General features: G+C 44.3%; 1 protein-coding gene across 1 annotated transcript; it reads left to right on the plus strand.

Annotated features, from left to right (window-relative positions):
• The first annotated feature begins 32,551 nt into the window (after positions 1–32,551).
• On the plus strand, positions 32,552–57,187 carry PHF5A (PHD finger protein 5A). The gene is made up of 4 exons (XM_040408289.1): positions 32,552–32,706; positions 34,924–34,947; positions 36,268–36,434; positions 56,974–57,187. Exons 1-4 carry the CDS (start codon positions 32,655–32,657, stop codon positions 57,061–57,063), a joined length of 333 nt encoding a protein of 110 aa, XP_040264223.1. The 5' UTR covers positions 32,552–32,654; the 3' UTR covers positions 57,064–57,187.
• Positions 57,188–58,946: the final 1,759 nt, after the last annotated feature.

A 58,946-nucleotide genomic window follows, 5' to 3' on the forward strand; every position in this document is an offset into this window, starting at 1 on the left:
CAACTGTATACTTCATAGATATTTGGTGGATAAACCAAATTACCATATGGTGGCAGTAGAGGATTATAATACTGTGTTAGAAACATAAAGTCTACTAAAGGGTCAATATATAAACATCATAGTTTTTTCAGACTAATAAGGGATCTGCTAATAAGCTGATAATATGTGATACTGTGAAGGATTATTTTAGGGGATTACTAAGAAATAAGATTAGTTATTGGAAAAAAACAAAAGGTATTGTCCCTAACTTGCCTGTCCGAGCTCCAGCGCTGCAGTCTGGGGCTCGGACACTGCAGCGCAGTGCCAGATGTGCTGTCATGCCAAGTTCCTTGGTGACTCTGCGTTTAGGACACACCCCTCTCAACGGCGTATAGGCCAAGCCCCTTTCGACCGTCCGCTTTGGTCACGCCCCCCTTAGGTCACACCTGAGCTACGCCCCCCGGTGATGTCAGCGCTCAGGTGATTAGCTCCCTATTTAAGGCTGCAACTGGCAATCACCTTTGCCAGTTATAGGTTTTCCTTGCTGTGCTCTGCTGCCTGTGTGTTAATTGAACTGTTGCTTTTGGACTTGACTTCAGTTATACCTAGAACTCTCTCTCTGCTTAGCGATTCTGTACCTTCTTCCTGTCCGGTATTGACCCTTGGCTTGTGTAACGGATCACCTGGCACCCCGACCGGGTACCTCCGTTGAATGAATGCTCCTAGTGCTTTCCGAGGACTCCAAGCACTCCACTTGACACCGTACGCACTGCAGACCCCACGAACCGCCGAAGCTTGGTTGAGGTCTCACCGTCTCCTACACACCCTGGACCTACGACAAGGCTCCAGTGGGTGGACCTCTCCTAAAACCAGAGATCAGGAACAGCCCTTAAAAGAGCTAGTAGTTATAGCCAGGGGAGTATACACGTATAGCAATCCCCACACACATGAGACGAGGCTCTATGTTGAAGGTGAAACAGGAACTGACTGTACTTCACGTACAGCCTCTTTTATTCACAAACCAAAAACATAGTACTGCCCACAGGGGTTTGAAATACAACCAATCAGTAATTAACAACACATACAATGTAACTACAGCAACCAATCGTTCACGCCCCCAGAGGACCAGAATGAAGACTGGGACATAGGACAACATATCCCCACAATGCATCATGGTCTCCTCCCCTCTGTCTGGAGACAACCTGAGGAGCAATCCAATTATCTCTCAGAACAAAGGGAGATCGCCAATACACATGTAGATACAACAGGACAGACATCACCATTTAAACACACAATGGGACAATGGCACAATAGAAACACACCCAGCATTTTCCTCCCAAGCTGACAAGTTACAATTATTATAGATTGTTACAACTTTGTGAGTTTACATTGGCCATACATATAACTTACATTAATTCAAACAGTATAACGTGGGGACAAACCTATCCAAAATTCACTTGAATCGGTTCAGGGGTTTAAAAGTTAGTATATGGCCCATAATCCTGGGGCAAAAAGCCAGCAGCCAGTCCTCTCCAAAACCCAGTGGCGAGGTCGGTTTCGCCACACATCTCCCCCTCCCAGGGAAGACTAACCAGATACCTGACCTCACGGTCAGTACCTGAATTAGTCTGGCAGTCCAACCACAACCCAATACTGGACCTGTTGAATCTTGGGGCCTGGCTCTGTTCTGTATGTCCCCAGCTGTTGAGTGGGCATCTGCTACTCCTCGCTTCCTTGTGGTTCTCCAGCTTGGAACTGTAGGTACTTGGTGGGCAGAGGCCGACTGCGCTCTGCCCAGATGCCAGCTCTTCCGCTGGGGTAGCCTGTGGGAAGTCCGGCTCTGGAGAAGAGGATAGGGGAGGGCAGAGGCCGACTGCGCTCTGCCCAGATGCCAGCGCTTCCGCTGGGGTAGCCTGTGGGAAGTCCGGCTCTGGAGAAGAGGATAGGGGAGGGCAGAGGCCGACTGTGCTCTGCCCAGATGCCAGCGCTTCCACTGGGGTAGCCTGTGGAAAGTCAGCCTCTGGAGAAGAGGATAGGGGAGGGCAGAGGCTGACTGCGCTCTGCCCAGATGCCAGCTCTTCCGCTGGGATGTGGTCAGGGAATCCTATCCCCAGGACCTTGTTGCAGATCGGCTGTGGAGAGGAGGAATCGCTTACCTCCTCCTCCTGGCATTCCTGCAGGGTTGGTGGGGGATCTGAACCGGCCGTCCAGCATCCCGGTAGGCCTGGTGCAGAGACCGCGGTCCCATCTGCACCATCGGAGTTAGGGGTGCTGTCCCCCTCCTCCTCCTGGTATCCCTGCGGAGATGGCTGGAGATCTGGACCGACCGTCCAGCATCTCTGTAGGACTGGTAGAGAGACCTCGGTCCCATCTCCACCTGCCATCTGTGGGTCCTCCCAGGACCAGTCTGTGAGGTCCCTCAACATTTGCGAGTAAGGACCACCTGCGTCCACACCTGGCAACTCCGGCTGCTGTTGAGGGTCTGGGCCAGCTGCCCAGCATCCCGGTGGAGAGACCTCGGTCCCGTCTCCCCCTGCCTGTTGTGGTTCCTCACAGGACCAGTTTATGAGGACTTCTACCTCTGTAGCTGGTACTGAAGCAGGGGATACTTCAGTCGGGTCTTCCCAGCTGTAGGGTTGTAGGTCTGGGACTGCCACCCAGCTCTCTGGCAGTGTATATTGGGACCGAATTGAGCTGAAGAAGTATTGGTAGTCCTGCTCCAGCTCCCACTCCTTTGTCACTAGAGATGCCAGGTCTTGTCTCACCTCTCTCGCTGTAGCCCAATCATGCATAGCCTCCCTGTAGTCATAGATATCCCAGAACCGGGACGCTCCAGCATCTCCGAACTCCGGTTCTGCGAAGGCCTCAAACAACAGGCCAGGGCCATCAGAATTCTCACCCTCGGGTCTGTCGTGCTCAGCCATCCAGGGGGAGTGCCGAATCACATACCACCAGAGTGCCTGGTAGGCGTCATCTAGCCAAAGCTCCTTCCATACCAGGCTCTCCAGTTCTGTCACCCACTCATTCAGGGGCTTCTCTCCCAGAAGGGGCATTCGCAGGGCCACTCGCATCCGCAACTGCTGTTCCTCACTGGGGAGACACTCGCCCCGCCGCCGCTGGGCATTTTCCAGGGCATCATACCAGACGCCTTTCCGGACTGCATCCCTCCAGTCCGGGTCATCCTCATCCTCGTAGTGGAACGCTGTTTGAAGACTAGCCGATTCCATCCTGCTGTAGCCAGGGGCGCTGTACGGATACTAGCGTTACCCTCAATTTAGTAAATCCACGAACGGTGTCTCCGAGCTGCTTCTCCTCACACTAGGACGCCATCCCACTGCTTGCCACCAATGTAACGGATCACCTGGCACCCCGACCGGGTACCTCCGTTGAATGAATGCTCCTAGTGCTTTCCGAGGACTCCAAGCACTCCACTTGACACCGTACGCACTGCAGACCCCACGAACCGCCGAAGCTTGGTTGAGGTCTCACCGTCTCCTACACACCCTGGACCTACGACAAGGCTCCAGTGGGTGGACCTCTCCTAAAACCAGAGATCAGGAACAGCCCTTAAAAGAGCTAGTAGTTATAGCCAGGGGAGTATACACGTATAGCAATCCCCACACACATGAGACGAGGCTCTATGTTGAAGGTGAAACAGGAACTGACTGTACTTCACGTACAGCCTCTTTTATTCACAAACCAAAAACATAGTACTGCCCACAGGGGTTTGAAATACAACCAATCAGTAATTAACAACACATACAATGTAACTACAGCAACCAATCGTTCACGCCCCCAGAGGACCAGAATGAAGACTGGGACATAGGACAACATATCCCCACAATGCATCATGGTCTCCTCCCCTCTGTCTGGAGACAACCTGAGGAGCAATCCAATTATCTCTCAGAACAAAGGGAGATCGCCAATACACATGTAGATACAACAGGACAGACATCACCATTTAAACACACAATGGGACAATGGCACAATAGAAACACACCCAGCATTTTCCTCCCAAGCTGACAAGTTACAATTATTATAGATTGTTACAACTTTGTGAGTTTACATTGGCCATACATATAACTTACATTAATTCAAACAGTATAACGTGGGGACAAACCTATCCAAAATTCACTTGAATCGGTTCAGGGGTTTAAAAGTTAGTATATGGCCCATAATCCTGGGGCAAAAAGCCAGCAACCAGTCCTCTCCAAAACCCAGTGGCGAGGTCGGTTTCGCCACAGCTTGTTATTGCTTCCTTCTTCCGCTTTGTGATTTTGTTGGTATTGATCTCCTGGTTTGACTGTTTCTGGCACGACTTCCCTTGGCGTTTGTTTGTCTGTCCTGTGTGTGAACAGGTACCTGGATTGTATCTCTGCACTTACCAGTATAGGGAACGTCGACCAGTTGTGGACTTGTCGCCTAGGACTTGTTCTGCAAGTAGGCAGGGTCAGTGGGCTCGGTTCAAGTTAGGGCTCACTGTGTGAGTGCATGTCCCTGCCTACGGTCGTGACAGGTATAGAAATTAAAAAGTTGGAAAATTAATTAATGAGGGCAAAAAATAGGTGCATCTGTAACCCAAATAAACTGAACTTAGACAAATGGGAAACAGTTCAAAAAGAGACGAGGGATCAACAAATGGAGAAAGCTCAGTCCTCTATGTTTTTTAAAGGGGTGAACTATTATACAGAAGGGGAGATGTCTGGAAGGATACTAGCAAACATAATTAAAAATCAAAAAAAGAACATAACGATATATGCAATCAAGAATGATCAAGGACAAGTAGTTAAAGATCCTAAAATGGTAGTGGAAGTGTTTAGGGAATATTATGAAAAACTATACAGGTCTAAGATAAAATATAGTAAGGAAGAGCTTAAAAGTTACTTGAATAAGATTACATTCAAGAAGATTACTGAAGCCCAAAAAATAGAATTGGATAGAGAAATTAATTTAGAAGAAATGAATATAGCTGTGAAATCAGCAAAGGATAGGAAAGCCCCGGGAAATGATGGCCTTCCCTTTGAGATATATAAGGAACTGGGGAAGGAGTTGTTGCCGATGTTGTTGGAGACTTTGGGCGAGGCTAAAAGGATGGGTAAACTTCCGAAGACAGTGGAGGAAGCAACAATTATAGTTCTACCCAAAGAAGATGAAGATCCTATGGAACCCGAATCTTACAGGCCAATATGACTCCTCAATACTGATGTGAAAATACTTGCAAAAGTCTTGGCAAATAGGTTAGGGAAAATAATAAGTGACATAGTTAATGAGGACCAAACTGGGTTTATTCCAGGAAGGAACCTTCAGACCAATATTAGAAGAGTTTTTTTTTTAATGTTTCTTTGAGAGGTGTAGAGGGGGAAGGAAAATGTATATTTTTTTAGATGCAGTTAAGGCTTTTGACTGTGTAGAGTACTGTATAGACTATTTATGGGCTGTACTTAGGTTGTTTGGTTTTGGGGAGAGATTTATAAAATGGATTAAGTTAATATATAAGAATCCTAGGGCAAGGGTATCGGTAGATGGGGAAATGTCCCTGCCGTTTTCCCTTACTAGAGGAACTCTGCAGGGATGTCCCCTATCTCTGCTGCTTTTTGCATTAGCAATAGAACCACTAGCTGTGTTGATAAGGGAAAAAAGAAAGATACAGGGGTTTAAATATGTTGATATTGAAGAGAAAAATTGCACTTTATACAGATGACATTTTATTATTGTCATGCCTTCAGCAAGTTTATTGTTAATTTATGCATAACTTTCATACATAGTTAATATATTTTATGTATAATTCTCTGTAGATTGTGTAACAGCACCATCTAGTGGCCGTTTTACATACATCTGCAACTATTTCACACTACAAGTTTGGTCTACTTCAGCTTCCTTATCTTAGTGACATCATCATCCCTGCACATAGCAGCCATTTTCTCCATTCACAGTGATCACTGCCTGAGGATAGCACATGGTTTTGAAGCCTCTTGAGACATCCTCTACATCTAAGCTCACAGTAGCATTGCTGTTTTACCGCACTGATTTACATCCTTGCAATAAAGATAAAGTTGTACGTTACTCCATTGCCAATTCATTGCCGGGAAAAGGTTTAGCTGTCTGTCAAGCTATGCACCTTCACACATAAGGAGAACAGAACAATTATTTCTTGGGGATTTGGATACTGGAGTGGAGGAAGTTCTGAAAGTGTTTAACACATTTGGATATTTTTTCAGGTTTGAAGATAAATTGGAGTAAATCACTTGTAACGGCTCTGGGAGCGGATCAGAGGAGTATAAACACATGGGTAAAAGTAATAGGGAAAGAAGGTTTATCTTCATTAAATATTTAGGAGTTTATATTACAATAGATGTAAATAGATATGTTGAGTTAAACATTCTCCTTTTAGTGAACGGGCTTAGGAGGAAAATTAAAATATGGAGTATGATTCCATTATCTATGATGGGCTGGATAAATTTGTTGAAGATGATCTTTCTCCCCCAAATTGTATTTTTCGTTCAAAACTCACCAATGGTGATATCTAAGGGTATTTTAAGGTATTTGATGAAATAATCAGAGGGTTTATTTGGGGGAGTAGGAAAGAGAGAATTAGAAGGAAAATATTACAATTGCCTCGGAAAGAAGGTGGATTGGCGTTACCAGATTGGCACAGTTATTATTTGGCTACACAATTTGTTTACATAAATCTTTTTAAGATAAATGGGATAGGGGAAAGGGGATCTTTGTCTTTTATGTATATTATGTATTTGATGATAAAAATCCCTAATCCGAGTGAACAGGAAGGGATATTGTTGTTTGATGGATTCTATATATAAAAAATTAAATAAATAAAGCAAAAAGGGAAAAAGAAATATTGAACACGCTGTTCCAGAGCATCATTTCCCTCTATGTTGATCTTTCTCCTGAGTTATTACTACTAGAAGTGTATTAACCCCTTAGGGACACAGCCTTATTTCACCTTAAGGACCAGGCCGTTTTTTTTTTGCAAATCTGACCAGTGTCACTTTAAGTGCTGATAACTTTAAAACGCTTTGACTTATCCAGGCCATTCTGAGATTGTTTTTTCGTCACATATTGTACTTCATTACACTGGTAAAATGAAGTCAAATATATAAATTTTTATTTATCAAAAAATACAAAATTTACCAAAAATTTGTAAAAAATTGCAAATTTCCAAGTTTCAATTTCTCTACTTCTATAATACATAGTAATACCTACAAAAATAGTTATTAATGATAATAATATAGGCTGGCTCACAGTATTTTTGCATAAAATTTATTATTACACTAAATAAATACAAACTGACTTGGTGTCAGTATCAGCATACAAACATAACAGAATGTGTAAATAGGTATAGAAGTGCGGAGCTCTCGCACAAACCTATATAACCGGAGTACTCCTAGGAATGAGACCTAATGGCTAGATTTAGGCTGCAAGGGTTAATCTAATGAACCGCTCAAATGTCCATAATTATAGATACCAGTTTGCCAACTAGTTAGTACCAAAAGTTCAAGATTGTCCTTGTTGTAATTTCCCACAAGGGGGACTCTGTGTTTAAATGTCGTCTGACCGATAGTAACCACACTTGCTCCAATCTGTGGGGCTCCACTTACTTGTTCCTGGCGGAGCAAACCATCAGACCCGCTCGCTCAGCGTCCCACGTGTCCAGCCAAGGAGTCGATCGCTGGTTTGTGACGTAGGCGCCTGCACCGTCCGGCCAGACGGAAGCTGGTATAGCTGAGCCGAGCCGGTGATTGCCTGAACTTGTCAGGCCAGGGAGAGTGAACACAACAGGATTTACCTTGTGTTTGTGGCAGTGTCAGATGTAACAGCACAGTTTCAGTCCACTTAGTAGATTCTTGATGAACAAATCTTTGCAGCGGTATATGTTTGAAGAAAAGTCCTCTTGCGTTTTTTAGAAAAAACCGCACCGGTAGCCTGGTCTCAATACACACTAGACGCGTTTCGGAAACAAGTTCCTTCCTCAGTAGGTAGTTGTATAATGCTGGATACAGACACAAGTTGTTGTTTTATATACCCTAATTGGGTCCATTATAAAATATGGGTTGGATTGCGGACCGGGCTAAACTGCACAGCCGCAATCATCACCTTTAATGGTATAATCAATTGCTTGACTACAAACGTATCACAGTGTGTGTCTTACTTGATACATTATATTTGTACATGTGTAAGTTACATGTTAAAATAAAATAGAATAACATTTAAGATATGACACATGCTGAAATGACTGGATTTTAACATGGAAAGGTTTAATGGAAAATATGGGTCGGATTTCAGACTAGGCCGGTCCCACAGTCTCAACCTTTGTCCTATGGTACATAAATGGTCAGTATACTCCAGTACATTGCTGCATACGTTTTGCAATGTTACACCATAAAAACATATATTTAAAATAAATGCTCACATTATAAAATACAATCAAATAAAAATGAATAAAATTGTGAATAGAAATAAATACAGTAAAAATTACATGCAGGGATGTGGCTTTGGGGGGGAAGGGGAGGAATGCAGGAGGGGTCAATGCACTGAAAAACAGCCCGGCATTGACTCCCCGTGTAAACCAACCCTTCTCACCTATAGGAACCCAAAAATTTCAATCTCCGAGTTGAGACCCTGAGGCATCAAGGACCCAAACTCGAATATTTTCTTGGACTCCTGTCTAGACATTTTAGCCACAAAATCACCTCCTCTCCAGTCTTGTTTGACCGACTGGATAGCCATATAGCTCATGTTACTTGGATCACCTGCATGATATAATTTAAAATGTTTGGATAGAGGGTGCGTTTCTGATTGTTTCTTGATGTTATTAATATGTTCAGATATTCTGGTCTTAAATACCCTTTTTGTACGGCCGATGTACTGCTTTGGGCATGGGCACTGAACAATATAGATCACTGCCCTACTGTTGCATGACAAAATTTCTTTAATGTCCCATTTAAAGTTGTTGGACGTTGATAATATCTGTCTAGTGTTTCTATCAAAGTGTGTCTGTCTACAATTTTGACAGCACCCACACCTGTAGAAACCTTTTAGATTGTCCCATGGGGTTGTCAATGTTTTAATTTGATGTTTTCTTATAGTGGGAGCCACTTGTAGTCCCAAATCTGGAGCCCGGGTATAGACTATTGGAGGATGTACCGGAAGTATAGGACCCAATAATTTATCATCCTTCAACAGATGCCAGTGTTTGTGAATGACACTACTCACCATCTTGTAATCCTTGTTGTAAGGTAAGATTATTTTAGCTGTAGTGTCTGATTCTTGCATAGCAGTAGATACTACTTTAGGTTTGAAGAATAGGGTTCTATCAAGTTGTCTTACCCTTTGTATTGAATTCTCCAATAACTTGTTAGGGTACTCTTTTAGTAGGAACTCTGTTTTCATGCTCAGTGCCTCTGCCTCAAACTGTCCATCAACCGTACAATTTCTTCTTAAACGCCTAAATTGGCTATAGGGGACATTCAAGAGCCATCTTGGAAGATGACAACTTGTATTCAGAATGAAGCTGTTTTTGGCCACATCTTTTTGGTAAGTACTACATGCAAATGTTTCATCTTTCTTTTCAATATGCAGATCCAAAAAGTTTACTGTGTGTGGATCAATATTGGCTGTAAATTTCAAATTTAGTTCATTAGTGTTAATGTTACTTATGAACTTTAACAGTGATGAATGGGATCCTTTCCAGACTAACAAAATATCATCTATATAGCGCCGCCATAGGACCAGGTCCGCTCCAAGCTTAGGGGTGATGATATCTTGTTCCCAAGCTGCCATAAATAAATTGGCATAGCTCGGAGCGAACCTGGTACCCATGGCGGTGCCAGTCGTCTGTAAATAATAATTGGACCCAAATTGAAAATAATTGTGGTTCAGCACAAAATTTATCCCATCCAGTATAAACTGAAGTTGCTCAGTCGTCAGATTCCCTTTCTGTGATAGGATTTTGGACACTGCCTGTATACCCTGATTGTGATTGATGCTTGTATACAGAGAACTTACGTCCAGTGTAGCAAGCATCCAATCTGGGTGACAGTACATATCTTCCAACATTTTAACTACTGTAGAGGTATCCCCAAGATACGAAGGAGTGTCTCTGACATAGGGTTGCAAAAACCTATCCAGATATTGGGATAGGTTTGATGTTAAAGATCCTATGCCAGAGACAATTGGCCTTCCAGGAGGGTTGACCGGATCCTTATGTATCTTGGGGATACAGTAGAAAATGGGTAATCTTTTTTGTGTGCCCAAGATGAAATTACATTCCATATCATTTAGAATTCCTATTTCTTTTGCTTTATTGCACAACAATGACAATTGTTTGCAATATAGATTTAAGGGGTCCTCGTGTAATTGAGTGTAAGTTGTAATATCAGACAACTGGCTCAGACACTCTTTATTGTATTTTTCCGTGTCCAGGATCACGATCGCCCCTCCCTTATCGGCTGGGCGTATTGTGATCTCAAGGTCTTTCTGCAATTGTTTAATTGCCTGTATTTCTTGTTGGGAAAGATTTATATTTCCCTTTTGTTTTGGATTAAGTTTTTTTATGTCTGCTTCAACAGCTCCTCTAAATGTAACCAGTTCCTTACTTAATTCTTGTTTGGGATACATTTTAGATTTAAGTTTTACATCAACATGCTGATATTTAGTTGACACTATTTCAGGTTGGTATATACTGTTTTTCATGAAGTACTTTTTACAGCATAATTTTTTAATGTATTTCTCAATTGCAATGTATGAATCAAATTTATTGAGTTTAGCACTCGGGGCAAATTTTAACCCTTTTGACAGTAGTGATTTTTGTGAAGGGGTTAGTTCCCTTGTGCTCAAGTTCATTATGTTGTCTCCTGTGATTTCACTATCTTTTGTTGTGGATCCATATTGAAAAGAAAGATGAAACATTTGCATGTAGTACTTACCAAAAAGATGTGGCCAAAAACAGCTTCATTCTGAATACAAGTTGTCATCTTCCAAGATGGCTCTTGAATGTCCCCTATAGCCAATTTAGGCGTTTAAGAAGAAATTGTACGGTTGATGGACAGTTTGAGGCAGAGGCACTGAGCATGAAAACAGAGTTCCTACTAAAAGAGTACCCTAACAAGTTATTGGAGAATTCAATACAAAGGGTAAGACAACTTGATAGAACCCTATTCTTCAAACCTAAAGTAGTATCTACTGCTATGCAAGAATCAGACACTACAGCTAAAATAATCTTACCTTACAACAAGGATTACAAGATGGTGAGTAGTGTCATTCACAAACACTGGCATCTGTTGAAGGATGATAAATTATTGGGTCCTATACTTCCGGTACATCCTCCAATAGTCTATACCCGGGCTCCAGATTTGGGACTACAAGTGGCTCCCACTATAAGAAAACATCAAATTAAAACATTGACAACCCCATGGGACAATCTAAAAGGTTTCTACAGGTGTGGGTGCTGTCAAAATTGTAGACAGACACACTTTGATAGAAACACTAGACAGATAATATCAACGTCCAACAACTTTAAATGGGACATTAAAGAAATTTTGTCATGCAACAGTAGGGCAGTGATCTATATTGTTCAGTGCCCATGCCCAAAGCAGTACATCGGCCGTACAAAAAGGGTATTTAAGACCAGAATATCTGAACATATTAATAACATCAAGAAACAATCAGAAACGCACCCTCTATCCAAACATTTTAAATTATATCATGCAGGTGATCCAAGTAACATGAGCTATATGGCTATCCAGTCGGTCAAACAAGACTGGAGAGGAGGTGATTTTGTGGCTAAAATGTCTAGACAGGAGTCCAAGAAAATATTCGAGTTTGGGTCCTTGATGCCTCAGGGTCTCAACTCGGAGATTGAAATTTTTGGGTTCCTATAGGTGAGAAGGGTTGGTTTACACGGGGAGTCAATGCCGGGCTGTTTTTCAGTGCATTGACCCCTCCTGCATTCCTCCCCTTCCCCCCCAAAGCCACATCCCTGCATGTAATTTTTACTGTATTTATTTCTATTCACAATTTTATTCATTTTTATTTGATTGTATTTTATAATGTGAGCATTTATTTTAAATATATGTTTTTATGGTGTAACATTGCAAAACGTATGCAGCAATGTACTGGAGTATACTGACCATTTATGTACCATAGGACAAAGGTTGAGACTGTGGGACCGGCCTAGTCTGAAATCCGACCCATATTTTCCATTAAACCTTTCCATGTTAAAATCCAGTCATTTCAGCATGTGTCATATCTTAAATGTTATTCTATTTTATTTTAACATGTAACTTACACATGTACAAATATAATGTATCAAGTAAGACACACACTGTGATACGTTTGTAGTCAAGCAATTGATTATACCATTAAAGGTGATGATTGCGGCTGTGCAGTTTAGCCCGGTCCGCAATCCAACCCATATTTTATAATGGACCCAATTAGGGTATATAAAACAACAACTTGTGTCTGTATCCAGCATTATACAACTACCTACTGAGGAAGGAACTTGTTTCCGAAACGCGTCTAGTGTGTATTGAGACCAGGCTACCGGTGCGGTTTTTCTAAAAAACGCAAGAGGACTTTTCTTCAAACATATACCGCTGCAAAGATTTGTTCATCAAGAATCTACTAAGTGGACTGAAACTGTGCTGTTACATCTGACACTGCCACAAACACAAGGTAAATCCTGTTGTGTTCACTCTCCCTGGCCTGACAAGTTCAGGCAATCACCGGCTCGGCTCAGCTATACCAGCTTCCGTCTGGCCGGACGGTGCAGGCGCCTACGTCACAAACCAGCGATCGACTCCTTGGCTGGACACGTGGGACGCTGAGCGAGCGGGTCTGATGGTTTGCTCCGCCAGGAACAAGTAAGTGGAGCCCCACAGATTGGAGCAAGTGTGGTTACTATCGGTCAGACGACATTTAAACACAGAGTCCCCCTTGTGGGAAATTACAACAAGGACAATCTTGAACTTTTGGTACTAACTAGTTGGCAAACTGGTATCTATAATTATGGACATTTGAGCGGTTCATTAGATTAACCCTTGCAGCCTAAATCTAGCCATTAGGTCTCATTCCTAGGAGTACTCCGGTTATATAGGTTTGTGCGAGAGCTCCGCACTTCTATACCTATTTACACATTCTGTTATGTTTGTATGCTGATACTGACACCAAGTCAGTTTGTATTTATTTAGTGTAATAATAAATTTTATGCAAAAATACTGTGAGCCAGCCTATATTATTATCATTGATTTATTCCTTTTTTTCAGCTGGTAACTGAAAGGCTGAGCTCCAGTAGTTTGCTGGTGGAGCCTTTTCTAATTATTTGATACTAAAAATAGTTATTACTTTACATTCCCCATATGACTACTTCATGTATGGATCAATTTGGGAATGATATTTTATTTTTGGGGGATGTTACAAGGCTTAGAAGTTTAGAAGCAAATCTTAAAATTTTTCACAAATTTTCAAAAACCCACTTTTTAGGGACCAGTTCAGGTCTGAAGTCACTTTGTGAGGCTTACATAATAGAAACCACCCAAAAATGACCCCATTCTAGAAACTACACCCCTCAAGGTATTCAAAACTGATTTTACAAATGTCATTAACCCTTTAGGTGTTCCACAAGAGTTAATGGCAAATGGTGATAAAATTTCTGAATTTAGATTTTTGGGCACATTTTCCATTTTAATCCATTTTTTCCAGTAACAAAGCAAGGGTTAACAGCCAAACAAAATGCTATATTTATTGCCCCGATTCTGTAGTTTGCAGAAACACCCCATATGTGGTCGTAAACTACTGCACGGGCACACAGTAGGGCATAGAGGGAAAGGTGCGCCGTATGGTTTTTGGAAGGCAGATTTTGCTGGACTGGTTTTTTTGACACCATGTCCCATTTGAAGCCCCCCTGATGCACCCCTAGAGTAGAAACTCCATAAAAGTGACCCCATCTAAGAAACTACACCCCTCAAGATATTCAAAACTGGTTTTACAAACTTTGTTAACCCTTTAGGTGTTCCACAAGATTTAATGGAAAATAGAGATACAATTTAAAAATGTAACTTTTTTGGCAGATTTTCCATTTTAATAATTTTTGTCCAGTTACAAAGCAAGGGTTAACAGCCAAACAAAACTCAATATTTATGGCTCTGATTCTGTACTTTACAGAAACACCCCATATGTGGTCATAAACCGCTGTACGGGCACACGGCAGGGCAGGGCCGGTACAAGGCAGGGGCCGAAGGAGCGGGTGCCCTGGGCGCTACCATTTGCGGACAGGAGGGGGGCGCAGGTGAAGTGCCAGCAGCAGTGGCGTCGCCAGGGGGGGGCCAGAGGGGGCCACGGCCCCCCCTACATCATGCTGTGCCCCCCCATGTGCCCCCCCCAACTAAAATGACCCCCCCCCAAGTGAGCAGCTGCCGCCGGGCACAGGGAGATGAGCGCTTCCATTGCGCTCATCTCCATTGTAAACTGTCTGTGCCAGCGGAGGTGCAGGGGAGGGAGAGGCGTGTCCCTTCCCTTTCCTCTGATAGGCTGCAGGCAGGCACCGAAGTGGAGGAGAGGCCCCGCCCCCTATTTACTCCTGTTTACCTTTCTAAAGCTAAAGGACCTTTGATGATGTCATCACAGGTCCTGTAAGGGAACTGCACAGTGTAAAGTGTAGTTCCCAGGTTAGAACAGTGCATCTGCCAGGACCTGTGATGACATCATCTTCAACATCACAGGTCCTGCAGAATCTAGCAAAGGAACTGCACCAAAAATGGTGTAGTTCCTAGGTTTCAAAGGTACATCTGCCAGGACCTGTGATGACATCATCACAGGTCCTTCAACCCCTAACAGCAAGTATTAAAAGTTCACAAGCAGCTCTGTATTGATCCATACAGACTGGAATGGAGAGGTAAGAGGAGGTCCTCCACTTTTCATCATTTACCCCCCCCCCCCTCCATGCCCTGTTTTTACTCATTGCTCACTCATGTATACTACTTCAGACAGTTACCACTACCTCATGTACCTCACAGTGACTATAATGCATAACTGACCACATATTTCTATAAACACTGCATCTACAGTATTATACCTTCTATGTGTCACATCAATACACTGCTCTGTATATATATATATATATATATATATATATATACACACACATACATGCACACACACTGCATATATTACACAGTATTATACATGCAATATGTACAGATATATAGTATATACCGCAGTGCACTGATATGTGAGGTATGAGGTATAATAGATGCTGTGTGTACAGATATCAGTACACTTCTGTATATACTATATATGTGAGGTACGAGGTATAATAGATGCAGTGTGTACAGATATATAGTATATACAGCAGTGTACTGATATGTGAGGTACGAGGTGTCAATACACTGCTGTATTTACTATATACCTGTACACACTGCATCTATTATACCTCGTACCTCACATATTACACTACTGTATATACTGTATACACTGCATATATTATACCCCGTACCTCACATATCAGTACACTGCTGTATATACTATATACCTGTACACACTGCATCTATTATACCCTGTACCTCACATATCAGAACACTAGGGAATATACTATATACCTGTACACACTGCATCTATTATACCGCGTACCTCACATAACTGTACACTGCTGTATATAATATACATCTGCATCTATTATACCTCTTTTGTGTGCCAGGGCTGTTTTGTAATCCCATTCCGGCCCTGATGGCATAAATTATAAAACGCAGCAGCAAGAATAGTTCATGGAACAAAGGGAGGGGCTATAAAAGGGGAATGGGGGCCCAATTTAGATTCCTGCTATGGGGCCCAGTGATTTTTATGTACGCCCCTGGCTGCAGGCACTAGGCCGGCAGCCTATCAGAGGCCGGCGCAATGACGTCATCGTGCCGCCTGAGCCTTACATTACAGCGTGGGACACAGGAAGAGGCTGCATCGCATCGCTGACACTTAGGTAAGTATAAGTGTTTTTTTTTTGTTTTTTTTTTACAATAGTGTTACTGGCACATTGGGGGGGCTTATTACAAAACTGGCACATGATGATGGGGGGGACTTTATACTGGCACATGATGATGGGGGGGAACTTTATAGTGTCTGTGACTTTCAAAGTCCCACAGTCCTTTGTTCTATTGCTTTAAGTATATTCTTGTTTTGAAACAACATTGATTCTTTCTTAAAAATGGGGGGGGGGGGGGGCGCAGTTTGCCATCTTCGCCCTGGGCACCAAATGGCCTTGTCCCAGCCCTGCGGCAGGGTGCAGAAGGAAAGGAATGCCATACGGTTTTGGAAGGCAGATTTTGCTGGACCGTTTTTTTGTCCCATTTGAAGCCCCCCTGATGCACCCCTAGAGTAGAAACTCCAAAAAATTTACCCCATTTTAGAAACTACAGGATAGGGTGGCAGTTTTGTTGGTACTAGTTTAGGGTACAAATGATTTTTGGTTGCTCTATATTATACTTTTTGTGAGGCAAGGTAACAAGAAATAGCTGTTTTGGCACCGTTTTTATTATTTTCAACATTTATCTGACAGGTTAGATCATGTAATATTTTTATAGAGCAGGTTGTCACGGACGCGGCGATACCTAATATGTATACAATATTTTTATTTATGTAAGTTTTACACAATTATTTCATTTTTGAAACAAAAACAAAAAAATCAAGTTTTAGTGTCTCCATATACTGAGAGCCAAGTTTTTTCAGTTTTTGGGCGATTATCTTAGGTAGGGTCTCATTTTTTGTGTGATGAGGTGACGGTTTGATTGGTACTATTTTGGCGTACATACGACCTTTTTGATCTTTTTTATTACCTTTTTTGGGAAGTAAGGTGGGCAAAATTTAAATTTCATCATAGTTTTTTATTTTTTATTTTTATGGCGTTCACCGTTCGGGTAAAGTAACATGACCGTTTTATAGATCAGGTCGTTACGGACGCGGTGATATCAAACATGTGTAGGGAATTTTATTTTTTTCATTTTTAATCAGTGATAAATTTTTTCACTTTTTATTACTTTTTTTTTACCCAGACCCACTTGGTTCTTGAAGATCCAGTGGGTCTGATGTCTGTATAATACAGTACAGTACACTATATAGTGTATTGTACTCAGGGGTCAAGTCCTGGGAAAAAAAGTGTGGGAACTCACCCAAGATCCACTGCAACCCCCCCCCCCCCCCCCCAAAAAAAAATATATATATTTTGCTGAAAATTCAGTGCAACATTTATTGTAAAGTGCCAGTTTACACAAACAACTGCAAAATTAACATGAAATAAACAAATATATATAGGGACCCGCACCTATCAGACAATGGGGGCATATCCTAGCGATATGCCCCCATTGTCTGATATGGGAAAATCCCTTTAAAATGCGGGGGAAAAAAGCACAGAAAATCTAGCATGCTGTAATTTGTGTCGCTGCGGATTGAGCCAAATGTACACATTGTGATCAAAACAAAACAAAAACTCCCCTTATATATAATTTACTTACAGTTCTGAAGAATCAGGGGTGCTGCCTGGTTTTGCCTCAGGGGTGCTGGCTGGCTTAGCCTCAGGGGTGCTGACAGGCTTGGCCTCAGGGGTGCTGACAGGCTTGGCCGAGCAGAAGGAGTGTGGGACTGTGAGGCCTTTTTTCTCCAAGCTGCTCCGGATCAGTGCTCTAGGCAGCTGGGCTCAGGGCTGGAAGTGGGCACCGCACAATAAGAAAAAAATATTTTTCATTACACCTCAGGTCAGACCACCAATCAGACCCCCAATGTTAATAAGACCTCAGATCAGAACCCAATATGAATGACCCCCAATCAGACCTCAGATAAGAGCCCCATGCCTCATAGCAGCCCCCAGTGCCTCTCCATCAGCCCCCCAGTGCCTCTCCATCAGCCCCCAGTGCCTCTCCATCAGCCCCCCAGTGCCTCTACATTAGCCCCAAGTGCCTCTACATTAGCCCCCAGTGCCTCATGTCAGCCCCCAAGTGCCTCTCATCAACCCCCAGTGCCTCTCATCAGCCCCCAGTACCTCTCATCAGCCCCCCAGTACCTCTCATCAGCCCCCCAGTACCTCTCATCATCCCCCAGTACCTCTCATCAGCCCCCAGTACCTCTCATCAGTCCCCCCAGTACGTCTCATCAGCCCCCCAGTGCCTCTATATCAGCCCCCAGCAGATCTCATCAGCCCCCAGTGCCTCTATATTAGCCCCCAGTGCCTCTCATCAGTCCCCAGTATCTCTCATCAGCCCCCCAGTGCCTCTATATCAGCCCCCAGCAGATCTCATCAGCCCCCAGTGCCTCTACATTAGCCCCCAGTGCCTCTCACTCATCAGCCCCCAGTACCTCTCATCAGCCCCCCAGTGCCTCTATATCAGCCCCCAGCAGATCACATCAGCCCCAGTGCCTCTAATCTGCCCCTAGTGCCTCTAATCAGCCCCCAGTGCCTCTAATCTGCCCCTAGTGTCTCTAATCAGCCCCCAGTGCCTCTAATCTGCCCCTAGTGCCTCTAATCAGCCCCCAGTCCTCTATATCAGCCCCCAGAGCCTCTCCATTAGCCGCCCAGTGCCTCTTACCAGCCCCCAGGGCCCCATTTACTAGCCCCCAGTGCTGCCCCATCCACCAGCCCCGAGTGCCCCCTCCACCAGCCTCCAGTCAGTGCCTCTCCATTCAGCCTATAGTATAAAATATAAAATAAAAAAAAACACTTACACTTACCTCTCCTGCTCCTGGACGCAGACGCTCCTCTTCTACTGCTGTAGGCTGCGCACAGAGTGACGTCACAGAGCGACTCACTCGGCTCCTGTGCGCAGCCCTCACACGGACAGCTGAGGACCAGGAAGGCGGCGGTGAGTACAAAGCCTTCACCGCTTCCTCCTGGTCCTTTTGCCCTGAAAGGGAACGGCGTTCCTGCCATGAAAAAAGTGCAGGAACGCCGTTCCCACACGTTCCCCCTCGATTCGACCCCTGATTGTACTGTATTTTACTTACACTTTGTCTGAACAGATCTATGCCTTTAGCACAGATCTGTTCAGCACCATGGACAGCAGGATGCCTGAGAAGGCATCCTGTTGCCATGGGAACCTTCCCCGTCTGCCACAACTGAGCAAACGGGGAAGGAGGGGGGCTCCCTCCCTCTGTGACCCCATCCTGTCTGGGGGCTGCAAAGGCACAGCAGCCCCCCGATGGGAGAGGGAGGGAGCCCCCTCTTACTGTTAACCTTTTCCATACCGTGGTCCGGAAAACGGCTGACATTGCATCACAGATGTCAGCCGTTTATACCAGAGTGTCAGCAATGTGCTGACACTCTGGTATAACCATGGCCACCAATGAATATTCAAGAGGAGGTGGGCGGGGGATCACGGGACCCCCCCCCCCCCCCCCCCCCCCCGCGCATTTAGCCAAGGTGCCTGCTCAATGATTTGAGCAGGCACCTTGTTCCGATCACCGCCGGCCAGGCGGCAGTGATCGGAACAACACATGACGTACCGGTACGTCATGTGTCCTTAAGTACCAGGACAACATGACGTACCGGTACGTCATGTGTCCTGAAGAGGTTAATGAATCCTTGACACCAATAGGAATGACATAATCTCAAACCAGGACACTCTGCCCTTTAAAGTGGAAGATTTTGTTGAATGTGAAACGTCTACAACATACCAAACAATTGTATTACTTGCCGGGAACCAGGGCAGGAGTAATATTAGAATTAGAAATTCGATTCAATACGAATTTATTCGTGGCCAATCGCGTTAAAAAGCTGCTATTTTCTGGCTGCAGAGAGCCTGTATTGTAGTGTAGAACACTGTGTCTTGCAGTAACACGCATAGGGAGCCTGCTGTGGTGGTTAAACAATACTGTGAGTCTGTATGACATGCAGATAACAGGCGTCGCTCTTAGAATCACTGTTCACTTCACTCATTTGGTCGATTACAGAGCCAAAACTGACCAAATAACTCAAGATCCTACTATAGCATGAAAGAGCGCACTCCTTTTACACAGGTCATCAGCTGATTCCACATAGATGTCTACAGAACCTTTTCTAGTAAATGCTTATACAAGTAGAGACCCCCCGACAGAGTGGAGAGGGTGTCAGCAGTAAGTTTGTGTTGAAGTCACTGATTATTTTGCCCTTCCTCTGATCCGTCAGAACAATAACCCCTAAAAAACTGATCCTGTCTGTGGAGCATCCGCCTTCACTCGGTCAGCATTTGGTCAGTAATCCATCAGTATTGCTAATGCCCAAAAAAACAGGAGTGGATCCAAAACAGAGATGACACGTGAATGGAATCTTTGCGTGTCTTCTGTGTTTTGTACCCACTCCTGCTTTTGGCTACCAAATCATAAGCAATTCTGATGCAAAATAGGGGCCATGTCATACAGGCCTTACAGCTGCTACATAGACAGGATCCACTGTGCATCTCATTTTTCCTTCCTTCTGACAGATTAGAGGTTGCTGGTTTGTGTGTGCTTGCACACAGTAGGGTATTTCTTTGGCGCACAAAATACGACCTCAGTTGAGACTTTTGGTGAAATAGCTGTTTTATTGTTCAGTAGACAACGCGTTTCGGAGTTTATCACTCCTTTCTCAAGTCTCAAGACTTGAGAAAGGAGTGATAAACTCCGAAACGCGTTGTCTACTGAACAATAAAACAGCTATTTCACCAAAAGTCTCAACTGAGGTCGTATTTTGTGCGCCAAAGAAATACCCTACTGTGTGCAAGCACACACAAACCAGCAACCTCTTCCTTCACAGTCCCTAGGAGTCCTTGGCAACTCCATCCTAAGGGACCGAACGGGTATTGGCAGCACGACCCCCCCCCCTTCCCTTTCTCTCTCTGTGCACCTGCCTTCACGGACGTTGTGCTCCAACCCGCACAACACCAAAAGGTGAGCACACTCCATCCATTTCACTAAACCACATTATCTTTACCCACCACCCTATGAGCGCCTCTCCCTTCTTTTTGTCTCTCGCCGTAATTTCTGACAGATCAGAAGAAGGGTCAAATAAATGATGATGTCAACCAGGCCAAAAAGGCAAAATAGTGGCCCAGTCATGGAGTGGGGAGGGTGGGAACAGCATGAAAAGTCCACATAGTAATTGTAAGCCCTCACGGGCAGGGCCCTCTCTCCTTCTGTACCAGTTTGTAACTAGTCTTGTTTATGCTTAGTGCATTTGTCTGTATTATGTATACCCATTTTCATATGTACAGCGCTATGGAATCAATGGTGCTGTGGTGAGGTAGAAGCAGAATGAGGAGACCACAGAGTGGCCCAGTGACATAGTGGTGAGGTGGCAGCAGCATGAGGAGACCACAGAGTGGCCCACTGACATAGTGGTGAGGTGGCAGCAGCATGAGGAGACCACAGAGTGGCCCAGTGACATAGTGGTGAGGTGGCAGCAGCATATGGAGACCACAGAGTGGTGAGGTGGCAGCAGCATGAGGAGAACACAGAGTGGTGAGGTGGCAGCAGCATGAGGAGACCACAGAGTGGTGAGGTGGCAGCAGCATGAGGAGACCACAGAGTGGTGAGGTGGCAGCAGCATGAGGAGAACACAGAGTGGCCCAGTGACATGGTGGTGAGTTGGCAGCAGCATGAGGAAACCACAGAGTGGCCCAGTGACATATTGGAGAGGTGGGGGGCAATATCAGTACCAGCTGCAGATGGTGGGTGGCCGTAGGCGCACCTGGCAGCAGGTGTGGCATCAGGCAGGTGGCAGTATCAGAATAGTAGCTGAAGCAGGTAGCCAGAAGAAACATGTTTCTTTTGTCAAAGTGTAGGTGTGGCAGCATGAATTTGAAAATCCTGTCTGATCCATGCCTGATTCATCTTCACAAAGGTCAGTTTCTCCACATTTTGGGTGGACAGGCAAGTTCTCCTTGGAGTAACTATGGCCCCTGCCGCACTAAACACCGGCTCTGATGCCACGGAAAGAAAGCTTGTCCAAGGTAAACTCAGCCAGTTGCGGCCACAATTCGAGTTTGTCTGCCCAGTAGTCCAGGGGATCTTCGATGTGAGGTGGCAAAGTACACTCCAAGTATGCCACAACCTGCTGGTTCAGGTTCTGCTCTATATCTATAGATAAGGTAAAGGACGGCTCACCCCTGACTCAAGCTGGCAAGGTGCTCCAACCCAATGTCATACCCCGATCACCAGAAAAAGAGCAATAATAGTAAAGAAAAGGATGGGCACTCTTATACCTGGACCACAGAGTAGGCAATATGACACTAGTTTATTGGTAACAATATATAGAGGTCACCATGCACATATAAAGTGAAGTGATATATCCTGAACAGATTAATACCCTATTAAAATACAGTTGATAAAATATAAATATAAATATAATATGATATTAGTTCACTGATATAACTAATATGCGGGGGTGGGGGCCTGATATGCCGGCCAAGGGATCATATGTAGATGACCAAGGTTAAGCCAGATTGCATGCAGGCTAAAGTGCTAAGTATATTTGGTTAGTTAGAGCAATGGCCAATACCAATTATATCTCCACAAAATCAAATATAATACAAAGTGTGCAAATAGTGCCAAACCAGTGCGTCAATAAATGAATACAAAACTAATATTTTAGTGATAAAACATAGTGACATAAAAATAATATTAATGAATCAGTGCAATAAATAGCAAAAAAGCAGTGCTCAAATGGTTACGGTGATACGTATCCGTGAAAAATGTCTGTGGAGATTAATCCTAGAACTCAGTCTTTCTGCAATAGTGTAGCAAAGGTTCCTGAAAATTGGCTTAATGTTCCAATATTTAATCCGGAACATATACTGAGTTACACAATGTAACAGTCCAGCGAATCTCTAGTTAAAGCAGCCTTAAGTTGCAGTGGCAATAATTCATTAGATATGCGGTGCAGCGGTTAAGCAGCAATATGTGCACATATAGTAAAATGTTTTATTACTCACATACGGATTTTCTACCGTCCTCACCGTGGCATCCCACGTAGTAGAAATTCAGGGTAAGATATATCCCTGGGCAGCAGACAGAAAAGCAGCCTAGCTGTTTAGGTAAAAAACCTGTAAGGTATAATCCTGTGATTTTTCAGGTCCGGCTGTGAGTAGAGGTGCTTGATAATGCTTGCTCTGTCCCACTGCAGGTTCACCTTAGATTTCCTTGATTGGAATGGGTGTTCCACCTGTCTTTAGTGCAATCACGTCCATAGGTGGCTGCTAGAAGGCCATAATTCCTTTATCCTAGAAAGCGCTTTCAGTTATCCAACATCGAATGGCAAACTGTTGCGGTTTTTTGTCAGGTCCAATTCATCCACGCCAGACGCGTTTCGAAGGTTATCCACCTTCTTCCTCAGTGGCTCTATTGGATCTGACTCGTTTGCCTGCTTTTCATTCATTTTGGCTGCCAAAAGGGTTCTATAGTAAACCCGAAATGGATCGGGAAGGTCTGAATGTCCCAGATACAATTTACCATATGTTGCGGTATTGCCGCGATTTGTCTGCGGTTTTTTGTGCAGCTATGCGTTTTCTTGTTTTATAGAATCTTGAGTTCATCAGAACCATTAATCATACTTAATGGGCTAGGATACCACCTATTAGGGTAGCCAGGTTTTGACTTCTGGCTCTACCTTGCCTGAAACTATCTCTGCACCATTCTCTAATTGGATTATTTTTTATATGGAGCTGTATATCCCAAATTACAGAACATTTTATAATTTTAGACCTGTAACAGACGCCCACCATATAGAACTCTATTTAATATATTTTTAAATATTTTTTAAATAAATGATTAAATACTTTTTTATTTTTTATTTTTTTATTTTTAATTTTAATTTTTATTTTTATTTCATTTTCAATAAAATAATGTTTAACACACAATTTTTATATTTAATATTACTAGGTAACTGATGGATATATATATATAGCAAAAATATATGACCATTTAATGATTATGGAACACTCATGATAGTAAGAATAAGCTATGATGGGATCCTACCATTATTATTTGCTTATGCATTCTTTATACTCCAGTAGATTTTATATATTACATTTTATATGCTCCTGTAAATGTATACTATTATATAATTTTATTCATATAAGAGGTTAACGCAGCAGACTATATAGAAAATTAAGTATGATTAATGGTTCTGATGAACTCAAGATTCTATAAAACAAGAAAACGCATAGCTGCACAAAAAACCGCAGACAAATCGCGGCAATACCGCAACATATGGTAAATTGTATCTGGGACATTCAGACCTTCCCGATCCATTTCGGGTTTACTATAGAACCCTTTTGGCAGCCAAAATGAATGAAAAGCAGGCAAACGAGTCAGATCCAATAGAGCCACTGAGGAAGAAGGTGGATAACCTTCGAAACGCGTCTGGCGTGGATGAATTGGACCTGACAAAAAAACGCAACAGTTTGCCATTCGATGTTGGATAACTGAAAGCGCTTTCTAGGATAAAGGAATTATGGCCTTCTAGCAGCCACCTATGGACGTGATTGCACCAAAGACAGGTGGAACACCCATTCCAATCAAGGAAATCTAAGGTGAACCTGCAGTGGGACAGAGCAAGCATTATCAAGCACCTCTACTCACAGCCGGACCTGAAAAATCACAGGATTATACCTTACAGGTTTTTTACCTAAACAGCTAGGCTGCTTTTCTGTCTGCTGCCCAGGGATATATCTTACCCTGAATTTCTACTACGTGGGACGCCACGGTGAGGACGGTAGAAAATCCGTATGTGAGTAATAAAACATTTTACTATATGTGCACATATTGCTGCTTAACCGCTGCACCGCATATCTAATGAATTATTGCCACTGCAACTTAAGGCTGCTTTAACTAGAGATTCGCTGGACTGTTACATTGTGTAACTCAGTATATGTTCCGGATTAAATATTGGAACATTAAGCCAATTTTCAGGAACCTTTGCTACACTATTGCAGAAAGACTGAGTTCTAGGATTAATCTCCACAGACATTTTTCACGGATACGTATCACCGTAACCATTTGAGCACTGCTTCTTTGCTATTTATTGCACTGATTCATTAATATTATTTTTATGTCACTATGTTTTATCACTAAAATATTAGTTTTGTATTCATTTATTGACGCACTGGTTTGGCACTATTTGCACACTTTGTATTATATTTGATTTTGTGGAGATATAATTGGTATTGGCCATTGCTCTAACTAACCAAATATACTTAGCACTTTAGCCTGCATGCAATCTGGCTTAACCTTGGTCATCTACATATGATCCCTTGGCCGGCATATCAGGCCCCCACCCCCGCATATTAGTTATATCAGTGGACTAATATCATATTATTTTTATATTTATATTTTATCAACTGTATTTTAATAGGGTATTAATCTGTTCAGGATATATCACTTCACTTTATATGTGCATGGTGACCTCTATATATTGTTACCAATAAACTAGTGTCATATTGCCTACTCTGTGGTCCAGGTATAAGAGTGCCCATCCTTTTCTTTACTATCTGCTCTATATCTACCTGCTTCTGCTGGTGAGTAGTTTCTTCAGTAGGCGGGTGAAGAAAACTGCTCATCAGCGACTCTAGACTTAAGTTGCTGCTGATGAAGTTGGTACTGCTCCTGCCCCCCCCCAGTGGCGTCGCTAGGTCAAAACATCCGGGGCTTGAGCCCCGGATGTTTTGTTCAGTGCCCCGAATGTTATGCTGCCTGCCTGGTACTAGCATTCCAGGGCTGCAGCCGGCACGGCAGGGCTTTTAATTGATTGGTCCCGACACCCTAGCCTGGAGTGGGCAGCCAGTGGAGGCGAATCCTGCCAAGTTTGCAAACAAACCGCCCCCCCCACCAGTACCGCGGCGCTCCCGCACTTACCTGCGGGCTACTGGCGCCGGGTGGAGGTTAACTCATTCAGGACTGGAGTGGACTGTACAGCGCACCGCACAGCCACTGACTGCAGAGGGGGAGGGGGAGGGTCGGACCCGGCGGAGGCAGAGCGTGCAGGCTGGTGGCAGAGTTGAAGACTCGCGTCACGCTGCGTGCCTGCCTGCGCGCCTGCTGGTAGCAAGGGGAGGGCGCCAAGAGTGTCAGACAGAGCCTGGTCAACTAGTTAGAAATGTCTGTGCCATCTCCCTGGCCCCAGTGCCCCGCTGAGCATGTTACTGGAATAAAAAAGTATGTACCTTACCCAGCCCTACCTACGTCTGTCCCTGCAGTGCTACTTCAGGGGGTAATAATAACTAGGGGGTATCTGGGTACATGAGGGGTAATATAACGGAGGAGGGGTATCAGACATTATACAGGGGTAATATAACTTATATATCACCCCTGTATTATGTCCCTGATACTGATAGCCCTCCTCAGTTATATTACCCCTGTTACCCTGTATAATGTACCCTGATACCCCTTAGTTATATTACTCCCTGGATGGCACTGTTATGGGGAGGGCTGGGATCTGTGGATGGCACTGTTATGGGGATCTGTGGATGGCACAGTTATGGGGAGGGGGTCTGTGGATAACACTGTTATGGGGAGGGGGATCTGTGGATGGCACTGTTATGGGGAGGGGGATCTGTGGATGGCACTGTTATGGGGAGGGGGATCTGTGGATGGCACTGTTATGGGGAGGGGGATCTGTGGATGGCACTGGTATGAGGAGGGGGATCTGTGGATGGCACTGTTATGGGGAGGGGGATCTGTGGATGGCACTGTTATGGGGAGGGGAATCTGTGGATGGAACTGTTATGGATGATCTGTGGGGTTGCCCAGATGGCTAGGCAATTCACTGTAGTTATTAACCCCATTCAGCAGTCCCCCGTTCACTGAAGGGGGGACTGCTGAAAGGGGTTAATAACTACTGTGAAGGCCCCCCCCCTTTGGTGGTGATGAGGGCGTGGCTTCATGGGGTGGGGGCGTGGTTTTACTTGGGCTCGTGCCCCTGATGTCTTCAGACCCTAGCAACGCCCCCCCCCCCCCCCCCCCCAGCATCCATGGCAGTAGAACGTGAGTGCAGAGGGCTCCCCTGGTCAGACCCACTTGAGGATGGGCGATGGCGCACATAGGCAGCAGTCAACTGACTACACAGGATGTAAAAAAGGCCCCCATTTTGGACTGGTAGCGAGGGTCTAACATGGTGAAGAGCCAGTAGTCATCCCTCTGCTGAATGGTGACAATTCGGCTATCACTACGCAAGCAACTGAGCATGCATCGGGCCATTTGCTCATGTGACTCGGAGAAACTCCCTGTCTCTATCTCTACTGCATACTGCAACGGTGTGTCTGGGTCATCTGCCTCATCTTCCTCATCGCCTTGTAGCTCCTCCGGCTGCTCCTGCTCCTCCTCTCCTGTCACCTGTGTAGAAAAATCTGGCATTTCTCTATGCATTGCTTGTGCTCCAATGTCCTCCTCTTCCTCCTCTAGTTCAACCCCCGCAGGGCTCATGTGCCCGTGAGCTGTAGTCGCCACTTCTCCTGTCCCCTGACCAGCCAGATTTAGCAGCATCTGTTCCAGGACATGAATCAGTGGAATGACATTGTTCATCCCATAGTCCTGGCGACTGACAAATAAAATGGTCTCCTCAAAGGGCCGGCAGGTGTCATGCATGAGCTGCCACTGGCTAACATCGAAGTTACACAGGGGAGTACCTCTGTCCACCTGTATCATCAAAAAATCGTTTATGGCCTTTCTCTGTTAATATAATTAGTCCAACATATGGAGGGTGGAATTCCAACGGGTGGAAACGTTGCATATCAGCCTATGTTGGTGGACGCCGTTCTGCCGCTGCAGCTCAAGGAGGGTGTGCTTTGCGGTGTACGAGTGGCTGAAGTGCATGCAACGTTTCCTAACCATCTTCAAGGTGTCTTGCAGATGGGGTGAAGACTTTAGGAACCGCTTTACAACTAGATTGAACATGTGCGCCATGCAGAGAGCATGGCTCAGCCCTCCTTGATGCAGCACCGACACCATGTTCTTCCCGTTGTCGGTCACCATCCTTCCGATTTTGAGTTGTCGAGTAGAAAGCCAGGATTCGATTTCTTGATGAAGGACGTGAGCAGTTCCGCCCCTGTGTGACTCCGTTCACCCAGGCAAACAACTTGCAGAACAGCGTGACACCGCCGTGCCCTGCACATGTGGTATGCTGGAGGAGCACTGTGAATTGTCCCTGCAGTGGAGGCTGAGGAGGCAGAGGGGGTGTCACGGCCTCTGTTGTGTTTGCCGTGACACAGTTGCCGTGCATGCTGTTGCCAGTGGCAACTTGTGTTTGTTGCAGCATGTAGGTGTCTGCCCCTTTTATCCTGCTTCTCTTCCCTGTTTGGTGCTGGAGGGGTTAACTATCTGGTTGGTGGGGATCTAGGTGTGTCCTGGGTGTGGCTTCTTGGCTCTTTATATCCTGGTGTTGTGAGTCTAAGGTCAGTTGCCATCCAGCCTTTGTGAGCTGGAGTGCTGATTCTATCCTGGATATACCACCTGTCCAGTGGGAGGCCCTCCCACTGGAAAGGTGGTATATCCAGTGGGAGGGCCTCCAAGCTAGACATCAATGTCTCCTTGATGTCTCCCCTATGTTCCCTATGTCTTTACCTTCCCTTGTATTTATGTTTGGTGTGGTTTATGTGCGGGGTCGGTTGTATGTCTAGTTGTCATTACATGTCTGGCTTGTGGGTGTCTGTCTTCCAGCATATTCACTAGACTTTTCCCCTGTGAGTCGCATAACCCCCGGAAGGGGGTGTCAGGGTTCCCCGGAGGGGGAATCACAAGTCGGTGAGCAGCTCTGCCTGGGGCCGCCATGCTTTCTGTCTGCATGGGGGTCTGGTTGTCGTTGTGACCGCGGCAGGTAAATGCGTGTTGTTTCTAGGCTCTTACCTGACGTTTCAGTGGCTGTTCACTGACTGTCCCTTCCCTTGCAGCTAGGCCGTTGGAGACTCCTGTTCATCTGTGTCTGGATGAACAGGTCATCTCCTACTCAATATTTCAGGGATATTCAGGGCGACTCAGGGTCTGAGGCTCCTGTGTATGAGCCCACCTACCATCTGGGTCTGCTCAAACGGTTAGGAGTCAGGGCTGGGATTAGGGCGGCTCTAGGAGGTGACCTGCTCCCTTTTCCTGGTGTTCAGGCCTAGCTGCTTCCCCGTTTTCATACGCTATGCGGTGGAGAGTTTTCTCCCACTCCCCACCGTGACAGGCGAACATTGTCGCAGGTCCAACACGTCGGCGCTGCCGTGCACTTTGACAGACACCGACAGACTGAAGGACTGGCCCACCTTCGGTTCTACATACATGTGCAGGGCTGGTACTGCCTTTTTTGTGAAAAAATGATGGCTTGGGACTCTCCACCTCGGCTCGACACATGCCATCAGTTCTCTGAAAGGTGCAGAGTCCACCACTTGGAAAAGGAGGGACTGCAGCAACTTGGTCAGGAGCACGCCGTTGGATAAGTGCACGCATACTGTTGTCTCTTGGCAATCGTTTCGGTGATCGATTGCTGACGGAATGACCCACGAGGAGTAGGAGGATGAGGAGCAGGAGCATCAGGACCAGCAGATGATGGAAAGGACAGACAGCTCCCTTCAGCTGAGGTGGTGGAGCCTTGATTGCATGAAATTGGGTGCATGCCACTGGGTGATGCAGTGGTTGCTGCGGCAGGCTGGACCACCACATCGGAGCCACGGTTCTCCCAGGCCACTTTATGGTGACCCTGCATGTGTTGACGCAGGGCCATGGTGCCAACATTGACACTCTGGCCACGCTTCACCTTCTGCCCACAAATTCTGCAAATGGCCATGTTCACCTCCTCCGGCGGCATAACAAAAAATTGCCACACCGCCAAGTATGGCATTTTCCCACCAACACTCCGCGCTGACTGCCTGCTACCGCTGCCTCCGTGAACCCCTGCACCGCTACTTTCCGGGCCTGTAGGCTCCTGCGAAGTGGGTGGTTTACCCCGGGAACGTTTGGCTCCTGACCTCCCACTGCTGACTCACAGCCACGCTACCACCCTTCTGGCTCAGCCGCTGCCTCATGCGCAAGCTGCCACCCACTTCGTCTGCTCAGATTTAGTGAGTCAGTGTTCTGACAAGAAATTAGAAGATAGCAGTTGACCAAGAGATAAAGACACTGGTCATAAAAGTAACTTCACTGCTATTTACATCCCCTACATTGCCAAAGTTCCAGGTAATAATGTCAGAGTGCTTCATGGGTTTTAAAAATGAGATCCACAAGTATTGTATTGTAAGGGTACTTTCACACTTGCGTTAAACTTTTCTGGTATTGAGTTCCTCCCTAGGAGCTCAATACCGCAAAAAACTGATCAGTTTTATCCTAATGCATTCTGAATGGAGAGCAATCCGTTCAGTATGCATCAGGATGTCTTCAGTTCAGTCAATGTACGGTTTTTCGACTGAGAAAATAACGCAGCATGCTGCGGTATTTTCTCTGTCCAAAATTCCGAAACACTTGCCGGATCCAGCATTATTTTCCATTGAAATGCCTTAATGCCGGATCCATTAAAATGCATTAATGCCCAAGTGTTCCAGAAAAACGGACCCGGTTTTGCAGTCTGCGCATGCACAGACCTTTAAAGATGTGAAAAAGATAAATACCGGATCCGTTTTTCTGGATGACAACCGGAGAGACCGATCCGATATTGCAATGCATTTGGGAGACGGATCCGTATCTGGATCGACAGCGGATTGCTGGATCGACAGCGACGGAACTGCCTGACGGAATCCAACAACGCAAGTGTGATAGTACCCTAAATCCTATTTGCCAAATTCAAAGTTTAACCCAATGAAGGGAAGTTGATCTCCGAAACGCATTGTTATTTCTGCAATAAATCAGAAGACTTTTCTCAACTACTCAATTTTATTTATTGATCGAATCAATACATCAGGACAATTTAGTTTCTTGCGCCAAGGGATGCTTTTACAAGTTCTAAGTGGTTAAAGACAGGGAGTGTTATAAGGGGGTGCCATGGCAGCCGGAGGCCTAGCAGTGGCCCCCCAGGTCAACCATGTACAGATGCCTAATGATGGCATTATATTGGTGATCAGAAAATCACAGTTTCAAGATCCCAAATATTTCTGGGGGGGGGGGGGGGGGAGAGAAATCAAGTAAAATAGCCATTAATGGGTTAAAAAGAGGATAAGGGGCCAGTTGTGCTTTACATTAGGGTCTCCATCAATGCTTACATGTCTTCAGCGGATGACCTGACCATAGCTCATGACTAAAGGGGGTGTCCCAGAGTCAGTACTTACCACAGGATAGCTGGGGCCCCCTGCCACACCGCTGACTTGGGGCACGCAGAACCTCCATTCACATGATCAATGTAGGTGCCCTGTGGGACACTTACCACCTATCAAAAGGTTGCGTGCCCATGCTGCGGACCGCAAATTGGGGTCGGGGTCCGCACCGCAAAAAAGTAGTGCATGCCCTACTTTTTTGCGGTGCGGAGGCATGGCCAGAAACACCAGGGAAGCACTCCATAGCGCTTCCGTGGGGTTCCGATCCGTGCTTCCAAACCGCATCTCCAGGTTTGCGGACCCATTCAATGAAATGTAATGCGAGCTCCAATACGGCCACGGCTGTGTGCATGAGCCCTAAGTGAGAAGTTTTGATTCTGGGACAACCAAAAGTACAAATTCTCTCTCTTAGACCCAGACAAACCAATCTAAAATTAAATAATGAACCTCCAAAAGGACCAAGACCCCTCCGCACCACCTGTGCAGGACAAGCACATTTTCTGCCCGTGAGTAATTATGAGTCACATGACTTTTACATACCTTCTAACATTCAAAAATCGCAAAGAGGGACAACATATGCTGGAGCGCATTGCGGCAATTTTTTTCAGACTAGGCCACGCCTCTAACTTCACCCAAAGCATAATTACTGACTCAGAACTGCTGCAGTTGGGGATCAGTTAAGTGAGTAAAGCCGAATGCACACGGCCATGAGCGGTCCGTGGTAACCCGGCCTGGATTCCTGCTGAGAGCAGAAGCGCACGGCGTCATTGGTTGCTATGACGCTGTGCACTTCATGCCGCCGCTGCTGTACAGTGATGTATGATCTATACGAGCAACCAATGACGCCGTGCGCTCCTGCTCTCAGCAGGAATCCAGGCCGGGTTACCACGGACCGCTCACGGCCGTGTGCATTTGGCTTAAAAGTTCCTTTATTTCTTTACAGCATGTGGAGCCACTGGGACAATTTTTTTCTTGCACTTCAATATCCATTTAAAAATATTAGCAGATAAATCACCGGATTATAGATATTTTAAGGTCCAAATTGCACCAAATAATGAACTTATCTAACATACAAATAGAAACCAGAGACTTTAGTAAGGAGCCATTTATTAATGCACATTTAAGCATTAATTCCCCAGGTCAAAACGAGGGACATTTAAGGATCAAAGAGGGACAGAGGGACTTGGGTCAAAAAGAGGGACACTTGGGAGGCATGCTTTTAGCTCTCGACCGTGCCTGCTGTGTGCCCTGAACCGTTGTCAATAAAGAAAATTGTAAATAAAAAAAGAGAGAGAGAGGGGGGGAAGAGCGTTGTATCACGTGAGTAGAAAGTATGCGAGGTCATAGTTCAATGAAAATGGCAGCCAATCAGGTGCGGGAACTGTGCGTGTGAGAACGAGGCTAGAGACGCAGACCGGCGTGTTTCAGTGGTGATTCCGGCCTGGGGAAGAGGGGAGAATGGCGAAACATCACCCTGATCTCATTTTCTGCAGGAAGCAGGCCGGAGTGGGTAAGATGCCGTCAATCCAGACTAAGCACTGGGAGGGCTGGATTAGTCCGGGTCACGCTGCTTTCAGTGGTAGCAGACATGGCGCGCCAGTTCTCATGTATTAGCAGGGACGTGGGCATCCTGTAAGCCCCGTCCTGCCACTCTGTACCCTGTGCTGCTCAGTGACCCCATGGCAGCCTCATGTTTCTGTATTATAGTGGGCCAGTGAGCTCATCGGCTGGGCTGTGCTTTGGATACCGCAAAAAACCCTCAACCAATAAACGCACATGGTTTTTGCATCAACAAACCTGCATTTACAGTGTTTTTTGGAAGAAAATGCTGCATAAACACAGGTGTGTTGATAAAAACTTTTTTTTTTGTTCATTTTAATTTTTTTTCCCCAAAACCAAAATGTGGCACACCTATGACGTGTGGCAGAACCCTCCGAATGCATGGCCTGAATAGCATATCATGAATAAAAACTACTGGCATAGTTTGCTTGGGAACAGAGGGCTCAAAGACCAGCAAAAAGCACAAGCATCGGTAGCTAGGCGGCCAGGTAATGTGGTCACCGTGGTTGAGCAACATTACAGGTCTCCCCCCCCAGTTCTTGTTTGCCTTGTACATTTACTGTTCTGTATATATGTATTTTGGGCCTATTCTGTACGGCGAGATGAATTTGTTGTTTTTGCTGACTTTTTAATGATTAGTATTCCGAGACTTAAATACTGATGACCTGTCCTCTGATCGGTGGGGTCCGACACCTGGGACCCCCACTGATCAACTGTTTGAGAAGGCAGCGCTGCTTCTGTGAGCACCACGGCCATTGTCCACGCTCAGCAAAACTTGTCATTTATACATTTAACGTTGGAGGTTATGCAGTGCTACGATATTGATGAGCCATCCTCAGGATAGGTCAATAATATCAGATTGCTCGGCACACCGTCGATCGGTAGTGGTACTCATGTGAGCGCTGCTTCCTCTACAACGTACCTGCGCCGTCTTCTTTGTAAAGGTGACCGTGTAATTACAACGGCTCGTCCTATTCAGGTGAAGATGCGTGGATAGGTCATCAATATGGTGGCACCGCACAACCCCTTTAAAGGGAACCTGTCCCCACAGAATGTAGTGCAGTCAGCACGTTATAGAGCTGGAGGAGCTGTGGATAAGTGATAACTTTATATAACCAGCTGTGACCGCTACATCTGTATACACACTTAGGCCTTATTCACACATCAGTGAATCACGGATGTGTGCGGTCTGTGTTCAGACAGATGTTAATGTTTGTTCACACATCTGTGAGCGGAAAAACCATGCACTAGTTTGGTCCATGATGTGGTCTAAACACGGCCATTGAAGTCTATGGGTCTGTGAAAACCACTGACAAAACACAGATGGCACGTTCTGTCAGTGGTTTACACGGACCTTTGGTTGGAGTTGTTCTGGAAATTAATTTTCAGCCTAACATCGTCCACGGAATATTGATGACACACGAAATAAACACGGATCTTTCACGGACTTGTTCACCGATAAAGTGATGGCCATCTTGTCACAGATGTGCTCATGATATGTGACTGAGGCCTTACACAGGGAATGCTAACAGTCACTGATAACACCTCCCCTGTGTCTAAGTGGAGTCAGAAAAAGCTGAGATTTAAACGTATAAATCACAAGTTTTCCTGAATCTTTCCCCACTAAACTATATATCAATGTGCTCAGCTCCTCCTGCGCTATAATTTGCTGCCTGCAGATTGCACTGCATTTTGAGCTGCCAGGTTCTCTTTAAACGGGTTATTGGGGTTAAATAAAACCTCAGGCAGCTGTAAATATGATAAAATATCAAAATAAATGATACTTACCTCTTTTCTCCCCTGCAGCTTCCTGCACTGCTCTCCTTTCCTGCACCTCTGTCATCTTCCTGGCTGCAGCAGTGACATTATGTGCACACAGGTTACTCTGCAGCCAAACTCTGGCTTCAGCAATGTATGGGACATCACTGCAGAGGTGATGTGGAGAGCACGGAATGTCACAGCTTCAGCCACGAAGATGGGGGCAGTGGCACATAATAAGCGGCAGGGGAGAAAGGTGGTAAATATCCCTTTTTATTATTTTATCACATTTACAGCTGACTGAGTGTTTGACTGACAACCCATTTAAAGATGACTGTGTTAAAGATCACTGTTATTGTTAATCCAGTTTAATAATCTGTTCTCTTTTTTTTTTTTCCGAAAATTTCAGCTATAGGCAGACTGTGCGAAAAATGTAAGTATTTTAAACATAATAATTTATGTAATCAAAAAATGTGACCCGGTTGATCAGTACTATTTATACTGATGCCCTATCCTCAGGATGGGCCGTCTGTATCTGATCTGATCAGTTGTTCTGCATTAGCTCCAGCGCCATCATATGTGTAGTGGACAAAACTGGTGATTGCAGCGCTGCTCCCATTAACTTCAATGTAAGAATTACTTCATTACATGAAGGGTAGAACTGTGTAATTTTGACGCTGGAACTACTGCAGAACAGCTGTTCGTCGGGGTATCAACCGCCACAGATCAGATATTGATAGGTCATGAGTATAAAAGTACTGTAATACCATATATAGTTGGCACTATAAAGATCTCGTCCGCGCAGCGGGCGCCATAGCAGCCAGGTTTATGCGGTTTCAAGCAGCAGAGATCCACGGCGGATGTATTAGATCAGTCATAAGGCTGATTGCATACATTTAACCACTCAGATGCTGTGGTCATATGTGACCACGGCATCTGAGTGGTGCGGGAGCCGCGCACTCCTGCTCCCGTAACAGCTCTCCCGTCTGAGATCGGGGAAACTGGTACCTTAGCGTAATAGCCAGAAGCCTTAAAGGGGTTCTACAGTTTGTTTTAACTGATGATCTATAGATCATCAGCATCTGACCGGCGGGGGTCCAACACACGGGACCACCGCCGATCACCTTCTCACTGTTTACCACTGGCCCAGTGACGTCACGACTAGTATTAACTGGCCACTCCCAGGCCAGTTGATACTAGTCGTGACGTCACTGGGCCTGCGGTAAAGAGTGAGAAGGCCACGGTGCTGCTGGAGTGCCGCTGCCTTCTCAAACAGCTGATTGGCGGGTGTCCCGGGTGTCGGACCCCCCGCCGGTCAGATGCTGATGATCTATCCAGAGGATAGATCATCAGTTAAAACAAACTGCAGAACCCCTTTAAAGGGTTTCTCCCACCAGATTTTGAGATTTTTCGCTGACTGACACTAGCGATCAACCAGTTTTCTTGGTTGTAAGTGGTAAATGTTAGTTTTATTAGTTACTTCACTATTATTCAAGAAATTCATGCAGAGCACTGCAGATATATTACGGTTCCTATTATCGTGGCAAATATCTGCATCTCTGCTTATGGAGAAAATATTTGTCTAAGGTTACCTTTAGTCCTGATCCATAGTCATTTGTTGGTCAGCTGGCCCACCACTGGTGTAAAAGTCAGCTGAACCTGCTGTATCATTGTTTTGTTAATGTTTTATATAAATTACCTTGTAGCATTATTGGTTGCATTCGCTAACAAAAAAACATTGTTTATTTTGTAGGTGACGGAAAGTGTGTCATTTGTGATTCTTATGTGCGCCCTTGTACACTGGTTCGGATCTGTGATGAGTGTAACTATGGCTCTTACCAAGGTCGTTGTGTCATCTGTGGAGGCCCTGGAGTGTCTGATGCTTACTATTGCAAGGAGTGCACCATTCAAGAGAAAGATGTGAGCACAGTAATATATATATTTTTTTTATTTTTAAAAATTTTTCAGACCAATTCACTTGAATGATTTTTGTACAGAAAATGGACCAGAATGGATGCAGATTCTGGGTTTCTTAGCATGAGCCAATGATTCGTTCCAAAAAAATTAATGGGTCTGTGCTCTATGTGGGTACAATCCAGATAGAGCACAGACTGATAAATTACTGACGTCTGAATCAGGCCTAACTATCATGCAAACTGTTTATATGTATGAATTTTTCAACCTTCCTACCCTGTGTGTGTGTGTGTGTGTGTGTGTGTGTGTAATAAATAAATATATATATATATATATATATATATATATATATTATACACACACACACGTCACATTATCCAAGGTGAGAGGTTTACAGGATAACTTGCAGGATAACAGGCCGAACTGGATGGACAAATGTCTTTTTTCGGCCTTATGTACTATGTAAGGCCTCATGCACACAACCGTTTTTTTTTTTTTTTTTTTTTTTTTTAAGGTCCGCAAAAACGGGGTCCGTAGGTCCGTGATCCGTCACCGTTTTTTCTTCCGTGGGTCTTCCTTGATTTTTGGAGGATCCACGGACATGAAAAAAAAGTCGTTTTGGTGTCCGCGCGGACCCAAACGGATCCGTCCTGACTTACAATGCAAGTCAATGGGGACTGATCCGTATGACGTTGGCACAATATGGTGCAATTGCAAACGGATCCGTCCCCCATTGACTTTCAATGTAAAGTCAGGAGTCCCTATTATACCATCGGATCTGAGTTTTCTCCAATCCGATGGTATATTTTAACTTGAAGCGTCCCCATCACCATGGGAACGCCTCTGTTAGAATATACTGTCAGATATGAGTTAGATCGTGAAACTCAGATCCGACAGTATATTCTAACACAGAGGCGTTCCCATGGGGATGGGGACGCTTCAAGTTAGACTATACTAAGAACTGTGTACATGACTGCTGCCTGGCAGCACCCGATCTCTTACAGGGGGCTGTGATCCGCACAATTAACCCCTCAGCTGCCGCACCTAAAGGGTTAATTGTGCGTATCATAGTCCCCTGTAAGAGATCAGGGTGCTGCCAGGCAGGAGGGGCAGACCCCCCCCCCCCTCCCTCTATTGTATTAATTTCATTGGTGGCCAGTGTGCGCCCCCCCTTCCTCCCTCTATTGTATTATTTTCATTGGTGGCACAGTGTGCGGCCTCCCCTCTTTCCCCCCTGATCATTGGTGGCAGCGGAGAGTTCCGATCCGAGTCCCAGTTTAATCGCTGGGGCTCCGATCGGTAACCATGGCATTTTGGCAACCAGGACGCTACTGCAGTCCTGGTTGCCATGGTTACTTAGCAATATTAGAAGCATCATACTTACCTGCTGCGCTGTCTGTGACCGGCCGGGAGCTCCTCCTACTGGTAAGTGACAGGTCTGTGCGGCGCATTGCTTAATGATCTGTCACTTACCAGTAGGAGGAGCTCCCGGCCGGTCACAGACAGCGCAGCAGGTAAGTATGATGCTTCTAATATTGCTAAGTAACCATGGCAACCAGGACTGCAGTAGCGTTTTGGTTGCCATGGTTACCGATCGGAGCCCCAGCGATTAAACTGGGACTCGGATCGGAACTCTCCGCTGCCACCAATGATCGGGGGGGGAGAGGGGAGGCCGCACACTGTGCCACCAATGAAAATAATACAATAGAGGGAGGGAGAGGGGAGGCCGCACACTGTGCCACCAATGAAAATAATACAATAGAGGGAGGGAGAGGGGAGGCCGCACACTGTGCCACCAATGAAAATAATACAATAGAGGGAGGGAGAGGGGAGGCCGCACACTGTGCCACCAATGAAAATAATACAATAGAGGGAGGGAGAGGGGAGGCCGCACACTGTGCCACCAATGAAAATAATACAATAGAGGGAGGGAGAGGGGAGGCCGCACACTGTGCCACCAATGAAAATAATACAATGGAGGGAGAGGGGAGGCCGCACACTGTGCCACCAATGAAAATAATACAATAGAGGGAGGGAGAGGGGAGGCCGCACACTGTGCCACCAATGAAAATAATACAATAGAGGGAGGGAGAGGGGAGGCCGCACACTGTGCTACCAATGAAAATAATACAATAGAGGGAGGGAGGGGGGCCGCACACTGTGCCACCAATGAAAATAATACAATAGAGGGAGGGAGGGGGGCCGCACACTGGCCACCAATGAAAATAATACAATAGAGGGAGGGAGAGGGGAGGCCGCACACTGTGCCACCAATGAAAATAATACAATAGAGGGAGGGAGAGGGGAGGCCGCACACTGTGCCACCAATGAAAATAATACAATAGAGGGAGAGGGGAGGCCGCACACTGTGCCACCAATGAAAATAATACAATAGAGGGAGGGAGAGGGGAGGCCGCACACTGTGCCACCAATGAAAATAATACAATAGAGGGAGGGAGAGGGGAGGCCGCACACTGTGCCACCAATGAAAATAATACAATAGTAACATAGTAACATAGTACATAAGGCCGAAAAAAGACATTTGTCCATCCAGTTCGGCCTGTTATCCTGCAAGTTGATCCAGAGGAAGGCCAAAAACCCTGTGAGGTAGAATCCAATTTTCTCCACTTTAGGGGAATAAAAAATTCCTTCCCGACTCCAATCAGGCAATCAGAATAACTCCCTGGATCAACGACCCCTCTCTAGTAGCTATAGCCTGTAATATTATTAAGCTCCAGAAATACGTCCAGGCCCCTCTTGAATTCCTTTATTGTACTCACCATCACCACCTCCTCAGGCAGAGAGTTCCATAGTCTCACTGCTCTTACCGTAAAGAATCCTCTTCTATGTTTGTGTACAAACCTTCTTTCCTCCAGACGCAGGGGATGTCCCCTCGTCACAGTCACAGTCCTGGGGATAAATAGCTGATGGGATAGATCTCTGTACTGACCCCTGATATATTTATACATATTAATTAGATCTCCCCTCAGTCGTCTTTTTTCTAAAGTGAATAACCCTAATTTTGATAATCTTTCAGGGTACTGTAGTTGCCCCATTCCAGTTATTACTTTAGTTGCCCTCCTCTGAACCCTCTCTAGCTCTGCTATGTCTGCCTTGTTTACAGGAGCCCAGAACTGTACACAGTACTCCATGTGTGGTCTGACTAGCGATTTGTAAAGTGGTAGGACTATGTTCCTATCACGGGAATCTATGCCCCTTCTGATGCAACCCATTATCTTGTTGGCCTTGGCAGCAGCTGCCTGACACTGGTTTTTGCTGCTTAGTTTGCTGTTTATTAAAATTCCTAGATCCTTTTCCATGTCAGTGTTACCGAGTGTTTTACCATTTAGTATGTACGGGTGACTTGCATTTTTCCTTCCCATGTGCATAACTTTACATTTATCAGTGTTAAACCTCATCTGCCACGTATCTGCCCAAGCCTCCAATCTATCCAGATCCCTCTGTAGTAGTATACTGTCCTCTTCAGTGTTAATTACTTTACACAGTTTAGTGTCATCTGCGAAAATTGATACTTTACTATGCAAGCCTTCTACAAGATCATTAATAAATATATTGAAGAGAATAGGGCCCAAGACTGACCCCTGAGGTACTCCACTAGTGACAGTGACCCAATCTGAGTGTGTACCGTTAATAACCACCCTCTGTTTTCTATCATTGAGCCAGTTAGTTACCCACATACAGATGTTTTCTCCCAGTCCGAGCATTCTCATTTTATATACTAACCTTTTATGTGGTACAGTGTCAAATGCTTTGGAGAAGTCCAGATATACGACATCCATTGATTCGCCGCTGTCAAGTCTCGAACTTACCTCCTCATAGAAACGGATTAAATTAGTCTGACATGACCGATCCCTCACGAAGCCATGCTGATATGGCGTTATTTGCTTATTTCCGTTGAGATGCTCTAAGATAGCATCTCTCAGAAAACCTTCAAACAGTTTACCCACAACAGATGTTAAACTTACCGGCCTATAGTTTCCAGGCTCTGTTTTTGGCCCCTTTTTGAATATTGGCACCACATATGCCACGCGCCAATCCTGTGGGACATTCCCTGTCAGTATAGAGTCTGCAAATATCAGAAATAAGGGTCTGGCTATGACATTACTTAATTCCTTTAGGATACGGGGGTGTATGTCATCCGGTCCTGGCGATTTGTCTATTTTAATCTTTTTAAGTCGCTGATGTACTTCTTCCTGGGTCAGACAGGACACTTTTAATGGGGAATTTATTTTTACATTCTGCATGTCATCTGACAGTTTATTTTCCTCAGTGAATACATTGGAGAAAAAAATATTTAACAGCTTTGCTTTCTCCTCGTCGCTCTCTGCGACTCCCCCCTCATTACTCTTTAAAGGGCCAACACCTTCAGATTTATACTTTTTAACATTTATATAATTGAAGAACATTTTAGGGTTAGTTTTACTCTCTTTGGCAATTAATCTCTCGGTCTCTAGTTTGGCCGCTTTTATTTGTTTTTTACATGTTCTATTTTTTTCCTTATAGTTTTTCAGTGCTTCCGTGCTACCCTCCTGTTTTAGTGTTTTATATGCTTTCTTTTTGTCATTTATTGCTTTCTTTACAGTTCTATTTATCCACATTGGTTTCTTTTTGTTCCTTAACCTTTTATTACCATACGGTATGTACCTCTCACAATGAGTTTTTAGGATGTTTTTAAAGATATCCCATTTTGTGTCTGTATTTGTGAGGACTTTGTCCCAGTTAGTTTGGCCTATGGCCTCTCTTAGTTGGCTAAATTTAGCTTTTTTGAAGTTTGGTATTTTTGTTCCTCCCTGTAGAAACGCTCTTTTGAATGATAATTGGAAGGTTATTACTTTATGGTCACTATTTCCCAGGTGTCCCCCAACCTGCACGTCTGTTGTTCTGTCAGGTCTATTGGTTAATATTAAGTCCAGTATGGCCGTCCCTCTAGTCGGGTCCTGAACCAGTTGGGAGAGGTAATTGTCTTTGGTTATTGCCACGAACCTGTTTCCTTTATGAGATATACAAGTTTCAGTTTCCCAGTCTATATCTGGGTAGTTGAAGTCCCCCATAATAACCACCTCATTATGATTTGCCGCCTCGTCTATCTCGTTTAGTAGTAGATTTTCTGTGGACTCTGGTATATTCGGTGGTTTATAGTAAACTCCTATTAGTAATTTATTGTTGTTTTTAGCTCCATGTATCTCTACCCACAGTGACTCCACATGTTCATGTCCCTCACTTATATTTTCTCGGACTGTGGGCTTTAGACAGGACTTTATATAAAGGCAGACCCCTCCCCCTCTCCGGTTTTGACGATCCTTTCTAAACAGACTGTAACCTTGTACATTAACTGCCCAGTCATAGCTTTCATCCAGCCATGTCTCAGTTATTCCCACTATGTCATAGTCCTCCTCACACATCACTAATTCCAGTTCACCAGTTTTATTAGTCAGGCTTCTGGCATTAGTATACATACATTTGAGAGGTTTATGTATATTTTTTACCCTACACCTTTCCTTCTGTACTGTTCTAGTCCCTCCTTCCATTCCTCCCCTATTCTTATTACCTTGCCCCCGGTCTCTATCTGCACTATCTTCCCCTCCTATAACGTAATTACCCTCCCCCCCAGTCCCTAGTTTAAACACTCCTCCAACCTTCTAGCCATCTTTCTCCCCAGCACAGCTGCCCCTTCCCCATTGAGGTGCAGCCCGTCCCTACGATAGAGCCTGTAGCCGATAGAAAAATCGGCCCAGTTCTCCAGGAACCCAAACCCCTCCTTCCTACACCAGTTTTTGAGCCACTTGTTAATCTCCCTAATCTCCCATTGCCTTTCTTGTGTGGCTCGTGGTACAGGCAGTATTTCGGAAAATACTACCTTTGAGGTCCTTGCCCTCAGCTTTTGACCTAAATCCCTGAAATCATTTTTAAGGACTCTCCACCTACCTCTAACTTTGTCATTGGTTCCGATATGGACCATGACCGCTGGATCATCTCCAGCCCCTCCCAGTAATCTGTCAACCCGATCCGCGATGTGTCGAACTCTAGCGCCAGGAAGACAGCACACTGTTCGGCGATCACGGTCTTTGTGACAGATTTCCCTATCTGTTCCCCTAATAATGGAGTCTCCCACTACCAGCACCTGTCTGGCCTGCCCTGCTCTCCTGGTTCCCTGCTTACTGGAGCTGACATTCCCCTGACTGGCAGAGGAAGTGTCTGGCTGCAGCAGTGCCGTCCCCGGACTGACATCCCCCTCATCTGCCAAACGTGCAAACTTGTTGGGGTGTGTCAGATCAGGGCTAGCCTCCCTGGCACTCTTCCCTCTACCCCGCTTTCTAACTTTTACCCAGCTAGCTACCTCACTTTCCTAGAGGGAGGGAGAGGGGAGGCCGCACACTGTGCTACCAATGAAAATAATACAATAGAGGGAGGGAGGGGGGCCCGCACACTGTGCCACCAATGAAAATAATACAATAGAGGGAGGGAGGGGGGCCGCACACTGGCCACCAATGAAAATAATACAATAGAGGGAGGGAGGGGGGGCCTGCACACTGTGCCACCAATGAAATTAAAACTGGGAAGGGAGGGGGGTCTGCCCCCTACTGCCTGGCAGCCCCTGATCTCTTGTAGGGGGCTATGATATTCACAATTAACCCTTTAGGTGCAGCACCTGAGGGGTTAATTTTGCGGATCACAGCCCCCTGTAAGAGATCGGGTGCTGCCAGGCAACAGGGGGCAGTCATGTACACAGTTCGTAGTATATTCCAACTAGAAGCGTCCCCATCACTATGGGAACGCCTCTGTGTTAGAATATACTGTCGGATATGAGTTTTCACTAAGTGAAAACTCCGCTCTGAAAAAGCTTTTATGCAGACGGATCTTCGGATCCGTCTGTATGAAAGTAACCTATGGATCACGGACGTGGATGCCAATCTTGTGTGCATCCGTGTTCTTTCACGGACCCATTGACTTGAATGGGTCCGTGAACCGTTGTCCGTCAAAAAAATAGGACAGGTCATATTTTTTTGACGGACAGGAAACCCGGATCACGGCCGCTGATGAACAACGGTGCATTTTCCGAGTTTTCAACGGACCCATTGACAGTCAATGGGTCCGCAGAAAATCATGGAAAACGGAACAACGGCCACGGATGCACACAACGGTCGTGTGCATGAGGCCTTACTATGTTAAAGTAACCGCCGTGTGCAGCACACAGCAACTAGATGGGCTGGGAGTGACTCAATAAGCAGGTTGTCACAGGTATGCTGACTGCAGTGCATCCCACAGCTACTGGAGGGTGTGTGGAGGAGGATCCACAGAGCGAAGCCTTTTCTGCCGATGCAACTTCATTGGCACAGGTGCAGTGACCATCTGTCTGCTTTGGAGCCTCATGCAGTAGAGTTTGCTACCGGTAGTCTCCGGGTTCATTTTGGCAGTGAGCTGCTCCACTGTAGTGTTTCGGAGTCCTCATGAACGTTCATAGCCGACATTCACCTCTCACATCAATGGTACATGGTGCTCTGCAGTTTCCCCTTCGCTTATTCACAATGGTGTCATTTGTCCACTCACCATACACTTTGACTACAGCAGCACGAGAACAGTTCACAAACTGAGCAGTTTCAGAAATACTGCCACCCTTGGCCTGAAAGCCAATATTCATCACTTTTACCCATGGTGACAACGATGGATAATTTGCATACAGCCTATCGCACACTAAGCCAACTCACAACACTTTCCTTCATGAGCTACTTGCTGCCGAAGTGGTCAGAATAATGTGACTCGACTATGTATGTAGAAAAAGGCTATGGACATCTTTAACGTAGAAAAATTTGCACCAATGCTGCGGTCACATCACATTTCTATCATCTGCTAAGCAGATCATTTACTTTGAGGCTGGATTCGCGTTGTGTTTTAGCCCTCCACAGAGCTTTCCTTTGGGGTAATACGTCTGAATACCTGAAAACAGTACTCAAACATATCCCCTTTTTTTTTTACTGGACATAAAAGCATGGTAGTCTCTGCATTTGTGTCTGTTTTTTAGCAGACTGTGGTGGATACGTTTTTGTTTAATGTTGTAATTTGAACTCAGTCTTAACCCCTTCGCTACCAGCTACGGCGCTAGAGTGATGGGCAAACATGGCGCACGTGCAATGGGCATCACGGCCGTCAGGTCTCTGCTGTTTCAAGACCCGCAGCTAATGATCAGCAATAATGCCGATCGAGGTCATTCAAGCCTTTTAGATGCCATGTTTAGGTGAGATCATGGCATCTAAAGGGTGAAAAACCCAGAATAGTGGTATCCTCTGCGGCCAATGAGGATGAAGCTGCAATTCTTATTTTCCATTTCGTCCACCATGACGGCTCTACTATGAGATTGACCCTTGACCTCTGTAGGGGCAGGAACACACAGAGTTTAAAAGGCCACCACCCACACTCACCCTCAGTGTTTCCTGTCCCTACGGGGTCAACCACACAGAGAGCCCTCCTGGTGGAGGTGAAGAAAAAGTTTATTATTTTATAAAATACCTGAGGATTCCGTCCTCGTCCCCTGCCCTCCTACGGTCTGGTCCAAAGCTGGGCAGGGGATTCATATGGAGCCGATCTCGCTTCTGTACCAGGAGCCTGTATCCCTCCCCACAGTGCGGTCCCCCTTCCCTATGTTGAGGAAGCTGACCGCAGGGAAGCAGCATGCTGAACGCCGACAGGAAGCCTCAGCATTACTCTCTGCTCCCGGCGGATGGAGGCGAAAGGGGCGGAGCTTAGACCGGAAGGGGCGGGGCTTAGATCGGCCGCACGGCGGTGACGTCAGACGCCGGACTGACTACTCGTGGCGGCAGATTCAAACAGCCAGTGGCACCGATCTTCCTCCTGGCGCATACAGCACTAATGTCTGCTCCTGAAGCCCCGGACGCCTCTACAGCCCAGATGGACTCTGAAACTCCCTCGGCTACTCCAACAGTGAGTTCCCCTGTGAGGAAAGACAAAATGATGTATCTTTTTTTGACTTACTTGCTGTTTTGTCTATTGATACCTGGCTGCTCCTCTCTTTCATAGGGAGTTAAAGAGCCCAGAACAAGGTCTAAAGTTCAAAGATGTGCAACTTGTAATAAGAAGCTTCCCGAGAATTATAAAAAGAAGCTCTGCCAGAGCTGCATAAAAGACCTTATAAAAGAGGAGCAGCCGTCAATTTTGTCCGAGGTCAAAACGCTTATTCAGAACGAAATTAAGTCCTCTTTGGCCTCCCTCAGATCAGCCCCGTCTACACCTCCTGCTGCAAAAAAACCTAGATTATCCGCCCCATCCTCCTCTGTTTCGGAGATTATGGACGAGGGGGCCTCCACCTCTGGACAGAATGTGGACTTTGACGTTCTATCAGAGGGGGAGATAATGGAAGATAATAAAAAATATTTATTTTCTTCCGAGGATATGGAGGAGCTATTGGGAGCTGTCAGAGCAACCATGGGGATTGAGGAGGTGAAAAAACCAAGGTCCGTCTTAGACGAGATGTTCGGGGGACTCAGAGCAAAAAAGTTAAAAGTTTTCCCAATGAATGAAAATTTAAAGGACATGATCTTAGACGAGTGGACTGACCCCGAGAGGAGACTAGGGGTATCTCGGGAATTCAGAAACCGGTTGTTGTTTGATCCAGCGGACGTCAAATTATTTAACGAGACCCCCAAAATTGACATCCAAGTGGCGAAAGTAGTTAAGAAGACTTCCCTCCCATTTGAGGACTCTTCACAACTACAGGACCCAATGGAAAGGAAAGCCGACTCTCTCCTAAAGAAATCCTGGGAGACAGCTATGTTTGGGGTCAAAACCAACATAGCCGCAAGATCTATGTGTTTTTGGCTTAACGAACTAGAAGAACATATCAAAAACAAGACTCCTAGGGAGGAAATATTGAGCTCTATCCCACTCCTCAAATCTGCCACGGCCTTCTTGGCGGATGCCTCGGCGGAATCGGTGAGGTTCGCCGCTAAGGATGCGGCCCTCACCAATTCCGCAAGGAGAGCTTTGTGGATGAAAGCCTGGGGAGGGGATAGAGCATCAAAAGCAAAACTATGCTCCATAGCGTTTTCTGGGGAATACGTTTTTGGACCCGTATTAGACTCTATCCTGGAAAAGGCTGCAGACAAAAAAAAGGGGTTCCCGGAAGAGACCAAAAAGAAGCCCTTTCGTTCCTCCAACTCCCAAACTATACCCTATAGGGGCAAAGGAAAGGGGGGTAGGTGGAGTTACCAGAAGGGGGGGGAAAAGGCAGAGGTTTCCTTCTTAACCCCCAAAATAAAGATAAACAATGACGCCAGAGTAGGGGGAAGACTGCGGAATTTTCTGTCCCAGTGGGAGTCCATTACAAAAAATCCATGGGCTCTAAATATAATTCGGGATGGCTACCGGATAGAATTTTCCTCAGTCCCTCCAAAGAGGTTCAAAATAACCTCTCACAGCCCAAAAATAATAGAAAAAATCTGGCAGGGTATCCTGCAACTTATAGACTCAGGCGTTGTGACAGAAGTCCCAAGTTCAGAAAGAGGAAGGGGTTATTATTCCAGTCTATTTCTGGTACAAAAACCAGATGGTACCTTCCGCACTATTATAAATCCAAAAGGATTAAACAAAGTGGTCGCATACAGGAAATTCAGGATGGAATCTGTAACATCCATCATTCCCCTGATCAGAACAGGAGACTTCATGACATCCATAGATTTAAAAGACGCGTACTATCACATCCCCATAAACAGATCATCGCAAAAATTCCTCAGGTTTGCCCTAGTGGACAGCTCAGGAGTTGTAAGACACTTCCAGTTCACTGTGTTACCCTTTGGAATCTCATCTGCTCCAAGGGTATTCACAAAACTAGTAGTAGAAATGATATCCCCTCTGAGAGCAGAAGGGATAAAAATTTTCCCATACTTGGACGACTTTCTGGTCCTGGGACCCTCGGAGCAGGAGACAACCAGCATTACCAGAGACCTGATGCACAGGTTTTCAGACCTGGGGTGGGTAATAAACCTGAAAAAATCAAGTTTAATCCCCTCAACCAAAATGAAATTTCTGGGGGTAATACTGGACTCGGTCTCCCAGGTGACATCCCTCCCTCGGGGAAAAAGTTACGTCGTTTATAGAAAAAACACAAAAATTCCGAAGTCAATCCCAGTGCTCCATTCGCAATGCCATGAGCCTCCTAGGCACAATGACCTCCTGCATAACAGCGGTGTCTTGGTCTCAGGCCCACACCAGGATTCTCCAATCTTGGATCCTGCAAATTTGGGACAAGAGACAGTGCTCTCTAGAGAAAAAAATCCCCATCCCGAGTCAGGTAAAATCAGATTTAAAATGGTGGATGAAAGAGGAAAACCTGCAAAAGGGTGTACCCTGGGTAAAAGATCCGGAGATTCAAATAAACACGGATGCAAGTGGTACAGGATGGGGAGCAAAAATAGGCTCGATAAATTACCAGGGCACTTGGTCGGACGCCATGAGAAAATGTTCCTCAAATCACAGAGAATTGAGGGCAATCTGGGAGGTGCTGAAGGTGTCACAGGACAGGGTCTCCGGAAAACACCTAAAAATCCTCTCGGACAACGTAACAGCCATAGCATACCTGAAACATCAGGGGGGCACACGATCATCAGGCTTAAAGGAATTGGCAGAAAAAATATTCTCCTGGGCGGAAAAGAACGTTCTATCCATCACTGCTATCTATCTAAAGGGTACAGAAAACATACAGGCGGATTTTCTCAGCAGAGTAACCATAGATCCGGGGGAATGGGCCCTAAACTCAATCGTATTCGAGCAGATTACCAGGAGGTGGGGGACCCCCAAGATAGACCTGTTTGCATCAAAAAAGAACGCAAAGGTCCATCCCTTTTGTTCCCTAAACCCAAGAGACAACCCTTGGGCGACAGATGCATTTTCAGTCAGGTGGTCTTGGGATCTAGCCTATGCCTTCCCCCCCTTGGCCATTAATACCCAGGGTGCTGCAGAAAATAAGATCGGACCCAGTAACCGTAATACTGGTTGTCCCGTACTGGACAAAAAGGAATTGGTTCCCAGTGTTAAAAGAACTGGCTCTGGAAGAACCCTGGATAATCCCCCCCACGGGAGGACATTATCTCTCAGGGTCCAATTCTTCACCAGAATCCAGGTCTTTTCAGACTATCGGTCTGGATCCTGAACGCGAAATCCTAAAAAGCAGAGGGATATCAGAGAAAGTCATAAACACCCTTAAGTCCAGCAGGAAAGAAGTTACTTCTGCAATATATCTTAAGATATGGAAAAAATATTGTAGTTGGCTTGGCCAGACTCCTCCCGTAAACTCTTCTCCCAATATTAAAAAAGTGCTAGACTTCCTCCAACGAGGGTTAGATCTGGGCCTTAGACCAAGTACTCTCAAAGTACAGATCTCTGCTTTGGGGGCTTATGATACGGACCTGGCCAGTCACAGGTGGATAAGGAGGTTCATAAAAGCTGCCTCAAGATTGAGACCTTCCCTAACCCCTAGGACGCCTCAATGGGATCTAAACTTGGTCCTAAAAAACCTTACAAATTCGCCTTTTTCTCCTACGCAGGATATATCTCTCAAACACCTATCTTTAAAAGCAGCCTTCCTAGTGGCAATCACTTCAGCCAGACGTCTGGGTGAAATCCAAGCGCTGTCCTGCAGGGAATCATACCTCACGATCTTCCCGGACAGAATAGTTTTACGTTTAGATCCAGGTTTTCTCCCAAAAGTGGTGTCGGACTTTCACAGAGACCAAGAGATCATCCTTCCATCTTTTCCCAAGGACGACCCATCACAGGATCAGTTCCAGCTCCTGGACGTCCGGGATACCATCATACAATACCTGGACTTAACAAAAGAATTTAGGAAAGATGATAACCTTTTCGTTCAGTATGGGGGTCCAAACGGGGAAAAAGGCATCCAAAGCCACGATCGGATGATGGATCAGATCTACTATTATTTGCTGCTACCAGAAGTCGGGTCTAGATAGCCCCACGAATATAAAAGCTCACTCTACAAGAGCTATGGCGTCTTCATGGGCAGAAAGAGGAGGTGTCTCCCTTGACAGGATTTGTAAAGCAGCCACCTGGTCGAATAGAAGTACTTTTATCAAACATTACCGGATTAATGTGTCAGCTTCTGCGGATTTAACCTTCGGTCAGAAGGTTCTACAAGCAGTTACCCACCCTGTTTAATAATCTGGTAGTTCTCATAGTAGAGCCGTCATGGTGGACGAAATGGAAAGACCGTAATTAGACTTACCGGTAATTCTGTTTCCTTGAGTCCACCATGTCGGCCCAGATTTCCCCCCCTGAGATTTAAGGAGGGGTTGAGTATGAATTAATACTCAAAAAAAAAAAAAAAAAATGTATATATTCATATACTTGCCTAGGTTAAGGCTACACCCACTTGGTAATTTGGAAAGCACTGGGGGTGAGTGTGGGTGGTGGCCTTTTAAACTCTGTGTGTTCCTGCCCCTACAGAGGTCAAGGGTCAATCTCATAGTAGAGCCGTCATGGTGGACTCAAGGAAACAGAATTACCGGTAAGTCTAATTACGGTCTTTGGCCAGCAGGTGGCGGGCCAACATAAGAAATGAGCAATCCTGAACAATTATTGGATCTAAAAAATCCTTGATTGTTCAGAATAAAAAAAATATATATTTGATTTTGTAGGCTCAAATAAGAGCTTAAAAATCATTAAAAAAACCTGTTAAATATATAAAAGTTTAAATAACAAAAAAAAATCATGGTTATCACCGCAACCGTAAACGCCCGTACTATTAAAAATATAAAAATATTTTTCTAATATGGCGAATTACATAATTGAAAAAAAAGTCAAAATGGCCAAATTGCCATTTTTTTCCATCGCTTCTCTTTCCCCCAAAAAGTAATGTGAACAAAAGGTCACACACTCCAAAATTGTATATTTTTCCCCTCAAAGTTTAAACTTATTTTTACACTATTTATTTAGATATATATATATATATATATATATATATATCTCTATATATATATCTCTATCTCTATCTCTATCTCTATCTCTATCTCTATCTCTATCTCTATCTCTATCTCTATCTCTATCTCTATCTCTATCTCTATCTCTATCTCTATCTCTATCTCTATCTCTATCTCTATCTCTATCTCTATCTCTATCTCTATCTCTATCTCTATCTCTATCTCTAATATAATCTCTATCTCTATCTCTATCTCTATCTCTATCTCTAATATAATCTCTATCTCTATCTCTATCTCTAATATAATCTCTATCTCTATCTCTATCTCTAATATAATCTCTATCTCTATCTCTATCTCTAATATAATCTCTATCTCTATCTCTAATATAATCTCTATCTCTATCTCTATCTCTAATATAATCTCTATCTCTATCTCTATCTCTAATATAATCTCTATCTCTATCTCTATCTCTAATATAATCTCTATCTCTATCTCTATCTCTAATATAATCTCTATCTCTATCTCTATCTCTAATATAATCTCTATCTCTATCTCTATCTCTAATATAATCTCTATCTCTATCTCTATCTCTAATATAATCTCTATCTCTATCTCTATCTCTAATATAATCTCTATCTCTATCTCTATCTCTAATATAATCTCTATCTCTATCTCTATCTCTAATATAATCTCTATCTCTATCTCTATCTCTAATATAATCTCTATCTCTATCTCTATCTCTAATATAATCTCTATCTCTATCTCTATCTCTAATATAATCTCTATCTCTATCTCTATCTCTAATATAATCTCTATCTCTATCTCTATCTCTAATATAATCTCTATCTCTATCTCTATCTCTAATATAATCTCTATCTCTATCTCTATCTCTAATATAATCTCTATCTCTATCTCTATCTCTAATATAATCTCTATCTCTATCTCTATCTCTAATATAATCTCTATCTCTATCTCTATCTCTAATATAATCTCTATCTCTATCTCTATCTCTAATATAATCTCTATCTCTATCTCTATCTCTAATATAATCTCTATCTCTATCTCTATCTCTAATATAATCTCTATCTCTATCTCTATCTCTAATATAATCTCTATCTCTATCTCTATCTCTAATATAATCTCTATCTCTATCTCTATCTCTAATATAATCTCTATCTCTATCTCTATTATAATCTCTATCTCTATCTCTAATATAATCTCTATCTCTATCTCTAATATAATCTCTATCTCTATCTCTAATATAATCTCTATCTCTATCTCTAATATAATCTCTATCTCTATCTCTAATATAATCTCTATCTCTATCTCTAATATAATCTCTATCTCTATCTCTAATATAATCTCTATCTCTCGTTGTAATTGTACTGACCCAGAGAATGAAGGGCACAGGTCAGGTGGGAACAAAACCTGTAAATCAGTGGAGGAATTGCGTTTTTTCCCAATTCCACCCCATTTAGAATTTTTTTTTTTCCCACTACATTGTATGTCATATTAAATGGTGGCATTAGAAAGTATAACTTGTCCCGCAAAAAATAATCCCTCATGCAGCTACCCGTATGTAAACGGAAAAAAAAGTTATGGCTCAAGGAATATAGGGAAGAAAAATGAAAACGAAAAAACCTCCGGTATCCTAAGCGTTAAAGAGGCATTCAGCTTGTTAAGTTATCCTCTATACCATCTAAATATAAGATTTGTGGGGGTCCTACCACTGGAACCCTCAGCTATCACAAGAACGGGTACTCCTTACCCCTCGGATCCCCCTGAAATGAAAGGAGTGGCAGATCAAGCATGCGCACTCTACGGGAGGTCCGGAGACAGATGAGTACAGCGAATTCCTGTAGAGATGAGCTGCAGTTTGCATAGCCGATCTACTGCTACAATCATTTTAGGGGCTCTGAGAGGTGTGAGGGTGCTCGTTCCCAGTGGTAGGACCCCAACGATCTAATAGTCATTCCCCTGGGGATATCTTTTCTCAGCCAAAATACTCTTAAGTTTGTCTGCAGTCTCCTTTTCTTCTGTTCCGTTTGCAACCTGCGTTTAGTTTCAGATTTTTATTTTGTGAACAAGTCCCACTCATAAATACATTCATGTGTCAAGGATGCTGCTGTCTTCACTAGCTCTCAGGTATCAGCACAGCTTCATTCCTGAATTGCTTTCTTCCTCTACAACTGCTGAGAGATCTTCTCACATGTAATGAGTGTGTGATTCCCCTCCTCATGCAGAGCTTTCCAGTTCTCTGCTTTTTCTCTACGCATGTACACAGCCTGTGTGCTACACCTCCATACCACCTGTGTTAGCTGTAGCACCTATATATTCTCTTAAATATATTAATCACTCAAAGGCTTTGTAGTTTCCAGCACTGCCGGAGTATGCGTCTAATTTATGATGAGGCGCACACTGGCAGTCCATGCGCCAAAATGAAATCTACAGCAGCTCATTTTTTGTCTTTATTTGTGGTACAGAACTGACGCAAATGAAGATAAATGTGTTTGGCCCGCTGACCCCGCCCTGAGCAAGCTACCTTTTCGGAAAGTGACAAGAAGACTGGCATGGGGGAAATGATAAATTCCCCCTGTAATCCATAGCCTACAAAATCACATAAACGCAATGCAAGATGGGATCAAACATTACCTGTACATATATTCACAGCTAGTGCACCAATGTACAGCATAATAGACAATATATCCAATGCTATGTTTCGGTGATAAGTGTATGCAGTATAAATATGCTACATGGTAATTTAAACTTTAACAGAATGTGCTACCAAAAACTAAATATGATTACAGCAAAGTGCAAAAAAAATATACCATAGTACGTTAACGACCAAGCTGCAACATAATAGGCACAGAGTGGCCCGATCCCTTTCAGACCCTGTACGTGGTTCGCCCCACAGATTCTACAGGAGGTACTGAGTAATGTCACAATACGGGTGCCTTATATAAGAGTAGACTATAATAACTTTATTAATAAAGTACAGATGCTACTTACAATATGGCTCTTGAGACACACACAGTACAGACCAAAAGTTTGGACACACCTTCTCATTCAAAGAGTTTTCTTTATTTTCATGACTATGAAAATTGTAGATTCACACTGAAGGCATCAAAACTATGAATTAACACATGTGGAATTATATACATAACAAACAAGTGTGAAACAACTGAAAATATGTCATATTCTAGGTTCTTCAAAGTAGCCACCTTTTGCTTTGATTACTGCTTTGCACACTCTTGGCATTCTCCTGATGAGCTTCAAGAGGTAGTCCCCTGAAATGGTTTTCACTTCACAGGTGTGCCCTGTCAGGTTTAATAAGTGGGATTTCTTGCCTTCTAAATGGGGTTGGGACCATCAGTTGCGTTGAGGAGAAGTCAGGTGGATACACAGCTGATAGTTCTACTGAATATACTGTTAGAATTTGTATTAGGGCAAGAAAAAAGCAGCTAAGTAAAGAAAAACGAGTGGCCATCTTTACTTTAAGAAATGAAGGTCAGTCAGTCAGCCGAAAAATTGGAAAAAACTTTGAAAGTAAGGGCTATTTGACCATGAAGGAGAGTGATGGGGTGCTGCGCCAGATGACCTGGCCTCCACAGTCACCGGACCTGAACCCAATCGAGATGGTTTGGGGTGAGCTGGACCGCAGAGTGAAGGCAAAAGGGCCAACAAGTGCTAAGCATCTCTGGGAACTCCTTCAAGACTGTTGGAAGACCATTTCAGGGGACTACCTCTTGAAGCTCATCAAGAGAATGCCAAGAGTGTGCAAAGCAGTAATCAAAGCAAAAGGTGGCTACTTTGAAGAACCTAGAATATGACATATTTTCAGTTGTTTCACACTTGTTTTTTATGTATCTAATTCCACATGTGTTAATTCATAGTTTTGATGCCTTCATAGTCATGAAAATAAAGAAAACTCTTTGAATGAGAAGGTGTGTCCAAACTTTTGGTCTGTACTATACATGTTAACAAGGTCACGAGGACAGAAGTGAGGCACAGGAGGACGTACACAGGAAATGCGCAGTTCCCCTGTCCCCTACCGCTGACATACAAGATGTTGTGACGCTACGCCGCTTCTCAAGCGCAGGTAGCACCCATTGCTATCTTTATAATGGAAAATGCATAAAATGACTGCCCATTATTAATATTAAAGCTCTATTTAGACCTCTCATATCAGGAAGTACAAATAGTTAAGATGACCAGATGCCTAAAATGTTATGGAGGAACAAGTATGCCCAGTAAACAAAACATTGTATATTCTCTATATCAACATAATAAGCACATTTTACTCATTCTAACCATCCAGTGTTGTGGTTTTAATATATCCTATTGGGCAATGCACCATAAAGATGTTAAAAAAAAAATATTAAAAAAGTGAAAAGATATAAAACATTCAGTGACACAGTGCACAACTAAAGTGGTCCTCACATACAGAGTGAAGTGCGACAAGTGAATGTGATAAAGGTAGATGTTATACCATATATAAAGTAAATATGTGCGGTCTTTATTCATATTAAAAGTCTAACCCCAACTTATCGGGGAAATAATATATATGAAAATGAATTAAAGTGATACCTTGTCCTAATAAGGATAAAAAATTCTTATATTACAAGTGATTATTATCCTATTGTCGCATTAGAACATATGAGTAGTGTTCTCCTCAGGTGTTATCCTTTAGATTTTGTATAATACTTGGTACACAATGCAGAAACATCTTCTCCCTCCTCATAAGTACATATAAGATGGAACAGAATCTTCAAGTTTTTGCATTGGCTGGCCTGCTTGGATGCTTTCCACCACACTGATTTGATGAGTACAACCCTCCATCCCTTCGCTGTTGATGTCTCCAATACCAAGAGAAAGGTGGAGGAGATCAGAGAGCCATCTGAAACAGGAATAATGCTTTGACTGACTGTCACATTCAGCAGCACCATTAGCTAGACGAAGTACTTGTGCGCGCACACACACACTTCAGAAGCAAAATGTAGGGCATTTCATCAAGACAAAAAAAAAAACTGCTTAATTTTGCATTTAGGAAACAAATGAACAATAAAATAAATCTGACAATGTATGGTACTGTGTTTGGTAAGCTGCGAGAAGGCAGCGGCACTCGGAGAAGCACTGGTGCCTTCTCAAACAGCTGAGCGGTGAGGGTCCTCTTCTGCCATCCGTAATGGACGCACCACTTCTCTGGCTACCTGATGCACATGGTGTATCAGTAGTTCAAGACACTTCCTACTTGTCCAGCCCTGCTCTTGGATTGGCCAGCAATGTTCATATGAGCAGGGCTGGACAAGTAGGAAGTGTTAACTACCAAATGCATAGTATACACCAGGCAGTTGGAAAAGCGGTGTGGCCATCTTGGATGGCAGAAGAGGAGCCAGGTGGTTGACGGATCTGCAAGTAAAAAGATGAAAATGAAGACACCATGTAAGTGTTCTGTTCATTCCCCAGTTATCGTAAAAAGATAAATTATTGAACTGGAGGGTTACTTTAAATTATTTTTTTGCGTACAGCACCAGAAGACTCCATTAAAGAGGACCCATCGTCTCTTGATTTGTCTGTTTTTATGTGTAGTTATTCCTCCTGGAAATGTGTGAATACACCAGCCACTGGGTCTTACCATTACTCTGTGGAACATGTCCCTATACACTTTGATACAGTTTATACCATACTAGCAGAAGGACCCGGCTTCGCAGGGGTATATTTAATTTAATGTTTGTGTGTGTCGTTAAAAGATATTGACATCATCCGCTATAACAGTGCCATTTACAGTACCCCGCCCCTTTAACAGTTACCTCCACGGCGGCTTGCCCCATTAACAGTAACATCCACTGCGCCCTCCTCTTTAACAATGACCTTCACAGCGGCTGACCCTTTATTAGTGACCTCCACAGTACCCCGTCTCGTTAAGTGATTTCCACAATAAGCCGCACCCCCTTAACAGTGACCTCTACAGCACCCTGCCCCTTAATACTGACCTCCATAACGGAACGTCCCCTTAACTGTGACCTCCACCATTCCCTGCCCCCTTAACATGGGGCGTGGGCTAACTGGGTTGGGGGGGGGGGGGGCTTAGCAGGTCCAGGGGGCTAGGTTTTTAAGTCAATCTTTTGATGGTGGCCATCCTACCTGCCTGCCCCCTGAACTGTGACCTCCACAGCACTCCGCTCCCTTAACAGTGTCATCCACAGCGCCCTGCCCCTTTAAAGCTGACCTACAGCGGTGAAGAAAAATGTCTGGGTTGTTATGGAAACCTGGTGTAAAACTGTATGTGGAGACTAAAGGCCTGCAAGCTTCTATTTGCTGATAAGGGTCATGTGACCAGGCTTCTATTGGCTAATGCAGACATATACACACACATACACTTAGCTTTATATATTAGTAACGCAGTAATACTCCATTGTCAATTTGTTAATATGGATGTAGCAGAGTTAACCGTCATTGTGACAGCAACTGTACATTTTCAGGGGAATAACAGACACCATAGGGGAAGAAAAGTGTGTATTTTTAATTTGCTTGACTCTTGATTGACTTTAACCATTTACGTTTTGTTTTGTTTATTGCAGAGAGATGGTTGCCCCAAAATTGTAAATTTGGGCAGTTCAAAAACAGATCTTTTTTATGAGAGAAAGAAGTATGGCTTTAAGAAGAGGTAGTTCAGAGTCTGGACTGTGGACGACGTTCGTTGTGCTTGGAAGAAACTGTACACATTTTTTATGATTTTTTTTTTTTTTTTTTAATTCTTGGATAATTAGATCAATAAATTCTGTTTCTACAGCCAACTGTATCTTTCTTTTTTGTTCTCAATGTATCAGCATGTCTTAAATTCATAAATCTATCAAAAACACTTAAATTTTCTCAGTTGCATTACCGATAATGGAGCCTGACAGCCTCTGTGCTGCTGTACAGGCTTCATCAGGTACCCCTTTAAGGGAAATATGTCACCACGTGCCTCTAAAGATGAGTTCACATCACATTTTTACCTTCGATTTAACGTATATGTTGGGGAGGAAAAAAAAAGATACAAACGTGTAGCACACTATGCTTTTGCATCCTGCAGAGTCTGGTAAAAATGTGTGTGTATATACACTCACCTAAAGAATTATTAGGAACACCTGTTTTACAGGGAGTGCAGAATTATTAGGCAAGTTGTATTTTGGAGGATTAATTTTATTATTGAACAACAACCATGTTCTCAATGAACTCAAAAAACTCATTAATATCAAAGCTGAATATTTTTGGAAGTAGTTTTTAGTTTGTTTTTAGTTTTAGCTATTTTAGGGGGATATCTGTGTGTGCAGGTGACTATTACTGTGCATAATTATTAGGCAACTTAACAAAAAACAAATATATACCCATTTCAATTATTTATTTTTACCAGTGAAACCAATATAACATCTCAACATTCCCAAATATACATTTCTGACATTCAAAAACAAATCAGTGACCAATATAGCCACCTTTCTTTGCAAGGACACTCAAAAGCCTGCCATCCATGGATTCTGTCAGTGTTTTGATCTGTTCACCATCAACATTGCGTGCAGCAGCAACCACAGCCTCCCAGACACTATTCAGAGAGGTGTACTGTTTTCCCTCCTTGTAAATCTCACATTTGATGATGGACCACAGGTTCTCAATGGGGTTCAGATCAGGTGAACAAGGAGGCCATGTCATTAGATTTTCTTCTTTTATACCCTTTCTTGCCAGCCACGCTGTAGAGTACTTGGACGCGTGTGATGGAGCATTGTCCTGCATGAAAATCATGTTTTTCTTGAAGGATGCAGACTTCTTCCAGTACCACTGCTTGAAGAAGGTGTCTTCCAGAAACTGGCAGTAGGACTGGGAGTTGAGCTTGACTCCATCCTCAACCCGAAAAGGCCCCACAACCTCATCTTTGATGATACCAGCCCAACCAGTACTCCACCTCCACCTTGCTGGCGTCTGATTCGGACTGGAGCTCTCTGCCCTTTACCAATCCAGCCACGAGCCCATCCATCTGGCCCATCAAGACTCGCTCTCATTTCATCAGTCCATAAAACCTTAGAAAAATCAGTCTTGAGATATTTCTTGGCCCAGTCTTGACGTTTCAGCTTGTGTGTCTTGTTCAGTGGTGGTCGTCTTTCAGCCTTTCTTACCTTGGCCATGTCTCTGAGTATTGCACACCTTGTGCTTTTGGGCACTCCAGTGATGTTGCAGCTCTGAAATATGGCCAAACTGGTGGCATCTTGGCAGCTGCACGCTTGACTTTTCTCTGTTCATGGGCAGTTATTTTGCGCCTTGGTTTTTCCACACGCTTCTTGCGACCCTGTTGACTATTTTGAATGAAACACTTGATTGTTCGATGATCACGCTTCAGAAGCTTTGCAATTTTAAGAGTGCTGCATCCCTCTGCAAGATATCTCACTATTTTTGACTTTTCTGAGCCTGTCAAGTCCTTCTTTTGACCCATTTTGCCAAAGGAAAGGAAGTTGCCTAATAATTATGCACACCTGATATAGGGTGTTGATGTCATTAGACCACACCCCTTCTCATTACAGAG

The sequence above is a fragment of the Bufo bufo genome, chromosome 9, assembly GCF_905171765.1.
Source record: "Bufo bufo chromosome 9, aBufBuf1.1, whole genome shotgun sequence".
Classification (NCBI taxonomy): Eukaryota; Metazoa; Chordata; class Amphibia; order Anura; family Bufonidae; genus Bufo; species Bufo bufo.

What these genes read in the sequence shown, in the direction of transcription:
- PHF5A (XM_040408289.1), top strand. Translation starts at nt 32,655, where the DNA reads ATGGCGAAACATCACCCTGATCTCATTTTCTGCAGGAAGCAGGCCGGA. An exon ending in AGGCAGACTGTGCGAAAAAT is followed by an intron (nt 34,948 to 36,267) that starts GTAAGTATTTTA and finishes TTTATTTTGTAG; the next exon opens with GTGACGGAAAGTGTGTCATT. An exon ending in GCACCATTCAAGAGAAAGAT is followed by an intron (nt 36,435 to 56,973) that starts GTGAGCACAGTA and finishes TGTTTATTGCAG; the next exon opens with AGAGATGGTTGCCCCAAAAT.